General features: G+C 37.6%; 2 protein-coding genes and 5 non-coding genes across 8 annotated transcripts; 6 read left to right on the top strand and 1 right to left on the bottom strand.

Annotated features, from left to right (window-relative positions):
• Positions 1-11886: 11886 nt before the first annotated feature.
• On the top strand, positions 11887-11979 carry LOC122074978. The gene has a single exon (XR_006139121.1). It is a non-coding gene; the product is annotated as a small nucleolar RNA Z103 (small nucleolar RNA).
• Positions 11980-25013: 13034 nt separating this feature from the next.
• LOC122074980 lies at positions 25014-25270 on the top strand. Its single transcript, XR_006139123.1, has one exon. It is a non-coding gene; the product is annotated as a small nucleolar RNA Z112 (small nucleolar RNA).
• Positions 25271-25327: 57 nt separating this feature from the next.
• On the top strand, positions 25328-25473 carry LOC122074989. The gene has a single exon (XR_006139130.1). It is a non-coding gene; the product is annotated as a small nucleolar RNA snoR2/U65 (small nucleolar RNA).
• Positions 25474-26000: 527 nt separating this feature from the next.
• Positions 26001-26084, top strand: LOC122074985. The gene has a single exon (XR_006139126.1). It is a non-coding gene; the product is annotated as a small nucleolar RNA snoR77Y (small nucleolar RNA).
• Positions 26085-34498: 8414 nt separating this feature from the next.
• TRNAL-UAG lies at positions 34499-34578 on the top strand. Its single transcript has one exon. It is a non-coding gene; the product is annotated as a tRNA-Leu (tRNA).
• Positions 34579-39676: 5098 nt separating this feature from the next.
• On the bottom strand, positions 39677-41868 carry LOC122073774 (GDSL esterase/lipase At5g14450-like). The gene is made up of 4 exons (XM_042638403.1): positions 41412-41868; positions 40763-40951; positions 40532-40692; positions 39677-40448 (listed from the first exon to the last, which is right to left on the bottom strand). Exons 1-4 carry the CDS (start codon positions 41719-41721, stop codon positions 39924-39926), a joined length of 1185 nt encoding a protein of 394 aa, XP_042494337.1. The 5' UTR covers positions 41722-41868; the 3' UTR covers positions 39677-39923.
• LOC122073773 lies at positions 40779-47165 on the top strand. 2 transcript variants are annotated; one of them, XM_042638401.1, is made up of 5 exons: positions 40779-40916; positions 44005-46064; positions 46155-46321; positions 46401-46475; positions 46834-47165. In XM_042638401.1, the coding sequence occupies exons 2-5, from the start codon at positions 44021-44023 to the stop codon at positions 46864-46866; spliced, it is 2319 nt and encodes a 772-aa protein (XP_042494335.1). In that variant the 5' UTR covers positions 40779-40916; positions 44005-44020; the 3' UTR covers positions 46867-47165. The 2 variants fall into 2 exon arrangements, with proteins under 2 accessions (XP_042494335.1, XP_042494336.1); XM_042638402.1 differs by lacking the exons at positions 40779-40916; positions 46401-46475 and adding an exon at positions 42022-42383.
• Positions 47166-51466: the final 4301 nt, after the last annotated feature.

Here is a 51466-nt window from a genome sequence, read left to right as displayed (position 1 = left end):
TGTTAATGTGAAAAAAAAAAAAAAATAGCATGATATATGAGGAAACGAAAACTTAAGTCATTCTCCTGTGGCAGACATACAGTGATTGAGACCAGAATAAGTTGCATAAATGAAATACACAACTGCCTAGCGCAGTTGGTGAAGCTGTCGTGCCTAAGCCCACGACCACTAGGTGGTCTCAAGTTCGAGCCTCCTGGCCATTACCTCCCCTCAACCCATTTTTTCTTTTATAGAGTAGGTACCGATCCACAAGAAAAAGGAATACACAATTCAGCAGATTATTATAGCAATTATTAAGGGCATAATACAATCATAATTCTCCAAAAGTTAAAATGTAGGCCCACTCAAAGACCAAAGTACTATGGTCTACATGTGATATGTGTCAAACATAGTGTATAAAGTCTTACATGAGGGGGAGAGAGAGAGAGAGGTCATGCTTTGTTTTTTATTTGAGGCTAAGAACTTTTCCTTTTTTGGGCAGAAGGGTTGCATTTGGAGTGAAAACCATACTATAATTGCTGTATTCTTTCCAAATAAACATTATGGATGTTAGATGGTAAAACTTGAACCATCTGAATAATCTGTTTAGAGCTGTTTATCGGAAATTGTTGCTGTCCAGTTATATCCACTATGAGAATACAAATAAACTTAAAATCATCTTACACTGGTATAATACATCTGTAAATGAACAGTGGTACACCACCACCACAGTGGGAAGTAGTTATATGAAGTGCAGTAAACCTGTCAAATGACAGCTGCAGTCCCTTTTTGTCAAAATACTAACACCGATTGATTTTCCTACTCAAAACAAATATAAGGTATGAAAGAATCACCCACAACTACTGATGGTAAATATTCAGTGAAAGTTGAGAAAATAGAATTCCACTACACATCCATGTAAACCTTCAGCATAGAGTCTAGATTATGTGGATGAAAACTACACTTCGGAGGTTCTATCGTCAAAACTCAACAGAAAAAACAATAGCTCTACACATTGTGGAGCATTTGGTAGAAAAAAAAACAAGGATTTTTCTTTCTTGAAAGAAGGATATTCTTCAAGTAAAATGGTCTGATTAATTGATCCAAGCTATACCAGTAAGTCAGTAACCATAAAATCAAAGGGGTTCAACATGAAGAAATGTTGCCAATGAGTTGAGAATGGTGACCTAGAAAGAATAAATTATCTGTCACTCTCAAAAAATCTAGTTCACAAAACAGAAAGGATGATTATGTATACGAAGACAAGGACATCATTGGACCTTGGGACATCCGTAATCATCAACTGCAGTCGACCTTCCACATCCTTGTTTCGAGAAAGATAACCTCCCCCAGGAAAACCTTAAGATTCTGCAAGGTTCAGCTCTTATAGGCATGTGAACTCAGCAGAAACACAGTCCTCCAGTATATGATACTCTATCAATTCGGTAACAGTATCCAAACTCAATGTAGACACATCCAATTTCAAATCTATCTTAAGAATCTATGGATTTGGGATTGGAATTTTTAGTACAAGTTGTTAAGAGAAGAGGAGGGGGGGGGGGGGGGGGGGGGGGGGGAGGCTGATAAAGTCAATTTGAATTTTGAAGAAGTCCGTATTCCTTTATTTTGAACATTCATATGACTGTTCAGAGATGAAACTATACTCATACGAGAATGAAATCATATTTAATTGATACTGCACAAATTTAGACGATGAATTGAAACGGCATTGAACCGTCAAAATCAGTTACTCGACAAATGCGCTAAATGGATGGAAGAAAAAGCCTACCCAATCTGTAAACTCGTTAGAAGGAATGAACATTGGCCGTTTCCGTTTGTCCCCATCTCTGGTATCCTACTCTAAGCTCTGTTGGAATCTCAGAGCAAGAATGCGAAAGCCAAAAACCGCTGCAAAATCGATCCAAACACGGCAATTAGATAATAACAATAACAATAATAATAAGGAAAAGAGGAAGAATTGGGGGTTGGAGAAAGGACCTGAAGCTTTGATCCACGAAATTCCATGACGGTGGAAGTGGAAAAACTGAAGAAGGAGAGGGAGAGGTGGAAGAGTAATCACCACCAAACTTCATATCCCGACGGAGACGTCCAACGCGGTGATGAGACGAGTAGCAAAAAAAGATCAATTACCTCGTTAGTCGCTACTGCGCGGACGGAAGTACCAAATGTTGCAGAAATCGAAAATTTTGAAATCAGAGAGAGAAAGAGAAGAGTCGCACTTTGGAGTTCATTTGAAGATCATAACTCACAGCTCTATCTCCCCATGTCTCTTTCTCCCTCGATTGTAAGACGTATTGACGAAGATGCTTCTCGTCAGGGACACATTGACGGAGCACGTCATCAGATTCTTAGCTTTTTAATACTCAAGTTCTGAATTCTGATAGAGCTCAGAGCTGGAGCTTCATCCCTTCCGTGGTTCCATCCATGGACACATACAGAGTCTTCAAAACGAATGAACCCAAAATCTGGCTTCGAATTTTCTTTTTTCGATTTTTTAAAATTCTTTTCGGGATCTTTATAGAAGTTTCCCGCCAGCGTCCTCGCTGTCTTTGGAGAATCTAACTAATCACTTTCCCTTTCTCTCTCTCTCTCTCTCTCTCTCTCTCTCTCTCTCGTTGTTACCGTCGTTCCAGTCTCAAGAATCTAATCTTTTGATTAAAGACTAATCGAAGAGGTTGGAAATAACAGATAAAGGTCAAAATTGTCAAGTAAAAAAAAGAACACGGCTGGCTCCTCGTTGGGCCTTGGAGGCGGTGGATCTGTGTCGACGTAGACCAGGCTAGGCCCATTATATGTTATGGATACCATCTAGTCCACGTGCTGGATCGAGAGTCCCACGTATGACATTAAGGTGACCTATACATTTTTTTTTATCAAAACACGTGGAGCTCTCAATCCATAACGTGGAAGTTTATTATTCGACGTAATAGATTCTTGAAATTACATAGGAAGAAGAGAATATATGAACTCTCCGAATTCCCTTAAGTTTAACCTGCATTCATGATAAAGCTTTCCTTCACCGGATATGACTTTTATTTACCTTGGTTCACAAATAGCTCTACGGTTCTAGAATTTCTTGAAAATATCCCCTAATACTACCCCTACTAACATGAAGACCCCTCGAGCTGTGGGGTGGAAAAATTTGGATTCGACTATTCTCTTGAGTGCCCCATCACTCAGGTCGGCCTATAATTATTTGGACGAACACCATATGTCCAAGTAAAGATTAACACTTTAAAAAGAGGCAAGGCGTATAAGGCATTGACAAGGCATCGATGAATGTTGGATCCTCATCTGGACACATGGTATTCATCTAAATAACTATAGGCAACACCTGGAGGATGGGCAATCAGGAGAGGAGTCGGATCTGAAAATTTTTCAATTTGGGACTAGAATCGGGAATTGTCCTAGAATCGTCTTGCTAAAATCCGATTGGATTGTCCCATTAATAAATGAGATGGTATTAAAATCTGATTTTGATACCAAATAATAAATGAGATAGAGCAGCAATGTGATGGAACTCCTAATGGGACCAATACCAAAATATTGAGTAGGTACCAGATTGAACTAGAACCTCTAGTACCTTTCAAAACATATATTTTTGTTCTCTTGTACAAGTTTTATGACTATAGTTTGATGTATTTGAGTGATATTTTTCTCCTATAGAGGTTTTAGTCCATGGATCTTAAGTTCTATTATCATAAACTTGTTTGGTGATAGCACTAAAACTACATTGTGCCTTATTTATTTGGTTATCATTAAGTTTTAGAAGTTTACATGTGATCTTAGACAGTTTGAAGAAATAAAGCCATAAACTGATCATGGTTTTGTATTTTAATATGCTTTCTAAAGTAAGCGTCTTAGATCTCATGATAATGAAAGATCTACAAAACTAAAAATTGAGTCATCTTGTTAGGAGCCATTGAAGTTCTTTCTTTTTTCACAATGCTTGGAACCGTTTAAGAATTAGTAACGTCTCATCCCTTTAGTGAAAAGGAATGGGATCTAGATTATGTGCACCTAAACTAATCCAATCGAACTTGGGACCGCGTGTCTATTCACATAATCCCAATTCACTTTAACCATATAGGCAACCGGATGAGTATACATTAATTGATATGCAACTAGTGTTTGATTTCGAATCTTAAACCAAATTTCAATAGAAACTTTGTTTTTTTTGGTAAAGAATTTTCAATGGAAACTTTATTTTTTTGGTAATGGAAATTTTGGTAAAAGTGGTAAAGAAATTATTATTGATTTTTGTTGGTAAATACAATCTATTAATTTAAGTACGTATCAAATTAGTGCCCATGCGTCGGTGCTGCACATTTGGGGAGCCTTACTTAGACTTGTGGATGAAAATGGAACTTTAGTAGGGTTTGAGGATGAGTGGGGTCCATCATATCTTTTTATTCGATTTTTGGCGGTTGACAAAAGCTTTAGTACTTTTTCTTTTCCTGGTAAAGAGAAACAAAGACAACCAAAAAATCTTTTCTGATTCTGATTTAGATGGCTTTTGACATAAAGAATCGCATTTCTGATTAAAGAAGCGAGCGAAATATATATTAAATTTAATAATAATAATAATGAAATTTTAAATAAAAATAGTTAAAATTAGAAATTAGATGAGTTTTAATTTTTAAACAGCTCGTTTTATAGTGGGGATCATGGTTTGATAACTCATTACTGGCAATGAGATCAATCAACGCCAGTATCAATCTTTTATGAATACAATTCATCTTAGATCAAATAGAAATATTTTAAATTTTATGTTTAAAGTAATTTTTTTTATTATTTTATCCTTTGTCCATGTCAATCCATCGATATATTATCAATAAATAATCGAGATTGATATGATGGATTCCGACCAATTCAAAATCTTGTTCTTCCAACCATGGTGGTAATTGAACCCAACAAAATTAGGAAATTGTCAGTTCAATCGCTGATTTTTTTTTTTTCTTCTAATTATTAAGAATATGCTTTCTCAAGTTATTTTCAGGACAAAATAGGGATCGAAATAGAATTCTATTTTTTGGTAAAAAAATAGAATTCTATTTTCATTATCAAAACCCTTATACAGTAAGTAGTGTTTTCATTGTTGCTTAAAAATAAAAAAAAATAAAAAAAATCCCTCTATTAGGCTACCAAACCAATAGTTACCTATTAAGTGGATAAGGATCACGAGGGACATGTCACATGGGGCACATGCTTTCTTATTTGGAAAAAGATACGAGGCATATGCGTACCAAGCATAACATGACAAATGCGCAATGAAGACTAAAAGAAACGGCTTACAGTGGTAGGTTTCCCCTATTCCCATGCACACATGGGCCATGCCCTGTGGCAAAACGGAGAAGTTTTTTATTTTTTATTTTTCCAGAAAACGGAACATCACCGTCGTGCGTGGTTTGTGGACTCATCCGATTCCGATCCATTTGAATTTCGTACTATTAGGATTTTGATCAAAATTTTATTCATTTTCAATATATTTCAGACAATTTGGATCATGGCTTGAGGTATTGATATCGAAAAAAAAAAAAATTATTAGTATTGGATTGGCTGGATCGACAGGTTATTCCTTGTTGATTCCATAGTGGATCTTAAGGGTGTCAATGGGCCGGGTTGGGCTGGGTTTTCTAAGGTCTCTTAACTCAAACCAAACCCAGCCTTAGGCTGAACCTTGATTGGGTTGGGTTTAATCCAATCCAGTCCAAATCAATACTATCGATTACTTGGTTGTTTGATCTTGATACATTGTAAAGGCTAAAGACCAAAGTTTTCGTATATATGTAGATTGTGGAAAACGAAAGACCTTTTTATATGAGTACACATTAATAATTATTAGCATATTTATATGATTATATACTTAATTATGGGTGTCAAAATCTAACCCAAACCAATTAAACCGATCGAAATCGATCAATAAAACCCAAATAGAACCAAATCGATCCTTATTGGATTGGTTTTGGACTAAGGTATGCTGGGACTGGTTGAAAATCGATCCAAACCGAACCGACTAATAATCAAACCGAATGAAACCGATAAAATTATAAATAATTATGAGATTATAAATTGGTGAATTGACTATCCATTTTTCACAATATTAGTGAGAAATTTTTTTATTGTAAGGGGAATTGTTACAAATCATTGAATATTAGGTTATGAATAGAGAAGTTGATTTGTAAATTGTAATAATGCTTCCATTGATTTTCTTATTCACTATACAAAATTAGTTGGATAGTTAAAGGAATGTTTGGGGATAATAGGATTCATTTTGTGATTTCAATATTAGTTATCTTCTTAGTAATTTGTTATCCATTGATTTCAATATTAGTTCCTTTACAATAATAAACCATGATTTAATCATAAATTTAAAGTATTTTTTTGGTCAAATCTTGTCACTACAAGTTGTGAATGTAAGATTTTGTTATGGTTCGAGCCTAATAATAAACCGATCTAAACCGGTATCAATCCGATATTAAAAAATTAAAATAAATCGAAATCAAAGAGGACCAAAACCGAAACTGACTGAAAACCGAAATTCCTTAATGGATTGGTTTTGGTCTGCCTCATTCTTAGACCAAAACCAATTCAACCCGACCGAAACCAAATCGAACCGCCCCAATTGACACCCCTATACTTAATAAACATGGTTGGGTTGGGTTGGGTTGAGACCTCAACCCAGGGCCAACCCAACCCTGCCTTGGGCCTTAAAATCTCAACCCTAACCCACCCTATGGGCTGAAAATCTCAGCCCAAGCCCTGTTTGGGCTTAGGGCGGGCTAGGGTTGGTTTGGGTTGATTAGGCTTTTTTGACACCCCTAGTGGATCTAGTAAGGAGAGAGAGAGAGAGAGAGAGAGAGAGAGGGAAATTAGGGATGGAGATTAGAGAGAAAATAGGAAAAATTATGGGTTTTGACTATTTAGGGGGTAGTATCGTCCTTTTTTTTTTTGTTTTTGAACACATTCATACTCGAAGAGTAGATTTGACAAGATTCTAATCTGATTTATTATTTATTTCTTGTCATAATCATCTTACAATAAAAGTGACGGCGTACTCTCCACCAAGGTTCTAAAACTTGAGATCAGTCAAGGTTGACACCATTTCGATTTTTATCCCAATCGGTCTGGATCGGTCTGTCTCAGGCAAATTTACCCTAACTTTTTGCTGAAAACCAATTTTTTATTATGTTTTTACCCTCTGACTATACTTGTGTATTGGGATCTGAAAGATCAGGATCGGGGATCAATCAAAGTCGATATCAATCCAATCTAGCTGAAACCGAGCAATTCAATCCGATTTTTAGAACCATGCTCCCCACTTTCCTCCTTCTATATAACTCCTCCCATCCCTTAACAACCACTTCTCTTAAATGATTGCCACATGTGAACATGTGATTAACTTGTAGAAAATAAAGAAATAGGAGAGGGTTCCCTAAAAGGCAATGTGGTTCCTACATCAACAGGTAGGCCTATGGGAGCATTAGTAGTAGCATCAACAAGGATGTGATTTTAGTCTTTCATAAGGGGTGGTGTAGTCATTTCGTTCCCCACTGTGCCCGAGCATGGGAGCCACACTACCTTTAGACTTCTTTTTCCCTAAGGAAATATATTAATAAAAAAAAAAGAGTAACTAGAATAACATTCCATGTCGACCACACCTGTATGTATCAGGCTCAGTACAAATCAAAGGTAAAATGGTAAAGAAATGATTTTTAATTGAAACCAAGGGAAAATCTCTTGAATGGATTCGGATCGGTGTCAGATTGTTATCGTTCAAGACTGATACAATATCTGTTGCTGCCGAAAATCCGTATGAGCTGATCCTGCACAAATACAGAAGGCAGAGGCCCGGATGTTTATCCGGGGTTAGTCCTCTGACGCCCAAGTTAGAGATCGGCCGCACAGCTTTTCATAAGGGTAATGGTGAGGGTTTTTCTGCATACTTTTTTTCCTCCGCTCGGGCCCTCTCTTATAGTCCTTAGGGTTTAGGGTTTCTCTTTTCCTTGGAGGAGTCCTTCTCGGGTCCGCCTCCTTTCCTCTTCAAGTCCTACTTGGATATGTCTTATCCCCTTCGTGGGGAATATTCTCTACACGCGGTTGACGCGGTCAGACTCCTTGTAGCCTCTAACAGGTGAGCGACACGTGTCATCTCCTTAGATACCACGTGTTCTTACCCTACTGGGCAATCAATTTGGCCGTATCAGTATCCAATGCTGATTGTTAAATGCCTGATTCTAACTGAATTGGAGTTGATGGAGATGGATTATATTGTTGATTCCATTTAATCAAACCTTTCTCTCATGCAACTCACTAGGTATTTGGGTTCAGTTCTAGGAAGTGATCTAGAATCAAACCAAGTCTTGCCTTGATTCTGAAAATTGGTACTCATCTGGTTCCTACACAGTCTAGTTCTAATGCTAATGTTGGTAAAATATATTATAATATATTTGTATTATAATGTATTATTATACTATGAGGAGAAAGAACCCTCCCAGTCTGGCGGAAGAAACGCCTAGACATAGTGGACATGAAATGATTGCACTACCCTCCCTATGTGCACTAAAGATGCTACCATATGTGCTCTCATTGCCCCAGACGTCTGGCATTTCCTATATTAGACTGGCAGGGTTCTTTCACCCTATACTACAATATATTGATACCTAAGTTTGGTTCATTTCGATTCTAAACATTAGTTTTTATACTGAAACACATAAGTAATCAAGTCCTGCCTTGATTCTATTCCCTAGTTCTTTCTATATTGTAACCAAATTCAATTCAATTCCAATAATTTGATCTAGATCCAATTTCCAATTTCAATTCTAATTTGACATCCTAAAATTCTATGCAATGACTCAAAGAGTGAAATAATTCAAGTGAAGTTGGAACAGTTTTGTTTGAGTTTTATTGGTTTCAGTGTGAGAATGAGTGAGCCCAAAACATAATCCAATAAGGCACACTGATTTCCATTCGGTTTTGGTATGGTTTTTGTTCGATCTTTGTTTGTTTCCAATTTCCCTATTAATTTGCTATTGGGTTGGTTTTGGTTCGATTTTCGTTTCTTATTGAGGACCACTTACATAAACCAAAAGACCAGAGTCTCAATTCTGTACACTCTTGTTGCTTATTCTCATCATCAGCAACAGAGGGAGTGATTACAGGGATGGAGGACTTCCTTGTATTGGAATAATGGAAATGGGTCATAGCTCCATGAATGCTTTGTCACTGAAGTTTACTTTGGCATTCTTCAAGAATATTGGGGAAAGCAATAGAAACTGTGATGAAATGGGATGGAACCAGGGGATTGTCATCAAGATGTTGTTCTTTTGGGTAAAGGCATCAAGAAGTTGTTATAGTCAAGGATCGCATGATTGTTATCTTTAAGATGTTATTACAAACCAAAGCATTTTAAATTTTTTAATTTAGAAGTCATATGAGCAACTCCCATGGAGAGACCTTGTGCGTGGTTTGGGAGGATAGTGACTGAACATGGTTTACCAGTAGTTTTAAAACTTAGTGTTTGTTTTTACTGAAAAAGGAAATGTCAATTGGAAAGTAACATGATTGGTTGATGTCGGTTTTATTCGGTTTGGTCATGTGTGACGTTATTTTCATTTTCTGTTTAGTTTGATTTGATTCGGGTTGCACTACTCCAGTCCAAAATATGATCCGATAGACTATATAGGTTTGGTTTGGTTTGGTTTCACCTAACCAATTCGATCTTAGTTTTGACACCTCTAAGTACAAAGGTACCTTCTATAGTTTTGAATCTCTTTTCTTGTAAATTACATTTGGGTACCTAGCCAAAGAAGCTACTAGCCTTTGATTGTTATGCTTGGGTACTGCACGTTTGATAATTATTATGTTTGGGGTATCTATTTATTCAAAAGATATTTGGAATACCTCATGTTTCATAAAATTATGTTTGAGATCTTTTAGTCTAGGGTAATTTATAGTGCCACCCTCTAGAGAATGCCACAATTAGAGAGACATCGCCTGCATAATACCGAATTATGTTCACATCCTCTATAGTCAGTTTCTGTTATGTGAGGAGTTAAAATGACGATTGTACCATTTTGACTACTACACATGACCAATTCATATTTTATCCAAGTCCCTCATTGCCCCTAACCTCCACTCATCTTCATCGTGGAGTTCAAGAGGGTTTTCTACGCAAAGGAAGATGTGGCACAAACCTCCGTCGCCGCTCATCATAGCCCATCTCGTCGCCTTATTATTGCTATAGCTGTTGTTTTTCAAAGAGAGTAAAGGCTTTGGGATGAAGAGCACAATTAAGTGAGGTTTAGGTACTTCACTTTTTAGAAAGATATTTTGGTATTTATAAAAAAATATACTAGCTGACATCAACATTTGAGGTATATTTTCCGTAACAAGGACTGACAGCAAGAGATGCAAGCGTAATTTGGTATTATGTAGGAGGTGTCTCTCTAATTGTGGCATTATTTAGGGAGTGACGCTATAATTTATCATTTTTAGTCTATATATTTTCAGGTTTATCCATAGATATTATGTTCAGTTTTTTTTTTTTCTAAATTTATCACAAGACCAATTTATAGAAGGGATGTAAATGAATAGTCAAAAATCCGTATTTGATTCGGATTCATATTCGTTTAGGGGCATCCATATTCAGAAAATATATATTTAGAAACTCTCCGAATCCATCCAAAAACTAAACGGATACAAATATAATACTCCTAGTTTTCAATCAATTATTTTTTTATTCGTTTAGCTATCCGATGGTAAAGAATATTTGTATCCGTTTTCATTATAATATTAAATAAATATATTAATTTTTATTATACAATAATAGTGTAGAAATATGTGATAGTAAAAAAAAAAACTGATGAAATATGCCATCCATCGGCCATCTCCAAGACTCCAACTCAAAGCGGCAAAGCTGTCACGGCTCAAAGCTTCAGGTCAGGTACTTTCGACCCTCACTCGACCCTCACCCTCGTTCAAGCTTGAAGACTCTTCTTGACTCAGAGTCTCTCACTCTCGTTTTCGACTCACTCTCACTCTCTTTCTCGCAGCTCAAAGCGGCTTTTGCCGCTCCGGCTATACTGCCTCGCGGTCTCACCTCGAGGCTCCGGCATCGGCTTCAATGCTTCAGGTACAAGGAATTGGTACTAGTTTGCCCGAATCAGACGAATTGTATGGGAATCAGAGGACGGCGATATTGATTTGGGCCTATCCTATATTGGCGTATCGGTGCAGATTAAGGGAAAAAGTCGATCCGAATCAATATCGGCCCAGAGTAATTTCAGATACCAATTACTAAAACCGTATTTGCCAGAGAGGCATAAAGTTTGGCCACGCCACTCGGCCGCTGAACCTGCATCTGTGTCTTAAGTTCCTTGGAAATATTAGAATCTCACCCGTACACGTGGACGCCAACAAATCTTTCGACCAAGGTTAGGGTTTTTAAACCCAAAACCCTAACTCTATAAATAAAATGTTTCTTCCCCTTCAGATCAACAGTCTCGTCCTGCGAATCTCTTTCTTCCTTTAAGGGTTTTGGATTCATTGTTTTAGGGTTTTTGTATCTAAATGGTTTAGCGGATTCAGATTTAGTGTTTGGAATGGCGGTGATTGTTGATTACCGGCTCGCTGGTCGAGTTCTTCTCTTCTTTTTACGTTTTGGATTCATTGCTTTAGGGTTTTTCTGTCTAAATGGTTTAGTATATTCAGATTTAGGGTTTCGAATGGTGTCGATTACTGATTACCAGCTCTCTGGTTCATGTGGGTATAGTGTATGAAACGACGCTAGATTTTGCAGATCTCCGTTTCTGCAAACCTCATAGGCAGTGTTTATGTGATTTAGGGTTTTAATTTAGGATTGAAAAATGAGATTTTATCAAATGGATGGAAGTGATGATTCTTTCCCCAACTGCTCGACTTTGATGATACTAAGCTATCTCTTCTCTATTGAGAATCCAAGCCAGAAATCTGATCCATCTCTGCAAGTTATTAAATTTTTACATTTTTTTTCTTCAAAGCATTTTTCCGCTATTTTCTTATGTTAGATCAAGTAATCGGAAAACGAATGGAAGGGAGTTGAGGACGGTTTCCCCCTTATGATCGACGCTGATTCAAATTGTGTTGTTTGTTAAACAGATCGGAAAATATCCGATTACCGTTTACATAAACGAAATTGAATTTAATAGCGTTTTAGATATCAGGTGGGATCGAATTCGGATATGGATTCGAATTCAGATGAGCTTCTATTCGAATTGAATAGAGAGCGACAGCCTTCCATCGAGGAAGATGGCGCGGTGGAAGCAGTGATAGTTCACATCCATTCAATTGGAGGGTCATGGGTTGAGTTGTGGGATTGGAAAATGATTGGCATATTGGACGAGGATCAGTATTGACACAGGCGGGATCCTTATGCTTAGCTAATCTCGTCTTCTGTCTTAGGAACAGTACAAACTAGGAGTACACTGAAGAAAACCAAATTTGAAGGAAAACTAAGGTCAAAACAATGAGTGTCAAACTCTAACCCGAATCGATAAAATCGCCCAAAATCGACCAATAAAACTTGATCCGAACCAAATCAATTTTTATTAGATTGAGGGATGTTGATATCGGTTGAAAACTGGTCCAAACTGAATCGATCAATAACTAAATTAAATGAAATCGATAAAAAGATAAATGATTGTGAGATTATAAATTGGTGAATTGATTATCTATTTTTTATAATTTTTTATTGTAAGAGGAATTGTTACAAATTATTGAATATTAGGTTATGAATAAAGAACTTGATTTGTAAATTGTAATATGCTTCCATTGATTTCATGGTTCACTATCCAAAACTAGTTGGATGGTTAAATGAATGATTGGATAATAGGGTGCATTTTGTGATTTCAACATTAGTTATATTCCTAATAATTTGTTATCCATGGGTTTCAATATTAGTTATCTTTTCCTTATAATGATAAATTATGATTTAATCATAAATTTAAAGTGTTTCTTTTTGTCAAATCTTGTCACTATAAGTTAAGAATGTAAGATTTCAATCGAGCCCGGTGAATGTTCACGTAAGCAAAGTTGTAAACAGTTACAACTCAGTTTAATATTATTAATACTTAAATAAATAATAAAAATTCTAATATAAGTGCACTTCTCATTTGATTCCGTTGAGAAATCTCAATCTTCTCTCTCTCTCTCCTTGCTTCTTCTTCAACACAGTTCCTTCTTTCTTATTATATTGGGATTTTTAGTTATTTATTTAAGTATTAAAAATATAGCATATAGCATAATTAACATGCTTAAAACCTCCAGTTCAGTTGAAGTTTTGTTTACCAATCTCACTGAAGATTTGCATCCATGGTAAATTCTCATAGGTTAATAATATCTATCCACAAAGTAATAATAAAATCCTAGATATTCAAGAGCTTTGTTTACTTTATAAATTCAAACTTGTCATTGTCATACATGCAAACTTTACCATCCAAATCCCTTCCCTAATGATTAACATTTAAACATGATATTTGTATATGTGTGGCCAAGTCTCTCATATGCTGAGTGCCCGGAAATAGTTATGTTGACTTTCTTCTTACCTCATTCGAGCAAAGCAAGGAGAGAGAGAGAGAGAGAGAGAGAGAGAGAGAGTTCCGAGCAGAAGGAGGAGTCTGCTTATATTGAGACTTTTATTTTGTATTTATTTATTTATATAAAAAAATAATATTAGATAAGTTAAGTAACCGTTTACAACTCTGTTAGCAGAATTAACATGTTTAACACATGTCAAGCATATAGCGTAAGTGAACGTGAACATGCATTAGATTCATTTCAATATGGCTCAAGCCCAATAATAAACCGATCTATACCGGTATTAACCCAATATTGAAAAAATGAAATAAATCGAAATCAAACCGAACCGAAACTGAAACTGATCAAAAACCGAAGTTCCTTAACGGATTAGTTTTGATCTCCCTCATTCTTAGACCAAAATCGATTCAACCCAACCAAAACCGAACCGAACCGAACCAAACCTATCGATTGACACCCCTAGTCAAAACTGTCTAATCTGTATCGATTTCCAAGGTGGTTGATCCCTAATCCAATCGTATGCACTTAAATCATGGAAGTGGTGGTACATGCAAAGTTTTTTTATTAATTTTTTTTTTAAGGGGGAAGGGGTGGGGATTAATGTAATACGTGCAAATTTGAACGTAAGAAAAAAAATACCTCAGATAGGAAGTGCAAAAATATGTAATTTCTGCTGGGCCTTTATCCTTTTTTAAGATTTATTAGGATTCTTATTGATAGGAACTTCCAGTTACTTGTGGTAGGAATCTAATGTTCTTATTTCTGTCTCAACAAATGAATTTTTTTTTTCATAAGGGATTGTGATATTCTGCTACGGGATCACAGGTCTAGTCATTAGCTCCTATTTGTGGTGCACAATATCGTGGAATGTAGATAGTGGTCATGATCAATTTGATAGAAGAGAAGGAATAGTGTTTTTCGCACCTTAGGTGTAGTTTCCCCAAACATTTTATAACTCAACCATAGTTAATTTTTTCCCCCCAGAGCATAGATTATGTAGTTTCAATTAACGTTGACTTTTGAGTCATGCATTCAGCCAATGATTAAGATATGACTATGATTATTGGCATGGTTAAAAAAGAGATATCACACAACAATTAAATCTTGTTTTTTATTGGAAATGACAAGTAAATTATCAGTGTCAAAAAGAAGAAACTACATATTTAAGATTTATCCAGTTTCCTTCACCCATAGTGAAACCTTAAGTCATTATAATATTGGAATACTCATCATATGAGAAGTGAAGTATATTCTAACTTCGTCCAAAGAATCCCTTGAATATTTTTTTTTTTTTGGTAAGAAGACAAATCTATTCATCGTGCGGAGGCAAAAAGGGAAAAACAATGTTCAAGAGCTCCTCCGGATAAGAAGATTCCTAGGATGCACTACGAGGATAGGAAATCACTCACTTAGAGATAGCGTGTGTCATCCCATTCCTGACTCTATTGACATGTACAAAATTACACAAGGAGAAGGAGGACTTCATCATAAGAATGTCCTTAACAAGACACAAGATAGAAGAAAGGGGTCGAGAAGAGCAAGGATCCAAGCACTTGAGAAGAGAGAGACAATCTGAGAAGACGGATACCTCGGATATGCCAAGCCGTCGAGCATGGGATAGGTCCATTCGAACTGCTAAAGCCTCACCCACCTTGACTTTGAATCATTAGACTAATGGGATATACATCGTTTTGAGAAGAGAGGTATTTTCTGACTTTGATTGGTTGGAGGTAGACTAATAATTATCTTATAGATCATATTTGTTTAATTCTCTAATTAATTCGTGAAATTATTCGATCAAACTGAATAACACGAGTTATTCTACCTGAATACAAAATTTCCCAAAGATCCAAACAAAATCATGACTTTTAAACTCAAATGAATTATTCGAATAATTCAAATTAATTAAATAAACATTAAAAATAATAAATTGACAAAAAATAAGTTATATATATATAGAGAGAGAGAGAGAGAGAGTTTTAATTTAAAAAGATATATAATTTAATTAATGACCACTTGAGAACAACTAATTAGAAGAAAAAAATATAAAACAAAGTAATATTAACTAAAAAGAATCTCACATTTTGAGAGTTATTGGTTGAGTATTCAACCTAGATGGGTGTACTTTTCTTTCCGAGATGATGGAGGAAAATTTTCTCCAACAGATAAAGTAAGTCATGATCAAGTAGGTTAGCTGTTGTCCCAATTAGGCGAGGGCCTTCATCCATATGCCATCAACTGTTATGACTTGCAATATGCGAGGTGGGATTAGGTATACCAAAGTTGTTTGTGTGGTGGTGCCCATATGATCAGCCCGTGGCCAAAAAGAGATCCCGTCATGACTATTCACTATTGCGACAGCATTTGGCTTTCCTTTTTATAAAATGATGTATTTGGTACACAATGCTCTCATAGATGTGAGGTTTGAGGGATGAAAATTATGCAGTCTTACCTCAAGAATATTGAGAGATTATTTCAATCGTTTGACCATTAATTCGTAACATTCATATTTTATCATTGAACCAGACGCGTTCTCTCATATTCATATATTCTCCTCTGCTACTTGATGGCTTTAAATAATATAGAACCTAACGCACGCCACTGCTGCTGGCCAGTGGAGAATATAGACATAGAAAAGGAAAATATTGGTTTAAGTAGTAGGAAAATCCGCTCAGGAGTACTGTAGTTTAAGAAAAGTGGGTTGGAAGTGGGGACGGGGGGAAGGAAGGAAGGAAGGAAGGTATTGTGTCACATGCCTAAACACCTGCTTTTGAATCCGATTCTCACCGGCACGAATCTTTCCACTTTTCAATATTTTCAAACTGATGATGAACCAGATTGGATGAGGGCAAGTTCATCCAAATGAGAGAGCTAATCTACTTTCCTTTTCTAAGGGATAATTTAAGTTTGTATAATAGGCTGAGATAGACCTTGTAGGGTAATTGACTTTGGCTGATTCTTGAAGTGCCGTAGTCTTTGGCGTGTTTCGTATGCCATGATATTGCCCGTTTTGATTAAAGTTCGTCACACGACTTTAAAACATTTCTCAACATATGAAGATAGTCAGCACTTATATAAACATTCAATTGCAAAGCTACAACCGATGTAGGATTATATTCAGTGGCACAACATCCACTCTTCCGTTGTGAAATTATACAACATTCCCCCACACCCTAACTTTGATCCCAATGAAGTGTGATAGTCCTCACGACACTTTCTTTTTGATTGATCTTGATCAATTTTTGATCAATTCTGACCAATGTGAATCAGAATCGACATTGACTAATTCGATCCCCACTTTTGTGTTACAAAACATTAGCCTCAATAGATTGAAGCAAATGCAAGGGTCAAGCACTTGCAAACTGGAAGTCTGGAATAAGATGATGGATAACAGCCCTTGTTAGAGATAGAGAAAGATATTAGGAGTCATATGATCCCACATTCTTTTGTTCAAGTCATTGATATCTTCATATATTTGAGAAATTATCTCCATTTATTGCCTTAAAATTTTGAATTAATCCTTCAACAAGGTCCTAATACAATGTCCAATGATCATCCTGCCATGGCATATTAAATTGTTGTTCTCCCAGTGGAAGGAATTGTTTCATAATTCCAACCAACTGTGTTGGGAAATCCACATGACTGTGTCTGGTTGATGGGAAACCCACTGGCCAAGCCTGATATCAATTTTAGTGGGTCACTTGGTCTATTTCCATTTGGTGAAACTTTGAAGATTTTGAAGTCTCTCTAATTTCTCTAATACCAATTGCATTATCTATCAAATGGCAAAGTTGGGTTGGGCTCAAACTTTGTGAGATATTGGCTTTGTTTCCCCTACATATTTACCGAGTTTGAGCCCAATCCAACTTTTCTAGAAGACAGGTTTATACAAATTTGCACACAATCGAAAATATTCAAGAAAAAAAAATGTGGAATGCAAATATTAGATTTCCACAACGGTTGAGTTGCGCTATCGTAATCATCACATTTTGGATCTGAAACATGGAAACAGCCTCTCTGCAAAGTGAGGGTAAATCTATGTTGTGTGATGTAGTTTTTTTTTTGAAAATATTGGATTTTCCTAGTTGGCATGCCACATGGGAAACATCGTGTCCACTTTATTTGAACATGAACAAGCTCGTATCCATGTCCTCTGCAGCAAGCGATGAGGTGTGGTGAGCATCGGATGACTGAGAGTATAGGGCACACATCCCAAGGAGTTTTCAACCAACCGATGTCCACTACACTGGTGCAGTCGCTATAGATGATTTTCACATGAACAAGCTCTATTAGTGCTGGAAACCAACTCCTAATATTTGTAAAATTCCTCCAAGGCGAGTCTAGAGACTCAAGACAAACCTGGCATGGGCCTTGAACTCGGCCTAGGCCACCACATTCTTTGAGCCCATGGCAGCTCCAATGATTTGATGGGAAGACGGTTTTTGCACGGGATTGTGGTTCCTCTGCTAGACACATGAGGGGTGAAATGATCACCCCCATGAAATACAAAATGACATCTCTATTGATGTTTTCTCTTTTGCTCCTATTGATTTTCGAAGGGTCATGCTCCTCCACAAGAAACACATTCTCAACTTTGACCGTTGAAGGTGTAAGTTAACAAATTAGAACTAGAACTGTACACTCTAAAGACTAAAGCACAAGGTGATTCACAGAAAGAAAAGCAAATAAACAGAAAAATTGCTGAGATTTTTCATTAAAAACGTAATTTACTACACATAAAAAGGTTACTGCAAACCTCATGGAAGACCTCAAGAATGATTTGTCTATACTCCTCCCCATTCATGGAGACATAGCAGTTCAAGAGGCAACGGAGTTCCTTCGGTTCCTCTAGTCGATTCGCGATGATCATCTCTACCATAGACTCCTTGAAATCTTCTCTAGGATCATAAGAATACTTGTCCATGGCTACCATTATGATACACTTAGTACTCTCATTAATCCTCCTTCCCTTACTTCTTCTCCTTTCAATTCTTGCCTCTTCTCTTTCTCTTATCATCTGGTCTAGTCTCTCTTGAACCATGGCATGTGCTAGGCTTGATAGTGGCGCGTATCGATCGGAATTCGAACCTTCAGCCTCCTCCGACGACGAAATACTAAGCCGGCAACCACAACAGAAGGTGCTGCAACCCTTTGGTTGATTCCTCCTCTGCATCTTCAAGGTTTATTTGGAGCTTTAGATTATCACAAACACCTTGAAGAAGCAAGAGGTGGGGGTGAGGGTTGGGTGGAGAGCCAAATGACACTAATCATTTATTTACAATTGGCAAAGCTGGCTTGGTTCCAACTTTTAGGCATTGATCATATTTTTGCTAAAACAAGTTTGGGTCCTAATATTTAAACTTCATACTTAAAGCCAATTAGGGGCTTTTTAACTAGTTTAGGTTACTTAGGGATATCATGATGTGGGAGATGACCCTTTTTTTTAACAGGTTTATTAGGTGGCATGTCTCTAAATCTTGTGGCTATGGAGTTAGGATGGGAAATAGGGGTGCCAAAAGCTAGCCTGCACCAATAGGTTCAATCATAATCAATCGGTTAAAGCTCAAAACCAGATTGATAAATTTAATACGATAACAATGGAGAGCCTTAAATTGATGGAGACCGATTGAAACCGATTAAGACCAACCAGAACCAATTGGCTCGACCAGTCAATTGACACCCCTAATGGGAAAGGTATAGCTCCTATAAATAAATAACCAACCAAATCATCTAAAGACTATTAATTATATTAAAATTTAATAAACAAAGTATTTCATTATAGCTAAAGAGAAGTTGGTGGCCTAGAGCATGCCATGTTGAATGTTTAGTGTTTACTACTATTATACTTGAGATGAGTGTCTAAGATAAGGATATGAATCTTTCTTTGTTCTAAAAGAATTACTTTTCTTTTAATTAATTAACCTTCTAGTCCATCACTCATCCAATTATGGAGAAATCCGACAGTGATATTACCCACAGCTGTATGAAATCTCCCCATTATATCCACCTAAGGAAAGGAATATCCTGATTAATATTAAAAAAAGAAGAAGAAGTAAAGGAACTAGTCACTTTATAGATTCATATTTGTGGATCACACATTAATGGATGGATTTTGATTCTCTCTAGTGTCATTGGAGGCCTAATGCGCATCTAACGACTTGAAAGGTCTGGGGATACATACTCATGTGTTGAGGTGGATGTTAAAATCCTCTTAGCCTTCATATACACGTTAAACCTCCAGAGACACTGGAGAGGATCCGATAACCTAAAAGAATGGAGATTAACATATAATAGAGGCTACTTAAATACATTTCATCAATGTGAAGAAACTTGTTAGTTAAAAAATTACTTGGGATCTTAAATAGTATGAATGATCGATCGCTTTATCCATTCATCTTCCTTTATTTGGCATAGAAAGCAAAAATTCATATTAATATACTATGGTCCCTCACATTAGCTGTCCTACAAGGTACAACATTATCATTTATCAGTATTCCGTTTGTACCTTATACACACCTGTCATCCTTATAAGGGCACATTCTTCTCTTCTTCTTTTTCTTCTTTTTCTTTTATTTATTTTATTTTTTTAAAGACACCTCTTACCAGAAAAAGAAAATCCTTATAAAACACCTGTCATCCTTATAAAGGACTGCTAGGCAATGAGTTTGTAGCTTACGACTATAATACATTGGGGCCCACTATATACTGTGCGGTTGGATGTGTTAATTGGTTCCGTTCGATTTAATTAAATGTTTTAAGGATAGAAACTGAAATTTATACCAAACTATTTATTAAATGGTTTCAATATCCAAAATAAAAAAAACCACTTGAAAAAAAAAAAAAATGTGATTAAACGGTTTATAATGGTTGTTTAGTTTCCTTTTTGCTTTTATTTCCTGTTTAAGTAAAGAGTTCTCAACCCAATTGGGAATGAAACAATTTTTTTAAGGTCAAATTATGACCTAAGAAATAATGAAAACAAATAATTAATTTACATTGTGTAAATTCACTATAAAACAATAGAGAGCATATATAGAATGTCAGGACCAATCAGTTTTTCTCTAATCGGTCTAGTATGCATAATCGATTTAATAATGTAAAGGTCCAATCGTTTTTGACCGGCTCAAAACAAACCACATTGCTTAATAATTTTTTTAATTTTTTTTAACTCAAATTGAACCAATTAGTGAATGATTTATTGATTCCGATTAAGTAGTACAGTTTGGTTTCGATAAATTTTTGGTCTCTAATTCACACCCTTAGATGGATAATGTTTTCTATTAGATACCAAAGTAGCGAACATATTTAGGGTTGGTAAGACAGTATAGACATGTTCTTATTTGTCTAATTTATTTATTTTTATTTATAAATAAATAAATAAATAAATAAATAAATAAAGGGTGAAAGTTAATGATTAAATCAAGTCTCATTAGAATGTTAGAAGACTCGGAACAAACAGATTAAGAGATTCCATCTTCACTTTGGATGAGGGAAAAATTAGTGTAGTACTAGTTTTATTTTTTATTTTATTATTATTTCTCTTCTTTACGAATGCACAGTTCTTCATTACATGAAGGATCGAGTTTCCCTTCAGCCATTGATCGCAACCCCTTGCAGATGTGGGAATGGTATTAGTGATGCAAAACCCAAAGGTATTATGGACTTTGTCTTATACAAGAATGTTAATGATCCCAGGATGGTAGCCGAACATTCAGTTAGTAGTGCAGGAAAACCTGGTTTGGGATCCTCTCCAACACCAACGACTCTTCAACAACCCATCCAAAGGCTGGAAAGGCTTGGACATACATCCCTAGGCGGTGGCAGCTATTGGGATGTGTGACCAAGCCCCTTCAGCCCTTGGATAATCGTTGGAGGGGCGTTGGATGATGCAGTAGTTGGAGAGGAGCCTGATCCGAAAAACCTCCCCCTTACATTTAAAAGGAATCTTGTTAATTGGGTAATTGCAAACAGGCTAAGATGGGGGTGCAATGGTCTGTTCGGCCCATGATCTATGCCCAAGCCGAAAATCATTCAATATTGGGCTGTTTGGATGGAACCCAATAGCTGTTCGTTTTTATCAATTGGATGAGTTTGGGTGGGTCCAAGTGGATGGTTTAATTTGCCACCCTTCGGTGCAAGTTCGGCTCCAAAAAACTGTCACTGTACACTCCATTTTTTTCTGGCCCAAGCTGGGATTTCCTGATTGTGGGCCGAGCTAGTTTGAGACTCAGTTATCCCAAACCAAAACATTTTTTGGGTCAAATATCCCAAGCCAAATTCATATATATTTTTCTTGCTGAAATTCATATTAGGTTATAGGTATAAGCTGGTGAAGCCCTAGCAATTAGACTTGGCTTAAAAACAGCTTAACACCAAGGGCTTAGGCTCTCTTTGGTATGGTTTCTATTTATAAAATAGATTATATGATAAGAAAATAAGTTTCAGTTTTCATTTTTAACTTTGAGCTTCGAGGGAGAGAGACGATAGGATTTAGGGTTTTTTATTAGAAAAGTATAAAACATACTGAAGTTACCTATTTATCATTGATTTTGAGCACACATGCTCATTTAAGATAACAAAAATCAACATAAATGATTTGTTTGCCACAAATCACAAATTACTCTCAAGTGTAATTTGTGATTTATTCTAATTTATTATAAATATAAACAAGTGGTATAAATTATACCAAACACTTGTAAAAATAGAAATAAGTCAAATAAATACAAATAGAAATCTAACAAAAAATTTACCAATTTTTTTTTTTAATGTAAATATGTTATAAAATGGCCCACTGTCTTGCAAAGTGGACTCTTTCTTTTCCTCAATCTGGGCTGTGGGAATCTCTTTTCTAAGAGGACCTTTTGCCTATTGTAATTTCCTTGTTGCCCTCAGAATGGATGAATAATTTTTTTTTTTCTTTCATTTCAAGGTTTGCATGAAAAAAAAAAACAAAAAAAAAAAGAGAGAAAGTTTTCCTTCAACATGCCATCCTATGGTTCACAAAGTCTTACAGGGTTTTGATACTTTTTCCAGAAATCGCTGATGATATCCCTTGATGCATTTAAAGCATCCATGGTACATACATGGGGGTAGGACAACTTTTTTTTAGAACATGAGTGAAGAAAAACTTGATCCAAGAAAAAAAAAATATGTAGATAGATTTTTTGGATGAAAGTTTCATAATTACTACATGTCCACATTAGCCAAAGGTCCCAAACACCTTTCTTAGAATTCATTTTTGATAAAGATCCACATAGGCAACACTACTTAGGATAATGCTGGATTTTTGTTGTAAAGTTTCATTTGTCAGTCAAAATGGAGTTGGTGAAGAGAGAATCTCCTCATCATGGTAAAACTTAGAGCATATATTTAGGCCCATTGAAACACAGGCCTGTGACCAATCATTAACATAGTTGAAAGTAGTAAGAATGATGAAAATGGAAAAAGATTGTCACCCTTACCAATGTGCAACTTCCCTCTCTATATGAATTGGAAATTCCAAATACAAGCCATTATCGTTTGTCCAGATAGATTGTTGGGTTGCTAAGATTCAAAGTCTAGAGGGAAACAACCTAGATCGTACTCTAACGGCCTTAAGCAATCACTTAGTAGAAAAGAAAGTGATCGAGCAATAACAACCACGAGGTGGGCTTGGAAGCAATCATCCTTGGAAGAAAATTATACATTTTGTCACATGCACATGGGTGTGGTGTGCAGATTTTTTGTCAAATTGACATCATAGGGATATATATATATATATAGGAAAAGGACAAGTATGCTAGTGTAACACTTAGGAATAAGGTATGCTAGTGGGATTTTAATCGTTAGATGAAATATAAAAAATCTGATCCGTTCATGTGGCGAGGTTTTACAAAACCTGTCAAATACCGCTGCTCAATGGTACTATTCCCCCAACCACGGCCCCTTCTCCAGCCAGTGTGCTCGAAGCATCATAGTTATCGGCAACGACCCTTTCTCTGGCCAGTGTGCTTTAAGCATCACCCCCAAGTTCAAACGTTACTGCAAATCGATAGAAAAAGGCAAAAAAAAAAAAAAAAAACCACTCTTGTCATTGATGTTCATGGTGCTCTCTGCAAATCAATAGAAGAAAGCAAAAAAAAAAACAAGTTCATGAGAAAACAACTCCTGTTGCAGCAACATCGGCTCAAACTAGAGGAGTTGGTGGAGAACCTCTCCTGCTTGCAGCAGTGGCGGTGGCAGCAACGGCGGTAGCAGTGGCTCTCTGCAAATCAATGGAAGAAAGGGAAAAAACCTGTCGCCAATGTACACGATGCTCTCTGCAAATCGATAGAAGAAAGGAAAAAAAAAAAAACAACTGTTGCTAGAAAGTTCATGAGAAAACAATTCCTGTTGCGGTAGTGGCAGCTCAAACTAGAGGAGTCGGTGGAGAACCTCTCCTACTTGCAACAACGAGTCATGGGGAGCAACCTCTCCTGCTTGTAGCAGCGGCAGCGGCGGCAACAGAGGCGGTAGCAGAGATGTGCGAGCTCCCTTCCCTCCTCCACCTCCGGACATGGTTCTCTCTCCCTCTTTCCTCCTGGACTTGATGATTTTATCTCCACTATGTTCTGTCTCATACTCTGCTTTGATTTGAGAAAACAAAAACAGATCCCACCAGAGTGCGCTTTTTCTGACTCGATCTAGTGAAATGAATGTCTTTTTCCGACGAGAAGAGACAGAAAGAGAGAGAAAAGGTATTGCAACCGTGGATTGTAAATTTGTATATCTTCTTTCCATCCAACGGTTCAATTCAAATTAACCAAATCCTACGGTCAAAATCCTACTAGCTTTCCTAATTCCTTGGTACTACACTAGCATATTTATCCCTCTATATATATATTTCCAAAGGCTTTTTTTTTTCAATAAAAAACCATGTAAAAAAAAAAATTTATCAGATAAAATAAATAAATAAAAAAAAGAATTGAAAAATAAAAAACAGAAAAAAAACCCAATTTTTATGCACGGCTGCCGTGTGTACACATATAGTGCCATAGTGGTACCTTTCAACCGTTGGTTTGGCGGGCAGAAGTGTAATAACATATCCCTCTCTTCCCTATCCAACGGTTGAGATCATGCATGAATCCCTTACCAAATGAAAGTGGAAGATTCGGATTCAACGGTTGATCATTAGCCTTTAGTTAGTTGGTTCCCTGCATTGCCCTAGATGTACAGGAACGATATTAGGGTTTGGAATTAGGTCACCACCCGCTAGGGTTTTCATGTCTATATAATGCTTTCCTTCCTTCGAAACATAACGAATAGGTTATTTTGCTTCAGATGTTCGGATCATTGCTCTGGAACCATCGTTGTGGTGAGAAATTGTTATTAGGGATTCAGCCTCTTAGTGGATTAGGGTTAGGTTTTCAAGTTTGGGTATTAGGATAGATGAGGAAGAAACGAGAAGAAGAAGAGAAGGAATCCCAATGACGAAGCAATCCCATTGATAGGAAAAGCCGTCTGACACTCCAAGCAGCAGTGGTTCTGTAACAATTTCCATTCTTCTCAATCAGCTGAACAGAGACGAGATCTCATTCGTTGGTTCGTCTCGATTCTACTTTGGATCGTTTCGCTCTCTACTGTGAGGTTCGTTCTTTTGTTTTCGATGGTTGGGATTTTTGAATTGGTTCGGTTTCCGCTGTCTGTGTGTGTGACTTTAAACGGGTCTCTGAGGGTTCCTCTCTCCCTCCTTATTTCTTTCACCTTTTTTTTTTTCATCTTCTTCGTCGAGAGAGGTCCGATGCCACGTCGCCGGTAGTGAATATGGCAATAACCAGCGATGCTATGATTGGACCAATAACAACTTTCGTATGCTGATAGGAATCTGTGGATCTGATTATTTACCGTTCATCCACGGAGCCGTTTTCTGCGATTACATTTTTTAAATAGATCAATGTGAATTATTTGTTAGTGGGATTAGTTTTTGGATTGACTCCTCTAATGATTGTTTCCTCCCATCACCCTCCGGCTAGATATAGGTACCTTGGATATGTTCCAGCGTGCCTGTGTCTAGTTGGAGGGTAATTGGAGTGTTAGCTGTTGGAGAGGTTATGTTTTTATCAATGGGTGTTAGGTGGTTTGTGAATCATGATGGCAGGGTTGAAAAGATGAGAATGTGTGAGATAAATTGACACATAGAGATATCTCATTTGAATGTGTCTTTCAAGTGGTATCAAATTCATGTGGATCTTATCATTCATGGATTGTCCGACATGTTTAGCATCTTATGTTTGACACCCCATGGATGGTGGGATCCCATATGAGGGTGATACTACTGTAATCTCTCATCTCTTACACACTCTTTTCTTGTTTTTCTTACTCTCTCTTATTTGAGGAGTTTTGTTGTGCCCTTATTTGATGGGGTTGTCTAGAAGAATCATATAATGAATTCTTTTCTTCTCACGTTGAAGCCTATGATGATTTTGCTTTTATATTTTGGAATTACCGTCTGAATTTTTCTCTTGATGAGAATTGGCAATCTGAGGCTTCTATATATTCTGATTAGAATAGATAAGAGAAGTTTATTCTTGTACATTGTATGTTAGATGGGTTAGTACCCTAGTTTGAGTAGTTGATACACAGATTTAATCTTTGCCTTCTAATTCCATTGCCCATGGTTAAGTTTCAGTTCTTTTAGAGAATTATTTCGACCACTAGGTTTAACCCCTGTATTCATTGGAGAGGGGTTTTGTTCCTTAGATGTATTGTAACTTTGGGATGGTAATGGTGGTGGATCTGCATCAAGTTTTTATTTGGTTTAACAAAATATAAAGTAATGAACGTGAGACAAGTATGGAGGATCAGAGTTGTAGAACAGACAACCTTGCAGATGTAAGATATCAAGAAAGGATAAGGAGAGAACAACCAATTTACTCTTATTTGTAACTCTTGTTCATGGTAAGCAATTGACAATTAATAAAAAACAGAGACAAGGATGAAGAACAGGGGAAAATATCTTTCGAAATAAGTTCAAAGTGGAAAGAGATTTCCACAAAGGAGATGGAGGGAAGGGACAGTCTGGAGAGGTTAGAGAGATTTCTACAGAGGAGAGATAGAAGAAGAATGAAAAAGCCTAACTCAATCCTCGACCAAATGAAGAACCATAGCCTCATCCCAACCAAACGGATAACTAAGAAAATATATATCTGCCCTGAATTCGATGGAGAACGGGAGAAGTGGAGAACTGCTATAGGAGAAGTAAACCAATATGGAATCCACTAAAATAATGTGGAATTCACTAGAATCTTGTTATTGAAACCATAGCAGCACCACTTAAAATCCACCAAGTATCTCGAGACAACCTGAAATTCATAGACGAAGCTTGGTTGCTTTTGGTTGCTCTCTTGCTGCAACCTCTGGGAAATGGAATTTCAGGGGTAGGGGAGGAAAATTCACCTAAAGTGGGTAATTTAAGGATGTGTTTGGTTGTATAATTTGTTTGAGTTATTTTTTTGATTTGGCATAGATTCTGTAGAGAGTGGTTTTGATGAATGTTATTTGTTTGAGTCATTTCTGAAAATTGTTTGGTTATCCATAATTCTGTTATGTATTTCTTCCTGAAAACTGTTTGGTTGACCTAAATCTGTGAGAATGATTATGTAGAATCAGTGATTAAAAACTGTTTGGTTACTTAATTTGTCAGTTTGATTCTTTGGGTTCAATCTAAAAAACTGTTTGGTTATTTTAACTCTATAAGCTACAAAAAAAAAAAACATTTGTACCTAGAGATTTATCTCTCCTCTTTCTATCCTATGGCTTTCAAACCATGTTTTCAATAGAGAAAAATGTGCATTTTTTGTTGTTGGGTTAAAGTATTTCAAGGTGTAATGACAGTCCCATTCGAATGTTACAATGTAATTTTAGGTTTGCCAAGCCTTATGGCACATTTGTCCATTGTGATTGGTTGGGAATGGTAAGAAATAAGAACATATGATGAGACCCACTACGGTTTCTTTGGCTCAGTGGAGAACCGTCGGCTGAGCTTCAGTCTGCTACTTATGTAATTGGTATTCTCTCATTCTTTACATGGGAATTAATTTCTGCAAATGGGAATCAACTCACGGTCATTGTTGTGAAACTTTGAAATGAATTGTGTTTCCTAACACACGGATCATAATTAGATTGGTTTGAGACTGATGCAAGGCTGTATTTAATTTACAAGAGTTGTGGCCGACTGTGATGCCAGAAAAACCCATGTTTAAACTTGAGTTTCCACCTCAAGGTTTTTCTTGATCTTATATTTGTGATTCATTTAAAATTTTAAAATTTATATTTTATACTCTTCAATGACCTCAACCACTCCCTGAATGGGAAAGGCTGCAGGAGGGGGAGAAAAAATTGTTTATATTCTAGATGTGTGTTTCTGTTCTGTCCTGTCCAATGGTCCATTTCTTTTTAGTGAAATGGTATTGCCTATTTTCTTCAGTGAAATTGGATTCAGTTCCATTCCACCATTGAATCCCAGAAAAATGATTTCATTTAATACAAAATTAAAATGACCTTTTCTGTACTTAGAAAACCAGTATGACTTGATAATGTCCATTGAAATCTTCTTTCGGATAGAAAATGCTATGCAAATTTCAGAAAATGATTTAGTTATTGAAGTGACAAAGCAATCAGCGAGGCAACAATGTCGCAAAACTTTACTCCAGTCTGTGAGTAGAGACATCTCTGAACCAAAAGTTGGTGTTGACATTGACCTCAATCATGTTCTTAGAACAGTCTATTTTGATTAACGAAACACGTGTATATATATGCTTCTGTATGAGTGTTTGTGGGTGTTGATTCTTTGGAGAGCAAACAACGTTAATGCATGGGGTTTTAGATTTCATGCTATCTGTCCTATCCATGAGATACTCTGGTTAATCAGTTAAACAATGATCATGCCGACTGAAACTAGTTCTCGTGCTCTAATCTGTTACGCCTTCATTCTGAAATTTGAGATCAGTAATGAATACTCAAATCAGTAAATTAATCCATGTTTTTCTTCTTAAGCCCATGCATGTGTAACAAATAGCAATGTACCATACTCAGTTGAACAAGTAACGAACCATACTCAGCTGTCCAAGCAAGAGCCAATGCATGTGTAACAAATAGCAGTATATCATACTCAGCTGAACAAGTAAGCAACCATCCACATTACAAGCAAGAGCCAATGCATGTATCTTATATGGGTACTGTGGTTGACTTTTTAGAATCTTAAATTTAGACTTCAAAAAATAGAATGCATGTTCAATTCCATTCCTTAATTTGGAATGTCGCAAGTTAAACAGTTCTTTCTTATCGGTTGGAGACTGGTTTGAGTTATGCCACTCTTTCAAATGGTAACACACATTACAATATGGCCTCAAAAACCCCTTTTGGTTAGCAAAACTTGCATCAACCAAATAAAATTTTCCTCGAGGTACCACAATCCGTCCCTCACCATCTCTGTGTAGAGCATTTTTCTAAAATTCTTGAATCTGAATCCTTTCTAGCCATAAAGTATGTATGTGAATTTCATATCGAAGTCACATGCAACTAAGATATTATGAGATATTTCTCCATGCCTATTGCGAAATCGTCGATGTTGGTCAAGTGGTACCCAAGTAGGAACATGTGAACCATCAATGGCTCCAATACAGTCTTTGAAGAACGGGTAGAAGCTTCTACGATTATCAGAGATTCGCTCATGTGTTGAGGTGCATGGTGGCTTGAGTAGTATTGGGTACAATTTTATTACAGCACCCAACAACACTAAATAAAGTATCAGCTTACAGTTTCACCAGAATGGCCAAAATCATGTACTACTTTTTGGTTCTTTAAATTATGGCAAATGGTTTGTAAGAACATTACCAACTATTCTTCGACTTGTACTGTTGAGTTATCTCTAAGAAGGTTCCGCTCTTGCATCAATTGAGATAGAGAGAAGAATGCTTTTCTGCTCATTCTTATGATGCTCCGACATGTGTGTTACAAGTCAATAAAATCTATCACTAGGATTATATCCCCTTGATTCATGCCATAGGGTTGCAGTTACTCAGGCATCGGTGAAATTTTTACTGAATTTTACTCGAAAGCTTTGAAAATAGAGTTGGAATCTAAGAGAGTTACGTGATGCTACTGTCACTCAATAATTTTTTGTTGGTTTTTTTTTTTACCCTTTTTTGTAATTGAGGTAAAATTTTAATAATAATATTCGATATTGAGGAGATTTAAAAAAAAAAAAAAATGTAAAGTAGTACAATCAAACAACTAGAGTTTAAGGGTTTTAATCGGTTTAATCCCAAGTATTTGGTTTGGTTTGGTTTCATTCCAAGAGAGTGCTGGTGCGAACTGAAACAACTGAAAAATTAATCGATTATAAAAATTACAAACCGAACTTGTTAGGTTCAATTCAATTAATACTCAAAACGAACTTGTTAGGTTCAATTCAGTTTTGATTTTTTTCAGTTCCAGCATTCCGTTCTTACATGGTCATTCAGATTCATATACTTGGTTCATTCACTATAAAAACAAGGTAGTGTTTAATTTTGAAAATTCATATTTAATTGCTACCATTTCAGCTTTCCATCATACAATGGAAGAAGGTAGACTAGGTTCTCACCACCTATTTAATCCTCACTTGTACACCCGTCTCCCCATCCCTTCCACTCCCGTCTCGACCCTTATCGGTGATGGTCTTGCCGGAATCCCCTCGATCCTCCTTGTAGGACTCTTTGGCTCCCTCTTTCGCCGGTGTTCTCTGGGTTGCCGCTACTCTTCTTCTTCCTCTTTTTCTTCCTTGAGTTGTTCCTTCGATTGGGTTTTGCTTGTCACCATCCTCTGTCGCTCAGACTGCTCTCTGACCACTTTGTTGGCTCCTCCCCCCTCTACAGACGCTCGTCGGACCTATTGCCGCTCATCCTTGAGTTGCTGCACTGCTTGAGTATACCATTGCACTGATGACCTGACTTGCTCTCCCTGGATCCTTGGCTGACCAAACGTTTCCTCAAGTTTGCTCCCCGATTGATTCGCTCGTCTCTGTGGTTTCTTGGCTCACTCGGCCGACAATTGCCTCGCCATCGCTAGTGCCCCCCTTTGCAGTTGTCTCCTCTGTGAGGCTAGCTTCTCTCTTGGTCGTGGCCCTCCTCAAGGCTCGTGCCTCCCATTTTTGTCGGAACGCCGATGCTTGTCTTGCCAGTTGGAAGTGATAGTGATGAGATTTGCTAGTTGGGTTTGGTGGAACCCTACCTCTTTTTCCTTTCTTTTCCCTGTTTGTCCTTCCTCCTTTTTTGGGCTTTTGGGTTCTTGTCTACCCATGTTGAGCTTTTGTATTTTATGTTGTTGGGCCTACGGCTTTTTTATTTTGTGTCCTTGTGGACTTTGAGTTGTATTATACATTCTCCTCAAGCCCATTGGGTCTTGGTTGCTGTCCTTTTGGACTTTGGTTACCCTTATAAGGTTTGTAATCTCCCCTATGGGATATATTCTCCCTCCCCCATTCTTTTAATGCATTTACTAATTCACCAAAAAAAAAAAAAAAAAAAAATCCTCACTTGTATAATAGGAACCATTTTTCTCCCTATTGCACTTCTAATTTTAGCCATCATGTTTTTGCACAAGACGTTGTGTTGGTGTTTTCTGATGGAACTTGGAATTCGAAGTCTAAAAAAGGAGGAAGAGGAGCTATCAATTTTGATAGAGGTAAAAATTTTATTGCGGCAAAATGCAAGTTCAGTTGGGGATCTCTTTAGCAGCTGCAGTTGAAGTTGAAGGAATCTGGGACGCCCTATTGCTTGCTCGAAGTGCTGGTTTCTTGAAGGGTGCAGTGTTTTCAGACTGCAAAGGTCTAATTGGGGCTCCGAATGGGATGTTCTCGTCACCGGATTGGGTGACATGTTCCATTGTGGATGATATTCTGGCTTTAGCTTAAGATTTTACTTTCATTGTGTCTAATTTCATTCCTAGATCCTTTAATAAGAAAGCAAATTTTCTTGCAGGTAGGGCTGCCAAGTTCCACCTGTCTAGAACATGGCGGCCTACCCCCCCTTTATCGCTTGTAAACTTGTCTCCTCGGCAGTAATTATTCTATAGTTGAGTTTGCTTAATGAATTTAGTTTGCCCAAACAAAAAAAAGTATTATAAATAGGGGCAATTCCAATTATCTACAAGATTAAAAAAGAAGAGGAAATTTCACTTCCCTCCCCTAAATGTTTCATTTATTACACTCCCATCTCCTGTGAAGTTTAAAATTACAAATTTATCCCTCTTATGTTGTAGATTCTATCAATCATACCCTGACCGTGAGTGGCCCACCATTAAGTAGTGATCATGTTGTACAATTGCAATTTAAATCCCAAAATATCCCTAGTTGAATGGAGATTACGTTATTGCCCTCAACCATTAGCTTCATCTTCTTCCATGAAGAAACTTCTCAGCGATTGGGATTTAGGGTTCTGGAAATCGGGATTTTAGGGTTCTGCCTCTCTAATACTTCCTATCCGTTATCAATCCGACTCAATTAAATAGCAAATCATTTCCTTGGAAAAATCAAGTATTGAAACTCAAGTTTTGAAGATTGATTTGCATTTTCGTTTTAAGGTATTTCATTTCAGAAGGGTTTTGCAGAGGGTTTGCGAAGGCGATTGTTTTGCAGCGATTTCCTTTGAGCTGTGTTGATTGATCGTTCCATTGCAATGGTTTTGCATGAGCGATTGTTCTTACAAGCCTGCTGAAGCTCCGAGGTAATGCTAGCAATGGACAGGGAAGAAAAGCCCTTGAGTTCTTCTCTTTGATGTAGAAGAATAGTATTGAACCAAATGCCATGATCACTTTGTCTATGGTATCCTCTTTGTTTGTAGTCTTGCTGGCCTTATTGATGTGGGTCGGGGTCATCTGTTATTATGAGCAGAGACCAGAGCATTGAGCCAAGGATTGACTTAAAATCTCAGTTTATGTGCTCAATACAGTGATGGGGAAGGAACATTGGCATCTTACCATAGTATTTAAAAGGGAAATTCTTGGTAGAGATTGCCGCAATTTTCATCATTTCAAAGAAGGCTTATGTTCTTGCTACAACTACTGGTAAGCTGTTTCAACGACTTAGTCTGATAAGATGTTCTTGAAGAATCAAAGAGAAACTCTTGTCTTTCCTTAACAAAGCGGATGTAAAAAAGATATTTAACAGATGACTCTAACGGTGTTAACACTACAGTGTACGATTGTAATTTTAAATTTCACAAGGGATGGAAGTGTAATAAACGAAACATTCAAGTGAGGGGAGTGAAATTTTCTTTAAAAAAAAAAATTGTAAGTTTACAAGACTAATAGGTGTAAAAGAAGTAAAACATCTTTGTTTTGTAATTAATTTTCTTATCTCATGGATGTAGGCAATTTTCCTTATCAATATTAATATACTATGTTATAGTAATATTATAAAATCTACTATTATTGATAATATATTATAATATATTAGTATACTAATTTATTAATATACTATAATATATTATTATTCTAATTTGGTTCGCACTCGCAGATCCTATGCTAAAATTGGAACCAAACCGAATTTGGATGATATCATACTCAGAACTGAATTGGTACCAAATTTATTTAGTTTGATTTGGTTTAGTCCGATTTTAGTTCCAACTTGACACCCTTACTAGAGTTATGTAAATATCTAATTATCAAACATGTGCACATAAAACAAATGGTTTAGTCAACAAATACAAAGCCAATCTTATTTGCATTGTCTAACTTTGAACCAAACTGCCATGGAAACCAAGCTCGCCTAATGACTTACCATTAGGGGTGTTAAATGGTTGCTTCAGTCAGTTTCGATCTGGTTGAACTGGTTTTGGTTTGTGAATGAGAGATCAAAATCAAACCGTTAAGGCACTTTGGTTTTTGATCAGTTTTGATCTGGTGGAATTTTGATCGATTAGATTTTTCAATATCAGATTAATAATGGTATAGATTAGTTTATGTTTATATTCATAACTTGTATTGAGGAAATATTCGGTAAAAAACACTTAAATCATCTTTCCAAGTCAAGCAAATAGACAATCTATAATAGGAAAATTGATTCGATGTGTTCATGTTGTAATCAGAATAAATATTATGAGAATGATAACTAATATTGAAAGCAATGAATAAATTGACTTTGTAGGCAAATCATTGTTACAAGTCAATACATTGTTTATCATTTGTATGGGGAAGATAACTAATATTGCAGTTAATGGATGACTAATTAATCAATGTGAAGATAAGGAATGTTGAAACCACAAAATGAATCATATTATTGTGTCATTTATTTAATTGTCCAACTAATTTTGTATAATGAACTCGGAGATCAATGGAAACATTTGTATAAATCAATTTCTCTATTCATAACCTCATACTCATTGATTTATAACAATCCCCCTTGCAATCATAAATCCTCGAACTAATTTATAAATCAGTGGATAATCAATTCACCTCAATTTGGCTTTAAGTCAGTTCTGTAATCCCGGTCCAAAACTAGTCCTATAAGAATCGATTTGATTTAGTCTAGGTTTTTTCGATCGGTTTTATTGATTTGGACTAGATTTTGACTCCCTAACTTACTACGACATATAGAATTCCAAGAAATACCAAATCGTATAATCTCATTAAAAAAATAACGACCTAGGGTTCCAACATACGTTTTGTATAGGGAGTGCTTTCCATACTCTCATTAGAAAATGAGCACTTGATGAATGGGAAAGGAAGAAAAACAATAAATTATAGAAGAGAAGATGAAGGGGAAAAGAATCAAAACAATAAAAAATGCTCATTGCTGTACAATAGATCGTCGAAGTCCTCCATACATCAATCGTCTTGGCTCTCATATGGGTTGTTTACCTTTGAGGATCTGAGGATCTATATTTTTATAATTAATATACGTATTGTAACTAACGATTCATCCATTGACAGTTTGGCCGAGTGGTCTAAGGCGCCAGATTTAGGCTCTGGTCCGAAAGGGCGTGGGTTCAAATCCCACAGCTGTCATTTTTTAATATTTTTATTTTCAATTTTTTTTTTTTATCCTTTTTTCATAAGGACATGGATTTGCCCTTTAATTTTACCAACATGGGGACCAATGGGAGACATACGAAAGTATCAACAAACGGTGGAATTTTAGTTTTTCATGGGGTCCACAGCTGTCATTTTTTAATATTTTTATTTTCAATTTTTTTCTTTTATCCTTTTTTCATAAGGACATGGATTTGTCCTTTAATTTTACCAACATGGGGACCAATGGGAGACATACGAAAGTATCAACAAACGGTGGAATTTTAGTTTTTCATGGGGGTGGGGCAATCATTTTGCCTTCCTTATGTCTGGGTGTAAAAACCGCCCTACCTTCCAATCTTCTTTTCCCTTTTATTTTAATATGTTAATTGATGTATCCATCTGTGTTGGTGCAGGGCACAAGCAGTCATACAACAATCTTTTTCCCTTAAAGTTTAGTAATTTAAGGGGGAAAAGAAAGTTACCTGGTTGCATGGCCCTAGTGTCCAAACATAGTGGTGTGTGAAATTACTACCCCACCCCATATGAAGTAAAAAAAAATGTCATTCATGTTGATGCCCCCTGTACACACTCTCATTGGTTCCACATTGGTGTAGAGGCCATGCAATCAAGTAGTGGTTTCTTGCTCTAATTTAAGATTTAGATTTATTAGAGTTTTAGGTAACTGGAGTCCGTGGCGATTTACACCATCTCATCATTTTTAGACAAGGCCGGTGTTCCATCCCTTGAAGGCAACAATCAGTTTGGAATAACTTCTTACATTTTCACTAATAGAAAAACACTTATTTTGTGGAGTCATTATCCACTATTTTTATTTCTAATAATTAAAAAAGAATAGAATTTATCATCCACATTGATTGAAATAATAAAAATCATATAATTTTTTCGATTCAGAATAGGTAATTCAATTCAGTTCAATGGTTTTAATAATAAAACCAAAACTGAACCGAACTAAGAAAAAATTCTAGCCTTTGAAACCACTCAAAAACCGCTTCGAAGTCAAAAACCCCTGTATACCAATAACAACAACAACAACAACAAAAAAACTTAATGGGTCAACTACATGGATCCCCCTTCACCCCCACCACCACCCCCCCCCCCCAAAAAAAAAAAAAATAAAAGAATAACTATGGTCTAAACATAGAAAGGGATAATGAAGAGATGGAAAGGAAAGGGAAGGGAAGGGAAGGGAAGGGAAGGGAAGGGAAGGCGGGGGGGGGGGGGGGGGGGGGGGGGTTGAGAAAAGAAGTACAAATTAAAATCAACCAAAGGAACGAATGAAAGAGGAAAGAGACGAACCCAACAAGTTAGCAGAAACCCCTTTATACCATTAGCCTAAAAAGTTCACAATTAAGTCAAAAAGCTTTCTTGTCATAATAATTGTTGATCTTGCTGTTATGTCTTATGAATATTGCTCTCCTCCTCTTGGATATATGTGTTCAGCAAACCCTATTTTAGCATGTTAAGTTAGGCTATCTTTGGTACCATTCATGTATTTATTTATCTAACACATTTACATTTTTGTAAGTAAGCTCTCTCGCGCTCGCCTCTCTGCAACATGGTACAAAGGAGATGAGCTACTTTCTCAATGGCCAAGGTATACATCTCTCTCTCTCTCGCTCCAGTAGGGTACAAAGACATAATTAGAAAGGGGGGCATAGCCAGCTTTGGTTACTCAAACCTCTCCCTCTTAAGCCTTATTGCTATACTCATCACCTCTAAACACTTGTGGGTCTTCTTCTATGCCAAGACATGCCCCTCATCAGTCCAAGTGAAGCAATTGGTCGAACAGTTGGAGTGTGGTGTCTTCTTGTGCAGATATCTTAGCCATTGCATGCAGCTTGTGATTTTGATGTTTGTGGTCATTTTCATGTGTAGGGAACATTAAGACAAACTATCACCTAAAATAAGCTACTATCATTGTTGTAGAGTCTCAACATCCACCCAAAATTTAAGTTGATCACATGGAGAGTCTTGAAAGATGTTCTACCTACTAGAACCTACCTTGGACGACGACTCTCAATTCCATCTACCTGTTCCCTATGTTTCCTTCTGTTTTATAAACCACATCGGTATTGGATTTAGGGTAAAATGGTTAAAAGACTAATTTTTTTAATGAAAAATAAGGATAAAATTGATTGATAAATATCAATATGGACTGATACCCTACGGTTAGGGGTGTCAATACCTAAATAAAACCATCTTGGCCCAGCCGATTGAACCTAGACCAAACCGAACCAATGGCTTAATGGGCCGTTTTTGGTTTGACATATCATAATCCCCTAAACTATTGAATCGCATTGGAAACCGATTGGATCTGAAACCAAACCAGAACCAACTAAAAAATTAGACCCAAAAAACCTGAAATCAAACCTAAGAAACCGAAAACAGCACCCAAAAAAAAAAAATTCAAAATTTCCATAGTTTTATATGAAAATCAGACCCAAACCAGATAAACCGATATAGGAAACCAAAGTCAAACTGAAACCAAATCGCATCAAAACCGAACCAAACCGAAACCTCCTTATTGATTCGATTTTGATTTCACCATTCTTACATCAAAATCGATTCAAACCATTAACACCCCTACTGCGATTTACCACCCTATCCCTTCTCACACTATTCATAGGGTATGAGGATGACCTTTGAACTACGGTGATCACAACTCAGGACAGTGTGAGATGAGATGGGGTGATTACTTCCAAGGGAGAGGAACCTGATTCGTTTTCAACAGGGAATAAAAAGAGGATGTGCATCAATCATAATATATCGTGGAAGGCTTATGGATGCTACCGTCGACCATGTTTATGGAAGTCCAACAGAAGCCAACACACGAGGAATCAAACAAGGAATCAATCGAGCTTTACACTTGGAAAAGAACATCATAGATATCTGGATGGAATCACCGGACCTGTTGAATTGGACGAGCCATGGAAAGTTTTGCTACCATGTTTGACATTGAAACATGGGAGTCAATCTGTCCTTTTTACAGCGTTATGCAAGATCAGAAAAACAAGGGCATCATTTTGCATTTTGACCCAGGGTTCGACGGTCATTTTACCCCATGTGTCTAGACTTAGGGTTATACTATTCCACTGAAATAATTTTTGCTTTTAATTATTAGTTTTTATTTGCATAAAAGAAAAATTAAAGTATCATTTGTCACGTGATCGTGCTATATCTTAAAAGAGAAATTTTAATCGTTAGCTTTTATTTGCATAAGAAAAAAGAGACTAGGGGTGTCGATCGGTGAGGTAGGGCTGGGCCGGTCTGGGGTCTGGCGGTGTGAAATCCTTACACCGTGAACGTCCATTTACTTAAACTGGCCTGGGTTTGGGGGGCATGGTACGATTTGTAATCGGGGCCGATTGGTGTCGGGCTTTAATCGGGCTACCTTAAACGGGCCTTAAACGAACAATGAGCCTATTTAATTCTAAATGGGTTTACCTTAAAATCATTTTTTAAGCAGATTAAAGTATTGGTTTTACAATTTAAGCATTTTTCTTAGAATTTAAGAAGATAAGATTCTTAGAAAAGGTATTTACAATTAAAGCATTACTCATATTTTGTAGTATTAGTGGTAGAATAGGTATTTACAATTTAAGCATTTTTCTAAAGGGGGTTGGGTCGGTCGGGCTAAGTGAGTCGGTTCTAACAAGCTATTTAAGTGAGTTGGGCCGGTCGGGCGTCCGACGGGCTACTACTCTGCACTGTAAACGCCCGTTTATAAATGGGCCGGTTCAGGTCGGGCCTTAAGCGAGTCGGGTTGGGTTGGACCTATCGATGCGGGCTCAGGATTGACACCCCTAGTGGCCACTATGATCCTCGTGTCTAGACAATTGGTGGGTGAAATGACCAGTTTGCCCTTCCATGAAATGAAAAATGATATCTTTATGGATATGTTCTTGTGTGCTCTTATTGGTCCTTGCACACAAGCAGGAATTGCATTCCCCCATAGAAAGCACTCCCCCCACCCCTAAAAAAAAGTATAACTTGTCATGTGATAGATCTATAAGAGTGGAAAGAATATACATAACCAATATCAGGGAGAAAAAACAGTATCAAAATGTGTGATGTACACTAGTGCTCATTATATCTCTCCTCCCTCCTATATGAAATGAGGATCTAAATCCTCTCCAACCCTCCAGCCCTGGATTGAATTCCTCTGTGGTGCAACAGGGTGTCCAAGGAGCATCCCATGGCCAGAAATGCTTAGGTATGGAGTCCAAGACGATTGCACATAGCCTAAGACGTTTCTGGGCGTTAGATGCACGTCAGACGCCATGTTGCGCCACAGAGGATCTAAGTCCCCATCCCCCACAACATGCATCTGATAGTTAAGGGATAGTTGCACACACAATAAGACCCTCCCAGCCATCCAATGTCTACAAGAGAGAGGATCTTGATGCATGAAATGACATTTTTACTCCTTATTATAGTGGGAGATATAGACATAAAATAGGTATTCTACAATCATTAAAGGGTCGGGCCAAGTCGGTGCACAATAGGCCGGTCTCGGTCGGGCGTTATTCGGTCGGTCTCGGTTGGGCGCCCGACGGTTCAAGTAGCAAAACCGAGACCGACCATTTATAAACGGGCCGGGCTCAAGCCGACACGTTTAATAAACGGTCCGGGCCGGGCCGATCTATAAACGGTCGGTCCCGATCGGTTTAGCTGGTTCGAGCCACAAATTGACACCCCTACACAATAAGGCCCTCCCAGCCATCCAATGTGTACTAGATAGAGAATCTTGATGCATGAAATGACATTTTTACTCCTTATTATAGTAGGAGATATAGACACAAAAAGGTGCTAGTTTATGCTATGAATTTCCCAGAACCAATATATTTTACTCTCCCACATTATTATTTATTTATTTCTCTTCCCTCTCCTATGTCGTGACCATAAAGACTCATGTGTATGAAATTGTTGCCCTGGTGCCCTTTTCTTCTCCATGAGCACTATCCTATTGGGCGCTCTTACATTCAAACACGGGGTACATAAATGATCATCCTAACCTCAATTAAATGCTTAAATGCATATTTTCATTGGCCCCTACGTTGGCACAACAACCTACAGGTAGCTAGCGTTCTCTCTCCTTTTATTTATATAGCAAATACATACCATCCACAGTTGAAGCCACATGGCTGAAACTTTTACGTGTCCCATCACTATTCCCTACACTATTTAGCTTACAAAAATCAAAATCAAAATCAAATGAGAGTTGAGATGGGTGGCTGAACCCTACTCCTCCGTGGGTGAAGGAAAACCTACTCCTTAGTTATATATGATGAGACGATGAGGCCATGGGGTTATGATTCTTATGAAGGCGAGGAAGGGTGACAGGCTTGAGTGATAGGAATGGGTGGGTGGGACAAGGAACAGCCTAGGATACGTATTGCAACACGGCGATTGGCTTCCTGAGAGTAGTGGATCCCATCCCAGCTAACATGCCTACTCGGGTTCCCACAAGCATTTCCGTAGACGGTCCCGTTGATCACTACCCTCTTCCCACAGTCCACATGATAGCCGTAGTAGCTTCCACAACAGAACTTAAGTGGGTCCACAAAACCTTGATTAACGGCGTTGCTAATGAGATCATATTTCGCCGAATACACGTCGATGTATGTGAAAATCGCAAGGGGAAACCGACTCCTGAGTTTGCTGATCCGTTCCAAAAGCTGCCGGTTGAACTCCTGGGCCACCTCGTTTTGGGTCTTAACGCAACCGTTCTGGTCCAGATGCGAACCGTCCTTGTTTGGATAATATATAACGGCGTAAGGCAGGCAACCCACGGGCCCCGTATTGTGTACCCAAAATATCCTCGCCCCTTCGTCATAAAGTCGCTACGGTCCCAAACGAACTGTAATTAATTATTGATTGTTCATAAATTAGATATGAATTACTTAAAAAAATTAAAAATTTGTACCTGAATAGCCAGGGAGAATTGATCGAGGATATCAGGAACTGAAGCTCGAACTTGTTCTTCTGAAGTGTGTTGAAACCCGAAGGAGAGATCGTTCTGGCCGATATCGAAGGTGTACAGTGCCTTGGAGAAATCCTCTGGTCTTGGCAGATGATTCTTGTAATCTGCGTTTGAAAGAAGAGGAATTTGATTACCAAATTTAAGTTGAAAGAGGTGAATGAGAGATTAATTTACCAGAAGAGAGGAGTTGTAGAGATCGAGCTTTGAACTGTTGGAACTGAGAGATCTGGATGTCGAGATGGAAGGGACTGTAACCTCCTTGCCGGATTGACGCTCCTCCTACTGCGAAGTTCGCCCCTTTCCTGAAATTAGTTCCCACTGAGTCCAGGTACGCGCTCAGATAGGGTAGTCCCAATTCCTCCGCTGCACAGCAGTGCACAATCAAAAACCTTCTTTTTTTCTTTTAGTTTTAGATTAAGGAGGAGAATTGGTTCAATTTGTGTTGGAACCTTCAAAGATACAAAGAAATTTGATGTTGACTTTCTTCTTCCATTGTTAGGTTAAGTGTGATTGTCTGTTTCGTCTTAGAGGTTCTTCTGTCTTCCTTATTCTTAATGGCCAACAGTTTCTGCTATTAATTGTGGATATGGTGATTGTACCACTGGAGAAACCTTTAATTTATGCATTTCTTTTAATTTCCCTTCTTCCTAATCTGTATGGATTCGCGCAAATATGCAATGCGATGTGGTGGACTGGTGGGTAGAGGTAATGAATCATAAATGTAGCGATGATGATTAGTTTAGTTAGTGGAATCTTCATAAAACAAATTTAAAATTTCAGGCATGACAGGAAGAGTCGGTGACTGTGGCTGGGTAGGGCTCACCGATGAAATCGATTATGAGACGGCCATCGCAGAACCTGCCGGAGGGCTTGCCGAAGAAGGTCTCACCGTTGGGAGGAGGGACCGCATCGAACGCCGCAGATCTACCGCCGGTGTCTGAGTTGGAGTCCCCAAAGTTGTAGATCGCTGGGAATTCACAGTTGGAGTATTTGGAAGTGGATGATGATGATAAGTTTAAACCCCCCACTACAACTACTCCTCCGATGCCCATCCACCCCAAAACCAATAACCAAACTAGAGGGCAGGGACAGCTCCAGATTACCCTCCTAATTCCAAAACTCCCCGATGCCATACCCTTGTTTCTCAGTTAAGTTTATGATTTCTCTCTCTCTAGTCTCTAAGCATAAAGCAAGAACTTATACCCCTCAGTCCTAAGCCCTCACTCACTCTTCCCATGCCTCTTATCCCGAGTCTCCTCCGTCACTCTTAACACACTGTTGAGATTGGCTACGTAAGCCAGCCTGAGAGATAAGTAGAATGTGGAACCTAGAAAGAACAACAGTAGGGGGGAGGGGACCGGAAACCCAGCAATCTCAACTTTGTCTTTGTGCGACAGTGTGATGTTAACAAAGCAGTAACAAAACTCCAGATCCTCTCCCCATATGGGGAGAGGATTACCCTCCCTCCTTTCAAATAATATATATATATATATATATATATATATTTTAATTTCTTCCTGCTGAACAAGCTGAACAAGAAACGTGTCCACAGGCCTTACCTGCTAAGACGCTTCACCTCTCTCTCTTCCCCTCTCCATCCTTTGTATTCATTGCCTCCTTGTCCCTGCAAATCGGAAGTTAGAGAAGATAAAAATCTCTTTTTTCTTTTTTCTGTAAGGAGAAGATAAAAGTTGCCGCTGCAATTGGCATAATCGGCGCTGGAAAACCGTCTTCACATTCTGGAACCCACATGGTTCTCTGTACACGTTTTGAATCCCTGAGCAGCAACTGCTCCGTTCGTAAAACCTCTAAATCTATTATTCTTTCATTAATGTCATCTCTGTTCTGGGCTTAGTTTCTTGGATTAAATCATGTTGATTTGTTGCTTTGAAGTTGCGGGTACTGTTTATGAATTCCTCAATTTCCTTCTGATGCTCTGTTATTGTTTTGTTTGATTGGTAAAAAACCCAGGTCTGTTTTTGATTATTGATTTCTCTCTATAGAGTCCTTTTTAATGAAGAATGGGTGTCTGTCAATAGTTCAATCAAATCTGGTGTGTGCTATAACTGTTTACTATCTTGATTATGCTTATCTTTTGCACACGGCAAGTGTTATTTTATTACCTTTTCTATTTTCTGTTGTAGTTTGATTTTGTAAGGATATTCATGGTTGGACCAGAAACAACCCATGATAGCATGAGACCTTGTTAGGTTTAGACTGTAATCAATGTGCAGTAACAAATGTTTTCATATGCATTTGTTTTAGGGTTTATAATTGCTTATTCAAGTTTTTGGCGTTATTCCTTTGACCATGAGTCAAACAATTGCCACAAAATGTTCCTTCTCTTTCTTTTTTCCTTTGGGTCCTGTACACAAATGCCATCTAGAGTAACTGTGACCCTGCCAACTGTATTGATGTTTAGTTATGCAATGTCATTGTTAAATCTGAAATTGGGTGATTCGCAATCATGGACATGAGCTGGACCAATGTGCCATGTTTTTTTTGGATATATAATCAGGTCATGAACTTTTTGATCGGGATTCTAAGATATCTAGGGGAAAAAATCCTGCAATTGTTGGTAAAAGTCTTCTTTTTTCTTTACCCTATGGACCAATCCAATAACTGTAGTACCTGGCTAGCCTGTTGGATTTATTTATTTATTTATGTTTATTACAAATGCCCTTATAATGTAATAATTTATCAATGTAAAGCACTCAAGGGAGAACTTGCAAAGGAAGCAATTCAACACAATTTTGGATTCAATTCTGATTTTCAAAACATTGGTCAGAACCACTGAGGTGATCTGTTATTGCCAGGAGTTTTGTTTCAATCTTCATTGTTAGGTGACCTTTTATTTCTCCTTTTTTTTCCTTTCTTAAATATATTTATATTTCAATTTAAATAACATATGTCTAGTGTTGTGTTTTTATTTTGAAAGTTTTGTTATTTTCTGTGTTGTTTCATAAGAATGTGGAATTCATCCCAAAAGCTAGGGCAGACTTGGGCAGGTGAATGAACTTCCCAAAGAGCATAATCTTTAGCAAGTCGTGCTTCCTTGTTGGGTTCAAAGTGCCATGTAGAGAATTGGCATATTCCATTGCTAATTTGATGGTTGAATTGGCCCTTTTAATCATAGAACCGTACCTAAGCTTGGCCACTTGATTAGCTGGGTAATCCTTTCTTTGCTGTGAGTCAGCCCTCTTTTTGCCACTTTCGGTTGAGATGTAACGGAGAAAAATGTCTTTATGGCTTCTCAAAAGAGAGAATTTTTCATTGAACTGCATTTTCTTAGAGTGATAGCCTTATTCTTATGTTAAATAATATATATATATATATATATATTTTTTTTTAATTATTAGTACGTCTTTTGTTCTTTTAACATCTACTCATATATTATTACCTTGCATCATTTACAGGGCACCTGATTTTGCCATGGAAGCTAGTAGTGAAAGTAAATCAGAGATGAGCAACGGAGAGGAAACAAATATCGAAGAAAGTATTGAACAAATTGCTAAAGAAAAGAGGATTGATGGTATCAATGATGCACTTGTTTCAGCAGAAGCTCAAGATTTAGAATATGAGATTCCAACAGTTGGCAAGGAGTTTGTCTCTGATGAACAAGCTTATGATTTTTATAAATCATATGCGCGGATAATTGGTTTTAGTATCCGAAGAGGCCGATCAGGAAAAACGCAAAAAGGTGTTGTATGGCGAAGAATATTTGAATGCTCAAAAGAAGGTTATCGAAGAGTGGATAAAAGGACTCTCAATCTTAGAAAGAGTCGTCCAGATAGAAGAACTGGTTGTAAAGCAAGAATGGTGGTAAAACGTATGAAGGATGGGAAATGGTCGGTTACAGAAATTGCATATGAGCACAATCATCCTCTTGCAACTGAAACGGAAGCTTTTTTGCTTAGGTCACTGAGGGTTATAAAACCTACACAGGTTGGGATTGTAAATGACAGCGATGATTGTGTTATTCAAGAGAAGGCAAGCACAAGTTCCCATTGCAATGATATGTGCCACCAAAGTGTTAGCTTTGCAACACCGGTTGCCAATAGTGAGAAAGCTACCTTGCCTGTGAAAACCTTATTGAGAGAGAGGACGGAAGATGTCAATGATGCATTTGTTTCCAGAGATGCTCAAGATGTAGAATATGAGATTCCATCAGTCGGCAAGGAGTTTGTCTCTGATGAACAAGCTTATGATTTTTATAATTCATATGCTCGAAAAATTGGTTTTAGTGTCCGCAGAGGCCGGTCAGGAAAAACACAAAAGGGTGTTGTATGGCGAAGAATATTTGAATGCTCGAAAGAAGGTTATCGAAGAGTGGATAAAAGGACTCTCAGTCAGGGAAAGAGTCGTCCAGATAGAAGAACTGGTTGTAAAGCAAGAATGGTGATAAAACGTATGAAGGATGGGAAATGGTCGGTTACTGAAATTGCATATGAGCACAATCATCCTCTTGCAACTGAAATGGAAGCTTTTTCGCTTAGGTCACAGAGGGTTGTAAAGCCTACACAGATTGGGATTGTAAATGACAATGATGGTTGTGTTATTCAAGAGAAGGCAAGCACTAGTTCCCATTGCAGTGATATGTGCCGCCAAACTGTTAGCCTTGCAACACCGGTTGCCAATAGTGAGAACTCTACCTTGTCCGTGAAAACCTTATTGAGAGAGAGAACGGATGATATCTGTGATGCATTTGTTTCAGGAGAAGCTCAAGATTTAGAATGTGAGATTCCATCAGTTGGCAAGGAGTTTGTCTCTGACGAACAAGCTTATGATTTTTATAATTCATATGCTCGAAAAATTGGTTTTAGCATCCGAAGAGGCCGGTCAGGAAAAACACAAAAAGGTGTTGTATGGCGAAGAATATTTGAATGCTCAAAAGAAGGTCATCGCAGAGTGGATAAAAGGACTCTCAACCTGAGAAAGAGTCGCCCAGATAGAAGAACTGGTTGTAAAGCAAGAATGGTGGTAAAACGCATGAGGAATGGGAAATGGTCGGTCACTGAAATTTCATATGAGCACAATCATCCTCTTGCAACTGAAACTGAAGCTCTTTTGCTTAGGTCACAAAGGGTTGTTAAACCTACACTGGTTGGGATTGTAAATGACAATGATGGTTGTGTTATTCAAGAGAAGGCAAGCACTGGTTCCCGTTATAGTGATATGTGCCAGCAAAGTGCTACCCTTGCAACACGGGCTGCCAATAGTGAGAAGGCTACCTTGTTTGTGAAAACCTTACTGAGAGATGGACAAGAAAAAGTGGAAGAAATTTTAAAAGAAGAAGCACAACTAAAACCTAAAACAAGTGCTTTAATCTGCGGTGATCCAATGTCCCAACGAGTCTACAGAATTCAAGCAAAAGATGATGGTGGACTAGGTGGCAAAATAATAAGCATTCTAGAGAAGAAAAGGAAAATGAAGTCTCAAAGCTCAAATAGCACTCAAGCTAAAAAGGGGAAACAAGGTAAGTATAATGTAATCTGAATTTTTTAAATTGTATTGTATTTATTTTAATGACAAAAGAAAATATAAGCTTATTACTTATTAATCACAGGACAAAATAACCAGAATTTGGAAGGGAACAAACAAGCATTTACCCAAGCACAAAGTCAATTGAATTTGATGTCGTGCCCATTACCTTGTAGTGGTCCTATACAATTTCAGCATTCCTTCTCACCTCTTGTTTCTCACCATATCACTAATTTTCAAGAAATGTCCAAGGTAAGACCTATTATAATTACTAATGCCTGATTTTATTATTTGTTTTTTTAACTTCTTATTATTTCATTATATTTGGTAGGAACCGTTAAATCTTCCTCCCAATGACGCACAATTGCTACCATTGATTAATAGCAACAATGTTGAAGTTTGCCATGTAAGTGGTGCCATGGTTCACTATATTTAAATAATATTTTTGTATATTGGAAACATAAAAAAAGCGTTTTATTTCTATTTAATATGTTTCTAAAATTTTATATGATTCAACAAGTTCCTTTCACAAGTGATGCGCTATCGAGCACCATTCCTTAGTAGTGCTGGTTTTCAATTTCACCAAGTTTATTATGGCATGCACGCATTTATTTTCTATTTGTTGTTTAATGGTCATTTCACCAAGTTGTGTTCATTGTAATAATTTCTGAATAATTTGTTGGACTTGGAGGGTCTCTTGAACCAATAAAAGGAGCAACATGATTGGCAAGAGAAATGATAGACTTTACAACATTATTTTGTAGGACTTGAGGGCAGCTACATGTGGAGGTCTTTAAGCATCAGGGCAAACATTTATGTTGTGGTGTTAATTTGAAGAATCCTGGAGTACCATTTCTTTTGGAGATCACCTGAATTTCACCTAAAGTTCATTGACATACGGCATAGGATTCATTTTGTTGTGAGAGACTTTCCAATCCTTGTCTTTTTCATTTTCCTCATCCCCATCCTCTGGCTTTTGAAGTTTGACCAACGTCTCTATGACTTTCTACTCATGCTGAAATTTGACTGTTCTTATTTCTATCCTTGTAGAATTGAAAGGTAGAACTTAGAAGGAATAAATTGCAAGAATGGCTGATCTCTGGGCGTTTTCTAATGTTTAGGTTGTAAAAGCCCCCATATGTATAGATAAATGATGAACGACTTTTGAGTGGTCAACATATGGGTTGCGAGCCAAACAAATGAGAGATAGAATTGACTTGAGTAAAATTTACATGGAACTTACTAAACTACAAGACCAAAGTGCACCATGGTTTCAAAGATGAAAGCATCTAGGAATCTTACTTATAAATAATTTCGATCCTTCCTCCAACCAGGAGGAATGATCGGTCTTTACAAATTGTTTCTTGTTGATGCAACTGGTTATAACTGAGAATGTCACTGTAGAAAATGTTTGCTCTGTGGATGGAACTCTATGTACAACCCTGAGCCAAGAAACAAGAAGCATTTTAAGTATCAGCCTCATCATAAGGGATGAGTAGTTCATTCCTTTACTTGGGGTAATAACACAAAAACCTGACAGAGCACTCAGAGCAGCAATGCCCATATGTATGTCAAAGTACTTAAACCCACATCAAGAGGACTATGGATGCTAATAAAAAGAAAAAAAGAAAAAAAAAGGAAGCACATCCAAAATTACAGAATACTACTAAAGTTGGTACTTGGGAAAAACAAGATTTACTTCCACTTCCATGCTTCCGTGGCCAAATCTCAAAATTTTCCCATTCTGTACTTGAATTTTCAATGTTTATCATCATGTGAAATATGGTGTGCTCTATAATCGGCGGCGGCGGCGGCCGCGGCAGCAGCAGCAGCAGCAGCGTTGGTGGCACCTCCAGATAGCAATGCCCCTTATTTGCAGGATCCAGATCCATGCCCTGCCAGTGAAATCAAAGATGAAGAGTCTTAAGTTATTCTGGTCCATCATCAGCATAGCCAAGTAACGTGCACAACACCAAAGGCTTATGGAGGTCAACCAGTACTAAGAAATGGGATTTGCTGGATATCCCAAGTTTCTAAATCTTTGGATCACAGAGCATAGTTACGTGATTCATTGTTTGGTTCGTCAACTAATATTTTGTGAATCTAACACATTCTAATACACAAGGAATTTAAGAGAGTATCACTACCAATTCACTGACTGCAGATAAAGGAAGCGTCTTAAATTGTATTGCCATTCTACAGGGAACCCTTAGAAGCGTCCCAATTTTCAAGACATGAAGGTGGGCGAAGCTACCAAACCCGAGAGATACTCAGGCGAGACGTCCCCTGGGATTAGACATGAACTTCCCTGTTAACAGAACGGAAATAAAGCAAAACGAAACAAAAGACAGACCTACAAAAAGGAAAAGGATATCATCTACCACACTCTTAAGTCGCCCAGTCAATGGCTGCAGGGAAGATATATACAATCACTCAGGAACACAACTGCCTAAAGACCAAACGAAATTGCCAAGGCCATCCCGAATGGCTTTCGCTTCAGAGGCAGACACAGAGGTACTATAATCCATCTTACACCTTGCTGCAACAAACCTACCTAGCTGATCCTTAATGACCACACCTCTGACACCTTTCCAAGACTCAGCTCACCATGCGACATCAGAAGAGATAACAAAACAACTAGCAGGGGGATCAGATAACTGATCTTCCCAAGATGAGAGATCAGCCTGAGGAGAAGCCAAAGAGGGGCCAGCCAAACAAGAGGAACCATCTCCTAGCTTTCCAAACTTGTCAAAGAATAGAAGACCAAGTTAAGGGAAACTCTTATATTAAGCAAAAATGTAGTTAAGCCAATACTTGAATCCTATATACCATGGAAAGGTGGAGCTCATTAGTATTAAATTACGAGGGAGAAACCAACCAAACAGCCGCACTGAACATTGGAAAAGGGGGTGAACAACAGTCTCTTCAGCACTAGAGCACATTGGCCACAAATCATTAGCTCCAAGCTTCTTTTTTGAATAGAAAATGTTTAACAACAAGAAAATTAGAGCAACATGTCCAAATGAACATCTTTACTTTTGGGCACCATTTTCAGATTCCAAATAAATTTCCATAGAATCTACAAGAAAAGGGAAAATGTTGTAAACACCTTCAATGTCTACAGCCCTTTCTGCTTCTCTCTCTCTCTCTCCACAAACTCCCCTCCCCTGCCCTGCACTCTATAATTCTCATGGCCTTATGTGGGCCAAAACCAACAAATAGAAGGACACTGTTAAATATTATGTACAATCATGTTGAGTAATGAAAAAAAAAAATTTCTTTTTTTATATTTGAAAAATTTCTGCTTCCTTTACCTTTAATTTCCCTTACAACTTACAACTAGACATAGCCTAATAGAAATTTGGGGTTTGAATTAGCTCTCCGACACTGTTCTCACATCATGTTTTTTCTTTTTTGGTAGAATATACTCACATCATGTTGGCAAGATAAAAAAAACATATATACATACAAACACACATCCATCTGTCTTTGATGTCTCTCTCTTCATACGCTCTACATGCATAAGGTGGGCCATACGATCTCCATAAGCCATGGATTATGAATAACTTCTCTGACAAAATATGGGAGGATTTTGGACACGTAAGCCAATACATGGGTGCGTATCCCATGTCTTCTCCTCCCTTAGATAATTAATTGGAGAGGATCTTTTTCCTCTTAGTCTTATAAAGAACCATTAATGTGTGGACCCATCCTTTAAGGGGTTTTTTATTTATTTATTTTTATCATTAGAGTAGAGGAGGGTCTTGGGCATATAAATGAGGAAGGGCAAAGTGGCAAGCCCCTCTAAGAGATGCATATTTTGATGTGTGGACCCATCCTCTAAAAATTTGATATGCTATGTTATAATGTCTAAGTGTTGGACCATCGCTTCTCTGGTGAGTGGGGTTTGCAGCCTTCTTCTTTATAGGGCAAGTGTTTTTGTTCGGGAGTGCCCTTTGCAACCAGACATGCGGTGCCTAAACATAGAGGGACACAACGGTCATTTCACGCACTGTGTCTATGGTGCCCAGGCTGCTCCGGAATAGAGAACAATGTCATTTGTTTATGGTACATTAGTGCTTCTATGTTTCTTTCTCTCTCCTCTCCTATAAAATGACATATCTACCCCTAATAATGAGAGAGAGAGAGAGAGAGAGAGAGAGAGAGAGAAGTATGATTTTTTTTTATTGCGTAGGAGAAGGAAGTATGATTTTGGCCAATCCAATACTGCTGATTCACACCAGGAATCCCTATAATTGATGAATTTTCGAATCAAATGGCCGATTCTAGGGTTTTGGGACCGATTTCGGCTGATTCCGATCCAATCCGGGATCCTACCGATTCCGTCCCCGATTCCTGAATTTAAAACTTGCTCTCGACTTCCCTCTCTCAAAATCAAGGTTTAAAAAGCAAACAGTACACCTTTTCTAGTTTTAGTTTTCAAGTTTTGAAAGGGAGAAGGGAAGGAAATCCAGTTTGTTACTAACAAGTTCGATAGCTCTACAGGGAACCCTGAGCGTGTGTTTGGGGCAAACAGACATGGACAGAAAGCCCTCAAATTCTCCTACCAGCTTCACTGATCAGATGGTTGTGAGTATCCTCCTCTACATTCAAGTCACTTTACCTGTTGGGATGCCGAAAGGCCTTCACCCAACCCTTCAATTCCACAAACATTTTATTCTATTAGTTTCTTTTCTGCTTTGACTGTGGTTATTTTTTATTTTTTTATTTTTTTATTTTTTTATTTTTTATTTATTTTTTAATGCTATTTATTACCTTTGTTTAGGTTCCTGGAGACGTTGCTCTGGACCTCTCAAGCATGCCTAACCAAACCATTAAATTGGGAGGAGAATTGCGTCAGGTGTGTGTTGGTCCTGTTGGAATTCCATTCTTTTGTTTGTTTACATTGTTCACCTTTGACCAGCGTATTTCTGTTTATGCATTTGGCCTTCAAAAGGGTAGAAGTCCTATGATTAACTATCCCCAGACCCCCTTCAAAAGGGAAAAAGTGATATGTCCTTTTGGGGCTTTTGTGATAGAGCTTAGGCTTATTGTGATAGAACAACGTTAGCATCTGGGATGGCTTCTGGCATAAGACTTTTAGAATGCAATGACAACTTTTAACTGGGTTTGTATCTCAGCTTTGAGTCATTCTAATGGGCACAAGTAATCAGGCCCAAAGTTGTTTTATAAATAAAATGCATAGGGTAATATTACCCTTAGGTGATACTGTTCATTATTAGGCACTTTGTTGAGGACAAACTGAAATGTGCTGAAGGAAAGGAGTTGGGGAGTTGCAATCTAAATGGATGTTGCCGTGATTAAACACCGGGGTTTGTATTCTTGCATATTGACATCCTCCCTCCCCAACCCATAAAAAAAGGGGGGGGGGGGGGG

The sequence above is a fragment of the Macadamia integrifolia genome, chromosome 3 (assembly GCF_013358625.1).
Source record: "Macadamia integrifolia cultivar HAES 741 chromosome 3, SCU_Mint_v3, whole genome shotgun sequence".
Classification (NCBI taxonomy): domain Eukaryota; kingdom Viridiplantae; phylum Streptophyta; class Magnoliopsida; order Proteales; family Proteaceae; genus Macadamia; species Macadamia integrifolia.
The sequence above is the reverse complement of the archived record's forward strand: the minus strand, read 5'-3'. Positions and strand labels throughout refer to the sequence as shown.

What these genes read in the sequence shown, in the direction of transcription:
- LOC122073774 (XM_042638403.1), bottom strand. Translation starts at nt 41,721, where the DNA reads ATGGCATCGGGGAGTTTTGGAATTAGGAGGGTAATCTGGAGCTGTCCC. An exon ending in TCTCATAATCGATTTCATCG is followed by an intron (nt 40,952 to 41,411) that starts GTGAGCCCTACC and finishes ACTGCTGTGCAG; the next exon opens with CGGAGGAATTGGGACTACCC. An exon ending in TCTACAACTCCTCTCTTCTG is followed by an intron (nt 40,693 to 40,762) that starts GTAAATTAATCT and finishes TTTCAAACGCAG; the next exon opens with ATTACAAGAATCATCTGCCA.
- LOC122073773 (XM_042638401.1), top strand. Translation starts at nt 44,021, where the DNA reads ATGGAAGCTAGTAGTGAAAGTAAATCAGAGATGAGCAACGGAGAGGAA. An exon ending in AGCTAAAAAGGGGAAACAAG is followed by an intron (nt 46,065 to 46,154) that starts GTAAGTATAATG and finishes TATTAATCACAG; the next exon opens with GACAAAATAACCAGAATTTG. An exon ending in ACAATGTTGAAGTTTGCCAT is followed by an intron (nt 46,476 to 46,833) that starts GTAAGTGGTGCC and finishes ATTATTTTGTAG; the next exon opens with GACTTGAGGGCAGCTACATG.